Below are 72,089 nucleotides of genomic sequence, written 5' to 3'. Positions count from 1 at the left end.
TCTAACACACAGGCCCTCAGCAGATCCTCCAAGGACTGGATTGTCCTCTCTGACTGACCATCTGTCTGTGGATGATAAGCAGAACTCAGCTTTAGTTTCGTGCCTAGGGCCTGATGTAGACTCTGCCAAAATCGGGAATTGAACCTCGGATCTCGGTCGGAGATAATACTAGAAGGCACCCCGTGCAACCGTACTATCTCCTTTACATACAACTGCGTCAGCTTCTCCAAGGACCACTTGATGTTGATGTAGACCCCTAAAATTGTCCGGGTCGGAAATAAAACTCGAAGACCCTCAAAGATCGAAGGAAAGTCAGCCAGAAGGACTCCTAGAAGACCATAGGATGGCTATCTGTAGATTTAGAGGTCTTAGAGTAGCTTAAAATAAGGAAGTGGAGGGAATGAAGCCCAATACGGCCGTACTAAACTTAATACGGCCGTATTGAAGCTTCAATATGGCCGCAGTGAACTCAATACGGCGTATTGAAGTTTCTGAAACTTCAATACGGCCGTACTGAAATCAATACGGCCGTATTGAAGCTTCAATACAGCCGCAGTGAACTCAATACGGCCATATTGAAATTTCTGAGCTTCAATACGGCCGTATTGAACTCAATACGGCCGTATTGAAGTTCAAAAATTTCAATACGGCCGTATTGATTCTGTAGCCCGTATTGGGCCTGTTCCCTATAAATATGACGTCAATTGGACGTCATTTGACACTTTCACACATAGTTTCAACCCTCTCCTTGAGTATTCTGGGGTTTTTGAGCAGTGTTCTGCCCTAGAAATCACTCGGAGAGTTGATCCGACGAAGTTCTTGAGCCCCGAGCCATTTTGCTTGAGGATCGAACCTAGTCGAAGGGAAATCCTCCGGATTTCCGTAGTCAAAATTTTATAGGAGGGAGCGAGCGGGCTTGTAGAGCGAGGGAACGCCAAAAAGCTTCCCAGTTTTACGAAATATATAGAAAGCACGCTTCAAGAGGTTTCTTCTTAAAGTCCTTCCTTTTACTGCTTTCTGTGTGCATATTTAAACTGTCATCATGTAGATAGTTAATTTATAATTGCTTAGAATAAATAGGGGTAATCTAGTAATTTTACACTGTTATTTTAGAAATAATCTGTCATAGGGAACCCGAAAGGGGCGCTGTGGGGTGCTAACACCTTCCCCACGCGTAACCGACTCCCTTACCCAACTCTGGTTGTAATGGCCAAAGTTGATTTATAAAATCAATTGCCTTATCCCTTTTTCCAATGTTTTGAGTAAAACATTGGTGGCGACTCCACGAACCCTCCTTTTACAAAAACCACTAATCCATGGAGGGTCCCGCTTGGGATTAATATGGATTGGTGAGACATTTAATAAGTAAATTGGATAAGATCGACAAGGTCTCAGTTTGAGAACAAGTCGTTCTAATAATCCAATACATTTTCAAAACTAAAATAAAAGCGAGCTCGACCGTCTTCGCGACCGCCGAGGCCCGTTTGGGCCGGTGGCGACAGATGGCGACTCCGCTGGGGAAGCTTCGAGAGTCAGTCCCATTTAGTGACAGATTATTTTTAACAAATAATAGTTAAAATTACTTCATTACCCCTCACTTGTATGATAACATGTTTATCTATTTGGCTTTAATAAGTGTTGTATTTTTAAATTTACGCAATTGTTTGAAATAAAAACTGCACACAAACCTTTGCACACAACAGTTCCCTCTATACCCGGGGGCATGAGTGATTAACCATAGGGAGTGGATGTTAGTACGGCCGGTTGTCGAATGGGTCTATAGGTGCCCGTAGACCGTTGTCGGAAAACATCACTCAAGGTGATAACCATGAACTTGAGTCCGACGGTGCGTTGGAGCTTTCCATCGACCTACGATGAGAGGAATTGGGTCCCTATAATGGGGGCACCTTGGGGGCCTTGGACTGGTGAGAACAGTTAGAACCTACCTTGAATATGCACTTTTCTGCAGGATACCCCTACCTCGTGATTCGCTCGTGACTGTTCGTGGATGAGTGAATTGTTTGTGCATTCGTTATGTGACATTGTTTGTGCATTAATAAATAACCTCGTGATAAGGTCTAAAGAATAATCCCCATGCATGAAAAAACCATGACATGAGAGGAAAGACCATGTGTGAAAATATAATAAAAGTGAGGAGCTTGTACATCATTACCAATAAAGATATCATGCATCCTCATAAACCATGCATTCTAGGTTCACCAATACCTCTTGACATGAGTAAAAGAGACCCATAATTATCGAGATTCTCCGTTGAGGAGAGATCATAAGTCAAGGAGGGTAGTAACACTCTGTTTTAAAAAGGCAGCGCCTTAAAAATGGAGGGTTATCAAGCTCATGTCAAGAGCGTATTCATGAATAAACTAATTAGGTTAAAAAAATTCATTTTAGAAAGTGGCTGGTCATCTCTCTGTCCTCACACGCGCGCAGAAAATCAAGAAGATGGAAGCGCTGGAGGAACAAAACAAAAAGCTCACAACCGAGCTTTCACAACTTAAAGACCAAATGGCGCAAATGATGGAACTCATGCGTCATCACAACATCCATGAATCTCATCACAGTGATCATGGGTCCCATCATGAGGGAGAGGAGGAAAAGCATGAAAAAGATCCTCCACACGCTGTACACCTTGGGGCTGGAATTATGATTAAAGAGCCCGAAGTATCAAAGGAACAATTCCACGCCCTCGAGGATCGGCTAAGGGCTATGGAGGGGCATGATTTTGACATCAAAGATGCCGCTGACATGTGCTTAGTGAGGGACATTCAATTCCCTCCTAAATTTAAAGTGCCGGATTTCCCAAAGTACGTGGGATCGACTTGCCCCAAAAGTCATCTCACCATGTACTGTCGCAAGATGGCTGCATATGCCACAAATGAAAAGCTCTTGATCCACTGCTTTCAAGAGAGCTTAGCTGAAACTGCACTCAACTGGTATATGCAGCTAGATGGAAATCTAGTACATACATGGAGGCAGTTGGCCGACGCCTTTCTCAAGCGCTATAAATACAACATCGACCTAACACCCGATAGGTCTGATCTTCAAGCCTTGAGTAAAAAGAACGATGAATCCTTCAAGGCGTACGCCCAACGTTGGAGGGAGTTGGCGGCACAGATAGAGCCCCCGCTGTCGGATAAGGAGACGGTGTCCTTATTCATCAACTCGTTGACTGGTCCCTATTACGATAAAATGATAGGGAACACAACGACACTCTTCTCGGACATCATCACCATTGGAGAAAGGGTGGAACAAGGATTAAAAAGTGGGAAGCTAGCAAAGCCCTCCCAATCATTCGAAGCTAAGAAGACCTTTGGGAAGAAGAAGGAGGAAGGAGTCAACGCCATAACCATTTCTTCATCTTCTTCCACTTCGAAGTCAGGAAGATCGCAATTCATCCCTGTGAAGAAGTTTGATAAACTTCCGACCACTTATAGCGATCTCCTACCGAAGCTAGTAGAAGCCAAACTTCTAGCTCATGTTCCACCAAGGAAGATCAACCCACCTTACCCCGATTGGTACAAGCCACAAGACAAATGTTTATACCATTCGGGGGCACCAGGGCATTCAACAGAGAGATGCCTAACTCTCAAATACAAGGTCCAAAACCTTATTGATGCCGGGTGGGTCACCTTCGATTCGACAGCGCCCGACGTGAGCAAAAATCCTCTACCAAAGCAGGAGTAGAGAATGGCAAGCCACAATAGGGCCCCTCCATATTTTTCTTTTATTTTAGGGACTCGTGATCAGTACCCGAGATCATGAGAACCTTTTCATGTAAATAAGGGTCTTTGTACAAAATTCAATACATATCAATAAAGAGGCATATTTCACACATTATTCTCTTATTTTGTTCTTTTCTCTCTCTCTCATTAACATTAATAAATTCTAAACCTAAACAGAACCAATAAAATAATTATGTCTGTAATTGTTCGCTCGGACCGGGATCCAAAATTTGAGGATGAATGGGTTGAGCTGGACAGTGATGACGAGGCCATCTTTCTGGATCTGAAAAGACTGCTAGATTAAGAAGCTCGTCTACTCCAATCATGTTAAGAGAAATTGGAGACTGTGAATTTGGGGGCAGGGCCGAAAGATAAAAGAGGTCAATATTGGTACCCATATCAGTGATGAAATAAGGACACATGTTTCCACTATGATTATAATAAAATCATTCTTTCTCATTGCTTCTTTTCTTGCTTATAATAAAATTCTAAACCACATTTTTTAACCCTGTTTGAATAAACATGAATGAGGTTAAAATCATCTTAATAATAATAAACCCACATCATTTTTATGTGGAAGTGTGTGTGACAACTTGGAGCACCTTCCCTTGGCCTCGACAAGTGCCATCATGGGTAAAAAGAAATCTTTCAAAATAAAAGAAGCTCGGCAGGAAACCCAAAAAGGGGACTGCGCAAAAATAAGAGCAAAAGACCCGCTAGGAATCCCACGAAAGGGTGACCTAGGCAAAAGTTAGGGTTACAAAATAATGAACAAAAACAAAAGTCCGCTAAAATACCACGAAAGGGTGTTTTAGGCAAAAATAAGGACAATCAAAAAACAAAATAAATCCATGATGGTACCACGAACCGAATTCAAGAAAGGTTCAAGGGAAGCTATCCAAGTTGTCGAATCACAACACGACTTTTTAACTTCATAAGTGTTTAAATCAAACAAGCCTAAACACATAAGCCTACCTTGGCCATCCATTCTTACAAAAACCATTTTTGAAAAATAAATCCCCTCTAAAACACAAACTTCAGAATAAAAATATCCTTTCCTTCTTTTCTCTCTTGTCCCAAAAGATTTTGGAATAATCTAGTGGAAGCATGGAGAAATAAATCATCACTGATAATGGATCTAATCTGAACAACCAAATGGTGGAAGAACTGTGCCAAGAATTCAAAGATCCAACATCATAACTCTTCCCTATATCGGCCAAAGATGAATGGGGTAGTCGAGGCAACCAATAAGAACATCAAGAAAATAGTGATGGTTGTCTCATTTAAAGACTGGCACGAGAGGTTACCCTTCGCTCTTCATGGTTATAAGACTTCAGTACGTACATCCACAGGAGCTACTCCATTCTCCCTTGTTTATGGGATGGAGGCAGTTCTACCCATCGAAGTCGAGATACCTTCTCTAAGGGTAATTATGGAAGCAAAACTTTCCGAAGAAGAATGGGTTCAAAGCCGGTATGACCAGTTGAACCTCATTGAAGAAAAATGGCTGAACGCCATATGCCATGGTCAAGCCTATCAGAGGAAGACCAAAAAGGCTTTTGACAAGAATGTCCACCCTCGAGTCTACCATGAGGGAAAGTTGGTAATTAAGAAACTGTTACCAACTCAAAAGGGCAAAATCGGAAAGTGTGCCCCAAATCACGGAAGACCATACGTGGTAAAACGAGCCTTCTCAGGAGGAGCATTGATCCTCACAGACATGGATCGAAAAGAACTTTTATACCCAGTCAACGCTGACGTGGTAAAGAAGTACTACGCTTGAAGACGTTGCTTGCATAGGCCCGCTAGGATGAAAACCCAAAAAGGGCGTCCTAGGCAAAAGTTAGGGCAAAATAAAAAGCCTGCCAGTACAAGGGTACTAGGCAAAACAAAGGCAAATTTACCCCGTTAGGATACGTCCTAAGCAAAAGTTAGGGGCAAAAGAATAAGATATAAAAACAAAGCAAGCAACGATCACTCGAACCGAAAACCGAAAGGCGGTTCAAGTGATAATCTTCTAGAAGCAAGCGTCTTGCAGTATCTACACTCCTGGCTCAGGCATCTCACCCGAAACGATTAGGGGAACGGGAAGAACGACAATTACAGATATAATTGTTTAAGCCAAAAATGTATAGCCTACCTTGGCCAGCCATTCTTCAGAAATTTCCTTCTGTATATCTTTCTGTAAAAACATTTTTGAATATCAAATAAAAATATCCATTTGTTTCTTTTCTTTCTTGACCATGTGATTATGCCTCTGAATTGGTTTTTCATAAAAATTGTACGAAATTCCATTAATAATCGGTCAAATAAAGAAAATTGGAGGGGTTCCTATAAAATCCATAATCTCCTGCATAAAGGCTCACAAAAATACTCCCTCGCGTCAATGACAGAAAGTCCTCCAAGAAGAAGAGGATAGGGAGAGCCACTCACTTTTCTAAATAAATGAACAAAAAAAAAAAAAAAAAATTGTATTGCATTTGTGCATCACACACACATTAGTTGCACATTCAAAGACCTTATCATGAGGCAACCGCATAAAAAAGAAAAATAGAAAATTGCTTGTGTATGACAGCAGCAAACAAAATGCAAAGATTCAGAAAATCAACAGCGTCATACAGAATAACTGAGCCTGGAGAGGCTTGCCGAAAGAATACTCTCAGAATAACTGAGCCTGGAGAGGCTTGCCGAAAGAATACTCTCAGAATAACTGAGCCTGGAGAGGCTCGCCGAAATAATACTCTCTCAAAATAACTGAGCCTGGAGAGGCTCGCCGAAATAATACTCTCTCAGAATAATTGAGCCTGGAGAGGCTCGCCGAAATAATACTCTCTCAGAATAATTGAGACATTTCTATACAGAAAAAGCCAAAACCAACAAAAAAGGCAAAAATACAGAAATCAACAAAAATACAGAAAAAGCCGAACTCAACAAAAAAGGCAAAAACACAGAAAAAGCCAAAATCAACAAAAAAGGCAAAAACACAGAAAAAGCCAAAATCGAAAAAAGGGCAAAATACAGAAAATCCAACAAATCATACAGAATAACTGAGCCTGGAGAGGCTTGCCGAAAAAATACTCGTACAGAATAATTGAGCCTGGAGAGGCTCGCCGAAATAATACTCTCTCAAAATAACTGAGCCCGGAGAGGCTTGCCGAAATAATACTCTCTCAAAATAATTGAGCCTGGAGAGGCTTGCCGAAATAATACTCCCGCAAAATAATTGAGCCTGGAGAGGCTTGCCTAAATAATACTCCCGCAGAATAATTGAGCCTGGAGAGGCTTGCCGAAATAATACTCCTTCAGAATAATTGAGCCTGGAGAGGCTCGCCGAAATAATACTCTTTCATCATAACTAAAGCCTGGAGAGGCTTGCAGAAATAATACTCTCTCAGAATAAATGAGCCTGGAGAGGCTCGCAGAAATAATACTCCCCAGAGAAACCTCAACTCAAGCTCACGGAACGAATCCCCAGCGAGAGCTATCAAAGCAAAATCGACGCAATCCCCAATGGAAGTGCGATCATCCAAACAGTATATACAAGTCAAAGGACTTAACACTTCCTCAGTGGAAGATAGCTCTCCGACTCAAAGCGCTGAGTGAGGCTAAGCCTGCAGAGGCTTCCTAAATAATACTCTGGGATACATAAGATCCCTCATTCCCCAATCGCCTACTCAGAGGCATCCCTGCAAAAGGAGAAAAATCAAAAAAATATCAATAAATATTCCCCAAGCGGAATCCGGCACTCAGCCGAACACTGAACCCCAATTCCTCAGTCGCCTACATAAGAGGCACTCTTTCAAAAGGAAAAATCATAAAAAGATCAATAATCATTCCCCAAGTGGAATCCGGCTCTCAGCCTATCATTGAACATCAAGATGATCTGCCTAACAGAAGAGGCCAATCACAAACCAATGACAAAATCCCCTGGCGGATAACAGCCTACACAGAGGCAACAAAATCCAAAAATTAAAAAGAGTTACCCGAATAAGGATAACCGGGATACTCCACCAACGTCCAAAGGACGTCAGCCAACCATAAGGCACTGCTCATCTCAGAAAGAGCATCTTCGTGTCTACACCCCAAGGAAACAGAAATTCCTCAATGGGCGCCAACTACTCAATGGAAAGTTGGGACACAAGAACCTATGAGTAACTGCACATCCCCTAGACGGATCCCTGCGTTATCCAGCCCTCAGTGGCACAAAAATCAAAAACAATCGTCGAAACAGCATCGTGGACTGTGGAGACAAAATCAACATCCAGAATCCCCAGCGGATAACAGCCTACACAGAGGCAGCAAAAATCAGAAAATCAAAAAGAGATACCCGAATAAGGATGAACCGGGATACTCCACCAACGTCAAAGGACGTCAGCCAAACATAAGGCATCGCTCAACTCAGAGAGAAAGAGCATCTGTGTCTACACCCCAAGGAGTCAGAAATTCCCCATGGGTACCAACAATGCAATGCAAGTTGGGGCACAAGAACCTGTGAATGACTGCACATCCCCTAGACGGATCCCTGCGTTATCCAGCCCTCAGTGGCACAAAATCAGAAAAAACCGTCGAAGCAGCATCGTGGACTGTGGAGACAAAATCATCTCAAAGCCTAAAAGGCAATACTCAGCTACCCAGTTGTCGAGAGCACCGAGGTATGCACAAGTCTGGAGAGACGGTACTCAAACAAGGTCTGGAGAGACGGTACTCAAACAAGGTCTGGAGAGACGGTACTCAAACAAGGTCTGGAGAGACGGTACTCAAACAAGGTCTGGAGAGACGGTACTCAAACAAGGTCTGGAGAGACGGTACTCAAACAAAGTCTGGAGAGACGATACTCAAACAAAGTCTGGAGAGACGATACTCAAACAAAGTCTGGAGAGACGATACTCAAACAAAGTCTGGAGAGACGATACTCAAACAAAGTCTGGAGAGACGATACTCAAACAAAGTCTGGAGAGACGGTACTCAGACAAAGTCTGGAGAGACAATACTCAAACAAAGTCTGGAGAGACAGTACTCAAGGTCTGGAGAGACAATACTCAAGGTCTGGAGAGACAATACTCAGCCATCAGCGTCGTCAGAGGCACGTTGGTGTTAAACTCAGCTACCGAGGATGTCAGAAGCGCCGAGGTATGCACCCACCTGGAGAGGCTACTCAACAATTTTCCACCGGAAGACATTACAAGTCAGAAGGTCGGCACATCACCCGGACAATTGGGTCAACTCCTTTACTTGTCAGCCGGTACACCAAAAGGCCGTCCGACTAAGTAAAGGGGGGGCAGCTGTAGACCCCTAAAATTGTCCGGGTCGGAAATAAAACTCGAAGACCCTCAAAGATCGAAGGAAAGTCAGCCAGAAGGACTCCTAGAAGACCATAGGATGGCTATCTGTAGATTTAGAGGTCTTAGAGTAGCTTAAAATAAGGAAGTGGAGGGAATGAAGCCCAATACGGCCGTACTAAACTTAATACGGCCGTATTGAAGCTTCAATATGGCCGCAGTGAACTCAATACGGCGTATTGAAGTTTCTGAAACTTCAATACGGCCGTACTGAAATCAATACGGCCGTATTGAAGCTTCAATACAGCCGCAGTGAACTCAATACGGCCATATTGAAATTTCTGAGCTTCAATACGGCCGTATTGAACTCAATACGGCCGTATTGAAGTTCAAAAATTTCAATACGGCCGTATTGATTCTGTAGCCCGTATTGGGCCTGTTCCCTATAAATATGACGTCAATTGGACGTCATTTGACACTTTCACACATAGTTTCAACCCTCTCCTTGAGTATTCTGGGGTTTTTGAGCAGTGTTCTGCCCTAGAAATCACTCGGAGAGTTGATCCGACGAAGTTCTTGAGCCCCGAGCCATTTTGCTTGAGGATCGAACCTAGTCGAAGGGAAATCCTCCGGATTTCCGTAGTCAAAATTTTATAGGAGGGAGCGAGCGGGCTTGTAGAGCGAGGGAACGCCAAAAAGCTTCCCAGTTTTACGAAATATATAGAAAGCACGCTTCAAGAGGTTTCTTCTTAAAGTCCTTCCTTTTACTGCTTTCTGTGTGCATATTTAAACTGTCATCATGTAGATAGTTAATTTATAATTGCTTAGAATAAATAGGGGTAATCTAGTAATTTTACACTGTTATTTTAGAAATAATCTGTCATAGGGAACCCGAAAGGGGCGCTGTGGGGTGCTAACACCTTCCCCACGCGTAACCGACTCCCTTACCCAACTCTGGTTGTAATGGCCAAAGTTGATTTATAAAATCAATTGCCTTATCCCTTTTTCCAATGTTTTGAGTAAAACATTGGTGGCGACTCCACGAACCCTCCTTTTACAAAAACCACTAATCCATGGAGGGTCCCGCTTGGGATTAATATGGATTGGTGAGACATTTAATAAGTAAATTGGATAAGATCGACAAGGTCTCAGTTTGAGAACAAGTCGTTCTAATAATCCAATACATTTTCAAAACTAAAATAAAAGCGAGCTCGACCGTCTTCGCGACCGCCGAGGCCCGTTTGGGCCGGTGGCGACTGTTGACAGGCAAGAAATGCGCACACTTGGTCAACCGATCAACAATCACCCAGATAGCATCACTATTCCTAGCTGACCTAGGCAATCCCACAATAAAATCCATAGTAATGCTATCCCATTTCCACTCGGGAATCTCAATCTGTTGCATCAACCCACTCGGCTTCTGATGCTCAACCTTTGCCTTCTGACAGGTCAGACAGGCTACCACATACTCAGCTATCTCCCTCTTCATACCAGACCACCAGAAAGTCTTCTTGAGGTCTTGGTACATCTTAGTCATACCCGGGTGTATGCTAAGTCTACTCTTGTGGCTTTCTTCTAATACAACTCTCCTCAGCTCAGCATCCTGAGGTAAGCAAATCCTGCCTCTGAACCTCAAGATCCCATCTTCTCTCAGCTCAAAACTAGCAGTTTTCTCGGTACCCAGCAGACCAAGAAGTCTCACCAACTCCTCATCCTGTGCAACTACTTGAGTCCAACCTGCCTCAAGAACTCATTAGTTATGGTAACTGCCCCACAACTAATGTGATCCTGAGCTAACTCCACACAGAGATTCAAATCCCTGAACCCCTCAACCAGCTCCAGCTCTCTAATCATCATACTTGACATGTGGATGGATTTCCTACTCAGCACATCTGCCACCACATTGGCTTTGCCCGGATGATACATCAACTGAAAATCATAATCCTTCAGAAACTCCATCCACCGCCTCTGCCTCATGTTCAGTTCCTTCTAATCAAACAAGTACTTCAGACTCTTGTGATCACTGAAGACGCTGAACCGGGCACCATATAAGTAATGCCTCCAGATCTTCAAGGCAAACACCACAGCTGCTAACTCCAAGTCATGGGTAGGATAGTTCCTTTCATGAATCTTCAATTGCCTTAAAGCATATGCCACCACTCTCCTATTTTGCATCAGCACACACCCCAGACCCTGATGAGAAGCATCACAATACACGTCAAAAGGCTCACCCAAATCTGGCAACACCAGCACAGGAGAAGTAGTTAACCTCATCTTCAACTCAACAAAACTCTGCTCACAGGCATCTGTCCAAATGAATGACTGCTCCTTCCTAGTCAGTTGGGTCAGAGGCGCTACTATCTTAGAGAATCCTTCAATGAACCTCCGATAGTAACCCGCTAAGCCCACGAAGCTCCGAATATCCGTGACAGTCCTCGGGCGCTCCCACTGCAACACCGACTCCACCTTAGCCGGATCAACAGCAATCCCCTCAGCTGAAATCACGTGGCCCAAGAACTTCACCTCATCCAACCAGAACTCACATTTTGAAAGCTTACCTTTGCTTTCAAAATCTCCAATACTGTCCTCAAGTGCTCTTCATGCTTCTCAAGGGTCCTTGAATAAATCAATATATCATCAATAAACACCACCACGAATTTATCCAAAAACGGCCGGAAGATCCTGTTCATGTAGTCCATAAACACTGTGGGGGCATTGGTCACGCCGAACGGCATCACAACATATTCATAGTGGCCATACCTAGTCCTGAAAGCAGTCTTCGGTATGTCACTCTCCCTCACCCTAATCTGGTGATATCCTGACCTCAAATCAATCTTAGAAAACACCGACGCACCCCTCAGTTGATCCATTAAGTCATCTATCCGGGGGAGTGGATATTTGTTCTTAATGGTCAATTTGTTCAGCTGCCGGTAATCAACACACAGTTGACTACCCCCATCCTTCTTCTTTACCAACAACACAGGAGCACCCCACGGCGAAACACTCGGCCACACCAACTGCTTTTCCAACAAGTCCTCCAATTGACCCTTTAGCTCAACCAGCTCAGCAGGAGCCATCCTATAGGGAGTTACTGACATTGGTATCGCACCTGGAACCAAGTCAATGCTGAACTCCATCTCCCTAACAGGAGGCAACCTAAGCACCTCATCAGGGAACACCTCGGCATACTCCCTCACTACATCGATATCAGCTAAGACCCTCTCGGTCTCCACACTCATAGCAGCAAGCAGAAGACAGCACTCTGCTCCATCTCTCAATAATGACTCAGCCTGGCCAGCTGAGATCAACAACTCATCCTCCTCCTGAGGAAAGATCAACCGCCTATTGGCACAATCTATTAGAATGCGATTGGCAGACAACCAATCCATTCCCAAGATTATGTCAATATCCACCAAAGGTAAACAAATCAGGTTCACCTTGTACTTCTTCTCATTCACCACAACCGGGCAACCCACACACAATTCAGAAGCAATCACAGAAGCAGAAGCGGGCGTAGACACTAGCAGTCTCAACCCCAAATCACACACAGGTACACCCAACATAGCAGCACATGCATATGATATAAAAGAGTGGGAAGCACCAGAGTCAAAGAGAATCATCACATCCTTACCAGCAGCTTTGCCCTTCCCCTTCACAAGATCAGAAGAAGTCGAAGCCTCAGCACCTGTCAAGGCAAATACTCTACCAGCAGTAGTGGGTCTATCACCCCTCTGAGTATCAGCTCTCTGTGCGCTACTCCTCTGAGTATCAGCTCTCTGCACATCACCCATCGGAGTACTCCTCTCGGGTCTGCCCCTAGCAGGGCAGTTGGCTGACTCGTGGCCCATCTGATGACATCTGAAGTAATGACTCTCCATGTGCGGGCAGTCCCTGACAAAGTGGGGCCCAGCACACCTGAAACATCTTAGAGTGGCACCTCCACTCTGTCTACCTCCACTAGCAGCACTGGAAGATTGCCGAGCAACAAAACCTCCTTGTTGAGACTGGGGCCTGTCATACAGCTTCCTCTAACTCTCACCCTTCTTAGACCTAGATGGCCCCCTAATAGTCCTCACAACACGGCTACCACCTTCCAACCGCTCCACCACCTTCGCCTTCTCCACTAAGGCCGGGAACTCAGTGATGGCCATAGGCACCACCACCCTTCTCAACTCATATCTCAACCCATCAACAAATTTCCTGCATTTCCAGGCCTCAGCTATACCTTGCGAATAAAAACGAGCCAGGTGCTCGAATTTTATCGCATACTCAGAAACTGTCATCCCTCCCTGATGCAGTCGCATAAACTCTGCCTCCTTGGCATGCCTCACGCTTTCCGGAAAGTACTTCTCCATAAACACTGTCCGGAAGCACTCCCAATCAACCGTAACTCCTCTAGCAGCAAGCATCTGATATGTGCCTCTCCACCAATGTTCAGCCTCCCCAATAAGCATGTACACAACATATGCTAACCTCCTCTCTGGAGGACATCCCAGTACAGTAAAGATCTTCTCTAGCTCACGGATCCAGCGATCAACTACTTCTGGATCCGCATCTCCTGCAAACTGTGAAGGATGACACTTCCGGAACTCAGCAAGATCCCGACTCTCCTGTGACCCTGTAGGTCTTGCTGCACCAGCTGCAGCTCTCTCAGCCTCCATCCTAGCAAAATAGGCATTTTGCTGTTGCATAGCCATGGCCATCATCTCTATGGCACGGGCTATCTGCTCGTTGGTCCTAGTCATCGTCTACAAAAGTAACAACATCTTTAGTAAACAATAACTAAACCACACAACAATCAGTAGCACAACAAATCATCACAGCAATTTCAGCACAGCAGACATCACAGCAAAACAACACAGCACAGAGTTAACACAGCAAAAAGCCTAAAGGGACCACCCCCAAAGAGTGTCCACTAGACTCGACCTACTCTGATACCACTAAAGTGTAACGACCTGGCTGGTCACTACACACGGAACAGCACACTAGAAACACCACGCAGAAGAGAACAAATGTATACATATAGAGTCTAGAATATATATATACATGATCCAGTCTGAACAGAGTTAAAGTGTACAAAAGAAATTACAATCAAATGCTACTATCACAAGTAGCTACACAGCAAAATAATCACAAAAGCAATCAGCTCCACGAGTCCACCGGAGACTCACCACCAGACACCCACCTATCCCTGCTCTGCTCCCATACATAGTATGATCATTGCAGTCCAACATCATGGAGACAACAAAAGGGTAAGCTAGTGTAATTAAAATTCAACATAAATATATATCAATATAAATAAACAACAGATACAGTTATCAGCACACTTGTACAGCTTATACCACTCAACAATACTAGCACCGCAATGCGGCAATATCAACACTGCTTAGCAGCAACAACAGCACCACTCGAGTGGCTATAACGGCACCGCAAAGCGGCAACAACAGCACCGCCTTAGCGGTTAGAATCAGTACCACATATGTGGCTAACAACAGCACCGACTTAGCGGCTATAATATCACACAACTCAGCACAGCCCAACACAGCACAGCACAGCACAACACAGCACAACACAACACAACACAACGCAACAATTCAACACAATTATTATTTTCCACAATTCAGCCCAACAGTCTATAATTCCGCTATACTATAAATTTCACTTATTAATCCATTGATTCCAGCTCAACAATACACCTCTAATACAGCTAACATATTTATCTCCTAGTCATCACAACATATTCATCAAATACAACTTGGTTCAGCATATAACATCATTGATTAACAATCTCGGCACAATTCAACAACCAACATCATATAGGTCATCATCTCCTTGCGCGCCCGGCGTACTCGAGGTCGCGCCCAGTGCGGCTTAACCCGAGAGCACCAGGGCCAGCGCGCCCAGCGCAGGAGTACTCGCGCCCGGCGAGACTCAACCCGAGAGCACCAAGGCTCTCCCACGCCTGGCGCAATTCCAAATTGCGCCCAGCGCCTGCCTGGAAGAGACTCAAGGAGTCTCTTGCGCTTAGCGGGGCCTAACCCGCGCCCAGCGTGGGGAAGGCAGAGACCTACCAAGGTCTCGCGCCCGGCGTGCTCTTGGCAGAGACTCCCAAGGAGCCTCCGCGCCCAGCGAGTCCAAACATGTGCCTAGCGCGGTACCAAGTATCCCAAAATATGTTACTCTTGATATCGCGCCCAGCGCAGCTCGATTCACGCCCGACGCGTGCCAACCAGAGACTCTCATTTACAAGCTCGCCCAGCGCACACAGCCTTGCGCCCGGCGGGCTTGCCTAAACAGAGTCTCCTGGTGGTCGTGCGCCCGGCGCGAAGAACAGCGCCCAGCGCGAACTCATCAGTAACTCTCCCCAAGTTCGAAAATTGCTGAAAACTTGCAAATCTTACCAGAAAAACCACATGCAAACGGTTCAAAGTGTCACATTTTCAACAAGGAGTTCGAAAGTATCAGCTTTATGTGCATGCAACAACAAATCGAAGCAAATCCCAAATTTTGACTTAAAACCACAAAACCCCCCAAAACCCCAAATTTTCAGCAAGCTCAGCCACACTTAGTAAAACCCCAACAGCCAAAAGGGTTCATAAACCCGTTTCCCAGCCAAAGCGCAGCAAAATACTAACTTCCCTTACCTCGGTGAAGAAATCCGAGCCTCCGGGAAGAGACGATCGAGGAATGGAGAAGAGAGAAGAGTCGGAGAAGAAGAGGAACCCCAAATGTTCAGCTAGCAACCTTAATCACTCCACACCACCACCTTGAATCCAAGAAACCAAAGTGCAGCCAAAATGAGAATGGAGGGAGAAAAGAGAGTGAAAGGGAGAGTTAGAGTGAGAGTTGGGAGGGGAAGTGTGGTCAGCTAAAGGTAGGGTCTCACAAAATTCACAGAAAAATATATTAATATTTTCTTATATAAATATTTATGAAATTTTAATATTAACATAAAAAACTGTAATCACATAATAAAATATTAATTATTAGTAATTTTAAAATAAATATATATAAAATTTTTAATCTTCTTAAATTAAATTCCAAACTCTAGTAAAAATTAATAAAAGTTGTTCGTCACATGGTGGGTAATAAATCTTATATTACTTTTGTTCATAAAATTTACTATCTAATCCGTGATTGTTAAAAAAAATTCTAACAATTTATTCTATTTAAGCAAGTACACATATATAAAAACAAAAATTAACATTAAGAGGAAAAATAGTTGGTTAAATTAAATTTAAATTTTAATATATAACTGTGTTAAATATTCAAATGAAAAATTATAATGTTTATAAGATCCTTTCCATTTCAAACAAAATTACTACTGTTGATAATGAATGAGCTATATATATATACAAAAGAAGTTTTTTCGTCTCTTATTAAATATTAGATGTCAATCTAGAGTGTAAATTAACATTACATAATTAAATCATTACATAATTAAATTAGTAAAAATTAAGTTCTCAAAAAATTAAAAAAAACCAAATTTATAAGATGAATTTCTATATATTAAATATTAATCTTTATCTTAAATGATAATGTATTTTTTTAATAAGAAAGATTTTAGAAATTTTTTAATTTTTATTTTATTTATCATAATTATTTATAAATTAAATTTTAATTTCTAAAATAAGTTATTAATAAATAAATATTTTAAATATGATTTATATATTCAAATATAATATCCATTTGTATATATAATTTATAATAAATTTCAGTTATATATAATAAATATTTATCCTAATAAGCATGATTAAAAAGACTTAAAATGTGCAATTAAATTTTAAATTCCGTATACATGAAAAAATACATTCGATCCTTTCACCCGTGTGTTGTGTCGGCTAATATACCTTAATTGACCCTTAAGAATTTTTCTTCTTCAAACTTTTCCACTCTCTGTATTATTCCTACACTCATCATGAATACAAATTCAATGTTGATAATTCACGAAAAATGTTACAGAAATTAGCTAGTGTATTATCATAGGAGAAAATAGAAAGAAAATTAGAATTTGGTAGTGCATTGGAGCTGAAATACCATACACAGCCATAGGATAAACTGGGGACAACACTATGCTTTATAACTTGCTAGATATGAGTTGGTATCCAACAACAAAAAAAACAGAAATGAGTTGCCACAAAGTCCAAACCAGGGAACTAAACTGCCGGCAAGGTGCTAATACTAGTGCTACCCAATCCAATCAAAAACCACATAACCATCAAAAACATCTAAATCATAAATCCACCATGTTTCAAGATGAGACCTATTTAATCGAATCATCTGAGAGAGGCTAATCCAAACCTGCCAACACCTTCTGTCTCGTCGTGATTAGTGCCACCTCGTATTGTCTTGCAACATTTCTCTCAGTCTTTTGTGGGAATTCAGTTAGTTCAAGTTAGTCTCTGTTTTTATTTTATTTCCTTTCAATTCAATTCTTTTTATTGCTAACACCTGCCAGCATAGTTCCCATAAAAAATGTCACATTTTTTTTGTTAAGTCTATCTCATTTGCACAATGTTATCTTATTATTATTTTTACAAATATTAAAAAAACAACATTATCTCTCTGAAGCGATTCCATTGATTTCTTGTTTTGATTTTCTGTCACAAAATAATTTATTATTTTTATTTTATTTTTATTTCTCCACGTAATCACGTTACCTACGCAACATCTATGCCGCCTCTCTGACTATTTGGGATCATAACAAAAACAAATTGGTATTGTTATCATCATTTCTGTTCTTGCTTGAATCACAGTGCTTTTGACTGAAACAAAAAGATACTCTTTTCCTCTTTCTTTGAGACTCAAGAAAACAAAATTGGAATTTTGAAACACACCAAAAAAAAAGGTTGGGGTACAAAACAGTTTCCAATCAAAATTATGACAAAACAATATCAAAATCAGGAGAGAGAGAGAGTGTGTGTGTGAGAGGATCAAATCTACCAAATGGCACTTAGAAGAAAAGAAAACTTTTTCTTGTTTCCCTGTGGTCCTGTGATTTTGACCATCTAAATGAATAATTAGGCAAAGCAATTAAAGATTATTTAATTTCTATCATTTTGCGACTCTTAGAATATTTTTTTATTAATTATATTGTTATATATCTTTGACATCATGTCAGGATGATTCCTCCTGTGTACTATAACTCAGTCTCTGTTCATCTGGGTGGACTTTTCTGTGACCCTCTGCACCCATTTGCGTTGGATCTCACTCTGAATAAGTCTCGTTCTTCTGCTTCTCTGTTTTGGAATTGCAAGAGGAGAAGGAAGAGGGAAAACTCTATCATCATGGCTTCAAATTTGAGGACCAACAATTTCCTGCGCCACGTGGAATCAATGAAGCTTCATCCATCAGGTGCTGGCCACATTTCACACTTGAACGCTGTGATACTTGGTGAATCTCTCGCCACTGAAGAGGATGATTTCGTTCTTCCAAGTGAGGACTTTTCTAGCCAAGCCAATGTTCAATCCCCAGAACAGGTTTCAGACTATTTACATTGATCGGTGTTGAAATTTTGATTAAATGATTTTGATTTGTTAACAAATGAAAGGGGGAAAAAATTCTGGGTGTCACTCTTTGTATTAGAATATTTGAAAATTGATTTTTTTTTTTATTTTTTTTATTTTTATGTGTGTGTGTGATTTGTGATCTACCAGTATCTAGAGATGTATAAGAGATCGATTGAGGACCCTGCTGGATTCTGGTCTGAGATTGCCTCAGAGTTCTACTGGAAACAGAAATGGGGAGAAAAAGTGTGTGATGAAAATTTTGATGTTAGGAAAGGGAATATCAAGATTGAGGTAATTGATTGGTTTCCATTGTCCCATTTGTATCTTGTTTTCATTTTTCCTTCTGTTGGTGTTTGTTCAGAGGCTTAGTGTGTTTGTAACTTGTGTGTCTGTGTTCATTTGTTGCATTGCGTCAGTGGTTCAAGGGTGGCATCACCAACATCTGTTATAATTGCTTGGATAGAAATGTTGAAGCTGGACTTGGTGACAAGGTAGCCATTTACTGGGAAGGCAATGAGCCTGGTTTGGATGGTACTTTGACATACAGTCAGCTTCTCCATCAAGTTTGCCAGGTTAGGTTTGAATTTCATCTCTTTGCATACAAAGAAGATGTTCAAGCTGAAGGGTGATAATGTTTTTTTTTTAACATGTGCAAACAAAATGGGAATTGGCAGAATGATTGTTGCTTTTCTTGTTTCAGCTTGCAAACTACTTGAAAGATATTGGTGTGAAGAAGGGAGATGCTGTAATTATTTATTTGCCCATGCTTATGGAGCTTCCCATTGCAATGCTTGCCTGTGCTCGCATTGGTGCAGTTCACTCGGTATCATAGAACAACTTACAAATCTTGTCCACCATTTTTTCTTTAGTCATGTCAAAACTACCAGATTGCTGGACATGTTTCACTTGTTTTTTGAGTTAATACTGTTAGGTTTTTTATTTGTTTAGGTTGTATTTGCCGGTTTTTCCGCAGAAGCTCTTGCCCAGAGAATCACTGATTGTAAACCAAAAGCTGTAATTACTTGCAATGCTGTTAAAAGGGGCCCTAAGCCTATATATCTGAAAGATATTGTTGATGCTGCAATCAACGATTCAGCCCAAAATGGGGTCTCTATAGGTGGGAATGTCATTCATTTGTTTAAAGTTTCAGTGATATAATCTCTCCAATAAATATAGTGATGTTATGGTATGCTGATTAAAATTCAAACACTGAGAAGGAGAGAGATCAATATAGCTAATATAACGCACCACCTACAGAGTTTATGATTGGAGACAAAAGTGGAGCTTACAAGCATGTAGATACTGTACAGGTCAAACACTTAATATAAAATGAGTACTCTATTTTGACTTTTTTAGTTTGTCAGTAAACATCATAGGCTTCTGGGTGCTATTCATATTTCCTGTTTCATCACGTCAGAAAAACTGGCTGTAGCATATAATTCAGTTCATATCTTTGGTACCTTTAGTGTTTGTTTTGTATTTGCTGCATCCAATTTAATCTTTAGTTCATTATGTTCGCTTTATTATTTTCTTTGGTCTTATTCTTTTTTTCTTTTCTAAACAGATGTATGCCTAGTTTATGACAACCCATTGGCAATGAAGAGGGAAGATACAAAATGGAAGGAAGGGCGTGATATATGGTGGCAGGTTGGTATAGAAAAGTATCCCCCCAATTGCATATAAACTCTCACATGGTTAGCTCACTGTAGAATCATGAATTATACTTTTGGTACTCTGCAAAATGTCTACATGCCATGCCATGCCATGCCTAAGAATTAGTTACATAATTGTTTCAGTCTGAATTTCTTCAGTTATTTCAAACAGATTAATTAGTGTTAAATGATAAGATTTGCTATGAATCCTGATTTATGTTTAGCGGTGCTAAATATGTTTTCATAGTTCATGGTTATCCATAATTATGATAAAATTCCACACTTTTTAAACCATTTTTTGGCTACCTTTTCTGGTTTTGCAGGATGTTGTTCCTCAATATCCAACTTCTTGTCCAGTGGAGTGGGTTGATGCAGAGGATCCACTTTTTCTACTCTATACAAGTGGGAGTACAGGAAAACCTAAGGTATTTGTATGCTGTTACTGCTCTACTTCGAGTCATATTTCTTTCTTCTTCCTTTCTTTACTTGAGGCTGTTGCTTTCTAATATATGTTCCTAAAAGGGTGTCCTCCATACAACTGGTGGTTACATGGTGTACACTGCAACAACGTTTAAGTATGCATTTGACTACAAGCCGTCTGACATCTACTGGTATCCTTGAAAGTTTATCTTCTATCCTTTTTTATCTTTGTCATGTTCTTGATAAAAACTGCTTCACTACTCTTATTTAACTACTTTATACCCTGACTACAGGTGTACAGCTGATTGTGGTTGGATTACTGGACACAGCTATGTCACTTATGGACCCATGCTCAATGGTGCGTCTGTTGTTGTGTATGAAGGGGTAATAAATTTAAACCCTAAACAGTTTTGATCATGTACAATGCATTGCATGGAAGTGCTAAAGAAAATGAATCCAAGTGACATGTTATCAGTGGAACCAAAAAGACTAAGTGAACCATATATTCATATTTCTACAATTTAATTAGCGAATTCTAAAAAGTGGTTTGACCATGTGATAAGAAGACCGATTGAAGCTCAGTTGAACAGATGGAGGTCAGGTTATTAGCAATATAGGAAGATCAAGAAAACTTGGGGAAACCAGTATAAAACACTTGGATCAAATTGCTTCTCTGAAGACTTGTTGTTTGATTGGACTCAACAGCATTATTTGATCATGTAGCCAACTCCCCAATTAGTGGGAAAAATTATTTGGACATTGCTTTTTGGTTACAAATTCTAGTAAACAGAAAAAAAAAAACACAGAATGTGTTACATCATTGAATATATATTGTTTTAAGATAGAATTTTTTTTTTCAGCTCACAGAATAGTTGCTGAGCAGAAAAAAACATAATGAACTTTTAAAATGCTTTTTAAGTACTTCACGTACCAATAGTTGTTGGAGAGAAGTTTAAGGCCTCATTAACAAGAGGTCAATGATTAATGCCTGATCAGTTGGTTGTCTAGGCTGTGGTTACATACATTGTTATTTTGATTCCCTCATACAGAGCTTTGGGGATGCACAAATTGTCTTGGCAACATATTTTTAAAAAAATATATTTACAGGATTTATAAATTAAAGTAGAGTGGTTTCCAGCGACATCATAGTATTGGCATGTTGAGTTCATATATAGAAAACTACGAGTCATGGAATTGCTTTAAAATACTTCACTTCAAATCTGATATCAACATGAATGCAGGCTCCTAATTATCCTGATGCTGGGCGATGCTGGGACATTGTTGACAAATTTAAAGTGTCAATATTCTACACTGCCCCCACATTGGTGCGGTCCCTCATGCGTGATGGTGATGCGGTAAAATACCTCTATTATGTGTTGCCAGTGTTGGTATTTCTGTATGAAAAATTATTTAACCATGAATAAATGCTTCTGTATACAACCCAGCACATCTCATCTCTTTTGGCTTTCCTCTGGCCATATCTCAAATTAGTTTCAGTTTGGATGTCGGAGAAACTTAGTATTGTTGCAATTTTCAAAGAAGTGAACTGTTATTGTATTGAGGAAATATCGTTTACATTGTTTCCTGTACAAATCTTTCAAAACAAAAAGAAAAAGACAGGAAATGAAAACAAAAAAATGCTTTCTCAAACAAAATAGGCCATTAATTATTCAGATTAGGTGCATCTTCATGTAAAATTGATATCTTTGTGTTTTATATAGGAATAAAACTTGTAGTTTATATTAACATTTTGCAACTAGAATATCTAACATAGTGATAGAAGAAGGGAACTGTCTGATGCAAGAGTGTAGAGTTCCATTCATTCATAATTTAATTATTGTTCACTCAAACCATTGTAATTCATGCAGTTTGTTACTCGCTACTCAAGGAAATCTTTAAGAGTCCTAGGAAGTGTAGGCGAGCCCATAAATCCAAGTGCATGGAGGTTGTTATCTGCATTTTTCCTAGCTAATTTCTACATAATTTTCTGTTTCAAAGAACACTGATGCATTCTTTGATCTTTTTCTTTTTCAGGTGGTTTTACAATGTCGTTGGAGATTCAAGGTGCCCTATCTCTGACACTTGGTGGCAAACAGAAACTGGTGGCTTCATGGTATTGTAGCTTCCAATGATTATGTGTATTAAATTTGGTTCTTATGGCTTGCACTGAACATGTAATATAGGTTCATTCCATTAGTGACAGTTATTATGTTGCATTCCCCGTGTGCACAGCTCAAGGGGCAATGGAGAGTTGGGTTTTGTATAGTAGTCTTAGGTTCAACTCTTGTCAAGTTGTCATCACACACACATGAGAGAGAGAGGGGGGAGAAGCTTATTATGTTTTTGCAGTTCTAATTTTTGTTGTTGCTTGCAGATAACTCCATTACCAGGAGCTTGGCCACAAAAACCTGGTTCTGCAACTTTCCCCTTCTTTGGAGTTCAGGTCTTTTATGCTGACCTTATATGCTCATTTTATAATTTAATATAAATTTGTTTTACTTCTATGTTACTATTTCACCTTGCCTTCATCACTGACTAACTTCTTTGTAACTTTAGCCTGTCATTGTGGATGAGAAAGGTGTTGAAATAGAAGGTGAGTGCAGTGGATATTTGTGTGTTAAGAAATCATGGCCTGGGGCATTCAGAACACTGTATGGTGATCATGAAAGATATGAAACAACATATTTCAAGCCATTTGCGGGATACTATTTCAGTGGCGATGGTTGCAGCAGGTTAGTGTTTTACTAACATTAGATGCTCATATTTTGCCAGTGATTCTTGTATAGTAATCTTTGAATTTGAGTTTGGCCTTGGTGAGTTAAATTTCCATAGTTTCACCTCAAATGCAGGAAATACCATAACATGGAACAATGTGTGGGGTAATTATGATGTACTCATTTAACTTTGTTTCAGGGATAAAGATGGATACCATTGGCTCACTGGAAGAGTTGATGATGTCATCAATGTCAGGTATTCTTTAAATTTCCAAAGCTCCTTCTGATGATTCCTCAATCTTACAATTTCTTTTTTATAGATGTAAGCATTTAAACATGAACAAACAGGTTCTGTCTCCTATGCAGTTATATTCTGTTTGATGTACCAGTCTGATATAATCATGTTATATATGCAGTGGGCATCGAATTGGCACAGCAGAAGTGGAATCAGCTCTAGTTTCACATCCTCAATGTGCAGAGGCTGCTGTGGTTGGTGTGGAGCATGAGGTATGATTGTATAATATTCTCTCTATGTGTGAGTCATAAAGTATGTTTTTATTGTATGAAAGAAATCAAGTAAAGTTTCTGTATAGCATCATCACTAAACGATTGCTTCCTGTATCTGAATCAATTACCATTACTTTTGTAGGTCAAAGGACAAGGTATCTATGCATTTGTTACAGTTGTGGATGGTGTTCCTTACAGTGAACAACTGCGGAAGGACCTCGTACTCATGGTTCGAAAGCAGGTATCTACTTCAAAGCTGAGAACATGAAACTAGAATCTGTTTAGATATAAATTAAAAGCGCTTTTGAAAATTTCTCTATTGAAATTAAAGAGTATTTATTAGTAGAAAAGTTCTCAAAAGTACTTATAAGCTTGTATTCAAACAAGTTCTTATTGTGCCTTGATAAATTCTCAGGATAATTACTTTGTTGAGTTATTATTCTTTGTTTCCTTTCCACTCTTTTCTGGAAAAAAGATCACATTTGTCTGCGCCACTACCAGTGTAATAATGGCTTTTGTATTGTAGTTACATTGCACCCTAGATTGACCAGGTTTTGGCCCCTTTGAACTCCTAGTGTTATTAGTCGTTTAAGATATTGATGGGAATTTTATCATTTCATTGAGAACAGAACAACTGAAAAGATGTCCTGAAATCTCAATTTTTATTGTTGGTTCCCTTAGTAAATAATATGTGGATCCAGTGGTACCTTAGATAATGTTTTAAGTCTCTTCTTGAGCTAACATGTTCTACATTATAACTTGTCATCACCAATCATCATCATCCTCATCCTGCAGCTTTATATGTATCAATAATATTTTTTCAGTGCTTACATTGATTCCCAGTTTTTTTTTTTTACCTCTCAATAAAGAGCCAAGGTAACAAAGATGTTCTATATTTAATCAGGCTGACTTTCGATGTCCTAATTGGTCGATCATGCATTACCAATGTTTTTTTATCCAGATCAGTCATCAATTAGAAGATACTGATTTAAGATTCAATAGTTTAATTATAATAATTAAATAATGTATAAAATAATATTAAAAACATTAAATATATTAAAAACAACATACATTTTATCTTAAAACTTAAAGTATAAACTAGTGTTCAAATTAAATATATTAAAATAGTTTAATCAAGTTTTAACAATAGACATCAATATTTATGAATAATAACAAGTTTATATTTAGAATAGTAAAGAAAATAATAAATACTTTTGGTTGATTTTATTTTCTAATTATTGACCTGCTGCAAACCGGTTTTTAGTGGTCTTCTCAGTTTTTCGATTCTTTGACTGATTTTTTGTTAGGCCGGTTTTTCGGTTCAATTAAACCGGTGAGGTCACCGGTTTCCGGTCGGACTTACCAGTTCGGTTTTCAAAATACAATGTATTACATTTGATTTTTACTGTTTTGTTTAATATTTCAGATAGGAGCTTTTGCAGCACCTGACAAAATTCATTGGGCACCTGGCCTCCCAAAAACAAGGAGTGGAAAAATAATGCGAAGAATTCTGAGGAAAATTGCTTCCAGGCAGCTGGATGAACTTGGGGATACAAGTACCCTTGCAGATCCAAATGTGGTCAATCAACTTATAGAACTTGCAGATTCTTGAAGCACAAAACTTTGTTATCATAGTAACAAGGAGAATTGCTAGCAATGCACTCTAATGTAATGGGTATATTAGCCAATGAGAAGTGAGGACAAATTTTGGGGATGTTGGTGTATGTGATAAATAATAAACAATTCTATCTTTCATTCTTCTTTTGCCATAAACTGCATATTTGCAGCCTCACTTTTGAACATATTTTGCTTGAGTTGTGCCTAGTCTACTTCCCTATAGGCTATAACAAATTATAGAGAAAGCCAACCACATAACTTTCATTGATATCTTGGAATTTATGCGTTGTGAAATCGATCACTTCTCATATTTTATGAAAGGAACGAAGGTCGAAATAGGTCGACTATAATTAATTGAACAATACTATTATAGATTATGGCATCTTTTGTGCATTTTTCCCTCCTTTCTAAGTATGAAAAATTTATTACTGAGATCACAAGGTGTTCAGTTGCAGCAAAGTCTTGTTTTCCAAACTATGCCAATATTTTATTTCATTTGCATTGTCTATAATGCAGGGAAGTAAAATTGGTCAATCTAACTATATTAAAAAAAATAATGAGTCAATACACCCTATCTTTAGCCAAATAAAATAAAATAAAATAAAAAATGCATTGAGATTAACCTGTTTTTGATTATTTCTTAGGTAAATGATATTTACATTTCCCTGTTATGATAAATACGTTATTTTTTCTCTCAATTTTTCTATATATATATATATATTTATTTTCTTTTTAAAATAAATTTTATTTTTAAAAATTATCTTTTTATTCACTTCTCTTCCTTGAACTATCTTTCTGTAACACTCATTACTCTTTATTGAATTTTCTTTTTCACTTTTTCCTTTTTGATTTCTATATGGTGATTGATATATTTATATCTCTATTACTTTTTAAATCTTATTGTGTATTCTCAATCTTATGATTCTTTAAATATTATTCTTTCACCTCATCTTTATCATTATCTTTTTAATAAATTTGTGAACTTTTTAAGACATTTCATTGACTTTTCAAGATAAAATAATATGTTGATATTTCAAGTACGATCGATCACAATTTTTTTTTTAATATTCATAAACTATTTTTCAAAATCATGTATTGTACTTGTTAAAATATATTTTTATAAAATAATTTCTAAAAATATATTTTAAAACATACTTCCCAAAATGTATTTTTTAAATCATATATATACTATTTCAAAAAGTATTATTTCATGTTAATCAAGAATTCATGTTTAAATTCCGATGATAGCAATAAGACGACTTTGATAATATTATTAAAGTCATCATGTAATTATTCAAATCAACTAACTAATTTAACAAATTATGCATAGTCTCGATCTGACTATTAATTATAAGAGTTAATCACTTATACACTGTCAGTGTAAAGTTTTTTTATACTGGCAACCAATTGTGTCATGTCACTGTTAAAAGTAAATGTAGTGACATGACACAATTAAAAGATATAATTGATTGTCAGTGTAAAAAAAAATTTTCACAAACAGTGTATAAATGATTAATTTTAATTATAAGCTGAAATTGATGTAACAGCAGAGTGCTCTATGGCCTCTGTATCTCACCTCAACAATCAAATAGAATAAGAAGATTGCATAAGAAGATTACAAGTTTAACAAAACTGCTTCCTTACATAAAATAAGCAAAGTTTTTGTGTTCAAGAAGAAACATAGAGATTGTTGTTGGAATTATCACTTGAGTGTCAAAATGTTTGCAAAAAATGATGACCACTACTACCTATGCTAACCTAGTCATTGCTGACTAAGAGTATGCTTATGGTTAACTTTGTTGTTGAAATTAAAATCTAAAAAAAAAAAATTTATTACAAACAATTGTTGCGTTGACATTTTCACTAGTAACAGAGATAATAATGCTAAATACTTAGATTATTTTAGATAGTACTAAAAAAAATCATAAAAAGTGCATGTTTGTTTTATCCTTATATAATGGCGTTTGACAATATTATAGTTAATTGTTTATTAATTTAATTCAAAATCTAACATTTCAAATTTCAATCCTTTTGTTCTCCAATTCCAACCTAAATTGACCAAATAAATATACAAAACATTGGTCAAAGGAAAAATGTCAAATTTTATTTTTCTATTATTATTATTATTATTATTATTATTATTTCTACTTTTATTTCAATCAAAGAAATCTCATGAAATAAAAGGTGGAGTATCAGTATCACACATGTTTTAAAAAAAGTTAAGTTAAACAAAAAGTAACTTTCAAAATATGCTACCAAAGTGACCCACAATATATTTATGCATGGATATATCTGCCAATTTAAAGTGTTCAATCCTTTTTTCGTGGATAAAGTTACACGATATAATGAATCGCCTCAAGAAAAACAAATCTAATTTAATAAGTTTGTCAAAGAAGTTGCTTTGGAATAAATAAAAGACACCAAATGTTCCCTAAAACTTGCTTTAGAGATACATGAGTCTTTCTCTTAACGGAGCTTTGTTTAATTTAGTTTAAAAAAAATTAGCTCCTTCATCATGTCATCGGAATCTTTGAACCTATCTTGGACAACACCCTCGTCTACATAAATGATATTTTGTTATTTTCTAAAGATATGAATTTACATAACCTTTTGGATATTTTTGACATAATAAATCAATACAGCCTTATGTTATACGAGAAAAAAAAGTTCACTTGTCATAATTTGAAATTGATTTTTTTGGAATGCATTTTTCCTAAGGAAATTATCAACCTCATATAGATGAAAAACTTCTCAATTTCCTAGATCAGTCCTTGATAAAGAAGATTCAACAAGTTTTGAAAATTCTCAATTATATTATGGATTTCATTCCTTAAGCAATCAAATATACCAGTCAATTGTCTAAACTTTTGAAAAATAATCCTCCCCCATAGGAACTAGAACAAACTCGAACTATCCAAGAGTTAAAAAAGATTGCTTAAACTCCTTCATCACTAAAAATTCCAAAAGGGAAAAGAATCCTTCAAACTGATGCAAAAGTGATCATTTCTAGTAAGTTGCTTTTATTGAAGAAATCAACAATAAAAAAACTCTAATTTGGACATGCTATTGGGCAATTTAAAGAAGCAAAAAAGCACTATCTCACTACCTTCAAGGTTTGGTTGTTAAAAATGGAATTAAAAAGTTTGATTTCCATTTAAGAGGATTTCGATTTGAGATTCAAATGGATAATTCATCTTTTCCTAAGATTCTCAAATTCAAAAACAAGATGCATCTTGGTCCTCAAATTATCAGACTAAAATATTGGTTTTCTAGGTACGACTTCACTGTCAAACATATTAAAAAAAAAATAGAATTTCATTCCTAATTTTCTCTCAAGACTTGGAAAAATGATTCAATTAATTATTGTGACCCATATTTTTCCTTCATGGTAAAGTCTCTGCTAACCAAAGCCAAATTCGCTAAGGTATTCCCTCAAGGGTTAACACCTACTTCACCTGTTGATATTCTTTAGTATGCTAAATCTCATTATTTTTACTTAATACATGAAGTTATGAAATACAAGTATAATACAACTGTGATATTTGATCTTGAAAATTATTTCGAAAGAACTTTTGTTATTTTGGGAACTAGGATGAGATCTCTATGAAGTCACACTCTGACTTATCTGGTGTAACATTGTTCAATATTCTATTTCAATTACTGTAAAGACCAAAATAACATACCAAATTCTCATAGATCACAACAAAGAAAATTATCTCTTCTAGACTCTATTAGAATGATTTTTTCCATTATCTTGGTGGAGAAAAAAGTTGAAGAAGGTCTTAGATTTTGAAAAAAAAAACAGAGGAATTTCATATGAAAAATTAATAATTCGACTTCAATTATTATAATTCATCATTCTTACTTTCAAAATCCAACCAAGTAATTGTGGTCCAAAAATTAAGCCTATTTTTTTAGAGAAACTTTGAATATTATCCTCTACATTAGAATTATAGGCTCCAACTTGCTAGGCATCTTTGTGAGATTAACAAATATCAGTCTAGGCCACCAGATCCCAATCGGACAAGTTTGTCTCAAAGACCAAATGATTGTTATCTCAACAACAGGATAATCCCTTCCAGCTCTCCATAAGAGATAAGATTTTTTTAAGTTTACATCAGACATCTAAGTTCCAAGTGAGGAAATTCATAAAGTTGAAGACTTGGTAGATGAATACAATATAGAGTTGATAAAAAAAGATAATGTATACAACTAGGCATCCTTATCATCATTTTGTTTATGAGAGCTTGACTCAGTTAGAAGTAAGATAATACACCTCTTCCCTTTTGACCAAATCATACTAAGGGGTTAGCTTTACCAGTCATGTCTATATAGAATGTGGAAAATCTTAATTATTGTGCCTAAAACTGCTATTTTACATAAGGTGTCATTATCATACCATACCTTGTGAAATTATTGTGTATACTATTGTAGATAAAGTTAGATGATGTGTTGTTATCATATCAAATACGATGTGAAATTATTATTTGTACCATTGTAGATAAAGTCAGGTGAAATATCATCCTCAAGACATGTGTTTAAATTTTATTTGTAGTGAGTCTCTTCCTCTATAAGTGGAGGGTTGTATTCAGTATTTGATAGGTTTTGAATGAAATTAAATTTTCCTTCAAAAAGTAAGTTCCTTCTAATCTTCTCATTCTCTCTAAAAACCTCAAATGTATCATTTATATTATTAGTATTCTATAAAGATGCAAATATGCACTACACTTGCCTAAGCAAAATTCTTCAATTACCTTGTAGGAATCAGTATCTTTCATAAGTTTGATATCTAACCATTCTCCAAATAATGAATCTTTTCCACCATTTATTGTGAGGAATATCATCAAGAAACTAAATTAAATGACATAGATCCATGTGGAGTAAGTTGTGCAGTGTGTTGGCTATGTACGTATATGTTGCTACTTGAGAATAAGTGTAAAGAGTTAAATTATTTATGAACCATTGAAGTCTAAACTCATTGAATGTTCGATAAAATAAAATTTACTTGTTTAATTTAACAAACATACTCAAGCTTGAGATTGAACTCAAACATTCAAGTCAAATTCAGGCATTATAATTTTGATATTAGCAACTCATTTACAAAAAAATACACGCACGCGTGCATTCACACATTTCATATAAAAATTAAATTGCTTAGATGGATCAAACATATGTTTAGTTATATAATTAAGAGCAACTTATTTCATCTGTCCCTCTCGCCAGAGATATTTGTTGCGCATAACCTTCTAAAGCATAAGCAATTTATGACACAAAAAAGTGAAAATATATTCTCTGGACTGAACTTTTACTTGTATTCTCTTGCGATAAAAATCCCCACTGCCAAAATCTCACTTTTTTTTATTATTTTAAATTTAAATTCTCTCGTTACTAATTAAGATTTGAAATTTTACTAAACAGAAATATCTCGTGACGAAATCTAAATTTATTATGCTTAACAACAAAATAAACTATTATAGTAATTCAAGCTGATTCATGTAATACAACGAAAATGACTACAGAATATGGATGTCATTAATTTCCTTTCCTTCAAAATCTCTAATTCCATATGTGGATGATCCTTCATGGATATCCTGTACAATTTGAAAAATAGGGGCATCTATCCTAACCTGATTTTTGAGGGCCAAAATTGTGGACATATACTGTACAGAGGACAAAAATACAGAGAAATAGTAACGGAAAATGGTGAGGCATTTTAAACAGTAGGGCACCAGAGTTGACCATACGCATCTATACATATCTCATCAATGTACAACAAGTGATACAGGTACCGCTAGGGAAAGATCAAAGCTGCCTCTTGAATTGAACTCTTTAACCTTCAAGCTGAAAAGCACAAGTTAAAAACTAAACAAAAATGTTCATCCAGTGCTCAAGTTAGATTTGGAATATTTCGGTGAGCATCAGCAAATTCCCGAACCAGCCGCTTTAAAACTCTGCCACCCTTCCCTTGCATATGCCCAAAATCACTCTTTAATCCGTCAGAGTTCTTGCTCTCAAGATAGTCAGTGGCTGCGTCAGCAAGGGCCTTGGACCAAAGTGGCACTATGGCCTCTGCTTCTCCATGGTTTAGGTATTCGGCAGGAAGAGCCTGAACCTGAAAACTTAAATTGTCAATCAAACTGGCCACAATGGGGACAATGGTTGAAAAAAAAAACACAAAGAAAGCCACAAATTCATAGGAGCATAATGGCACATTACACAATGAAATCCATAGTTGAGCTACACATCAACCAACCTACATTGTTCATCAATTTTCAGGACAATTACCATTAAAGATGTAATGGATAACATGAACAAACCATGGAGCAGATTGCTACAGTTCCATATCCATGCACGTCAACATAAGCATTCATAAGAACATACTAGTCTATCTCAATCCTCAGTTCCCTGCCATTGTTTATGTATTTAAAATTATAAAGTCAGTACACCAAATTCAGCCAGAACAAAACTTTTCTCGTGCCATAAATTCTATGAAGAATCCTTTCACTGATCAAATCACTAGTTATTTATAACTTACCGTCTCATCTTAACTAACCAAACTTCAGCTAGGTTGTATTAAGCCCAGAGGAAAGCGAGTCAAGTAAATTCAGATTTTTAATGCACGCTAACCCCTACAAAATACACTACATGGATGTAAAAAAGATAAATATATCTTACTATTTTTTGAGCTGGCTCATATCCTAGGTCAAAGTTGACAATTCCTCAAGGCAGAATACCAAAGGTAGAGTTGGAGGATCTAAGCAATAAGTGGGCCTATGCCATAATAAACCACTTAAAAGCAATAAGTGGGCCTATGCCATAGCCCAACATGTTACTCAGTTGGGCCTGACCATTCTCCCATTTTCAAAAGTCAAGCAGCATCATTGACTTTTAGCCCGTACATTTAAAAAGCTGATTAAGCTAGCTGTTGCTTGGCTCTCAGCTGAATTTGCTCAGACTTATAATTGAAGATTAATAGGCCCTATTCCAGTTTGTTTGGTGGACTATAATTTGGATGAATTGATCTATACATGCCTCACTGTTTGCAGCTTAATCAACTGACTGCAACCATATGCACTTGGCTATCTTGACCATATGACACTAGAGAAATTCACAGCCGATTCAAGTAAGATAAAAAAAGGTCAACTGGAACTTAAGTTGGCAAGGTAAGGAATATGTCTTCCAACCTTTCATAATCAAAATATTAAATGTTATAAATGATGTGGGGAGAAAAAAGAATGATGATCAATCATATTTTAAGTCATAAAAACAGGAAATTTAGAAGAAAATCCAACCCTAACTGCTGGTTTCTTTATATAGGATAACTCAAACAAATTAACAAAACTTGAAAGGTGTCATGATAAATAAATTTGCAAGCAAAAAAGAATAGGAGAAAGAGACCGCTGAATGCAGCCATCGATGAAGAGTTTGCCAGCAAAGTATAGCCTTCCACGTTGTTCTCTCAGATAAAGTGCAAATTGCTGCTAGTTGCTGCAAAATTGTTGCACACTTGTGAACCTATCATGAAAAATCAACTCTTTAAGCTGGGTATCAACTACAAGCCTCAATGCATTAGGCTAAAAAGACAACTAATGTAGAAACAAACAAGTGAAACTAGGGAGAGGGAGAAAAGAATATACTAAAACTTGTCTTCAGTCACTTTTGGGTTATTTATGAACATCCAAAGACACCAATATGGTAAAGAGAAAAGGAAGTAATCATTTCAATTTTTAAGTGAGGGATGAATCTGCGTAATGTGAAACTGACTAAAATCAACTAATAAGGATTTGAAAACCTATTTTTAAAATGTAAACTGTTTTTCTTGGCCTTATTCTCACTTTTGTGAATTGTAGAACTATAAGAAACTTTATTTTTTCCCTTAATAAAAATTAGATGTTAAAGCCTTAGTTCACTAAGGGCACGTTTAAATAAAACTTATAAGCACTTCTAGGAGGAAAAAAAATAGGTAGAAAAAATGAAATGAAATTCTCCATAAATAAAACTAGCTTATGCACATGTTAAATTTAAGTTTTTGGAGAAGTTAATAAGTGTTTCTACAAATAGCTTATGCATAAGCTTATTATAGCTTATAGAAAAGTTTATTTATTTGTCCTTCCTATTTTTTTCTCCTAGATGTGCTTATAAAGAAATTTATTCAAACAAGTCCTAAGTGTCCTACACAGAAAATATTGAATAATCCTGGTGGGCAAATAAGATCATTATTAAAGAAAAGGGAAGGTTCCAGCCAGAGAATGATTTCTTAAGGATAATAAAGTATCTAAGCTTCACCATAGTAGAATCAGTTTCTCCTTAGTTTACTATATTTCCCATTGCTTCTACTTCATCACATGAAGTCATAAAAATACATTTATTTGCTCTTGAGAATATTAAATAAATTCACTTACAAAGAAAGTTAAGAGATTTACCCGTGACATTGCAGACACACCGAGTAAAGCATACACCACATTAGAAACAAGCCCCTCACCACTGTGAGATATGACATGAATGGCTGTGACGTTGAATGAATCCTCAGCAATAGAATTCATACATTCTAACAAAGAGACAAGGCCGACATCTAAGAAACCTGAAGAGTAAGGAAAATAAGAGTCCATGAACTACAAGTAATGAAATAAAAATGAGAGATCATCTAACAGTAACACTAAAAAATATGAACAAATTACTCTATTCAATATCACACCAAAGTTACAAAAACCTATGGTAATTAAAATAAAAAATAAAATTAACTGTGCATATAAATAGAAGGCAACTACAAAGTCAAAAAATATTAACATCACTATTGTATAATTTAGTAGAATGTTGCAATTGGCTACATGATTTTCATAGACGGTTCACAATATTTTACAGTTTCTTACATTTTTATACTTTAACTTTTGCATCATTTCCTCTCCACAGAAGAAAGGGTTTTTACATTTAAAACAAATAAGAAAACAACAAAAGCAAATAAACTTTTCTTACAAGACAAGTATGACATTGCAGCAAGTGCTGCACCACGGTGCATGGCTGTGCAACAAATAGCTGCCTTTTGTATAGAAACTTCAAGAAGAGAACCACAAGCTGACAGGGCATCCTGTGACACATCATCATCTATTGGGTAAAGATATGCAGACATCATTTTTGAAACCGCAAATAAATCTAACCAAAATATTAATAAAAAAATTCAAACTAGTTTCTTCAACCTCACTTAAGACTCTGGATAAGTGGATACCATAAAACAAAGGCAAACAGAATAAAAAAGACCTTGTTACAGGATCGGATAAATGTTGATGCAAAATTGGTGTAGGCCTCCACTAAGTCAGGTTCTTGGTCACATATATAGGAGGAAGTTAGGGCCATTACAGAAGCTGCATGAGTAAATCTTTCAAACAAAGTGACAAATAAAGGTCCGTACTCCTCTAGGTGACCAAATTCTTCAATGACAATGGAAGCTGAAAATATTGTTTGAATCAGGAAATTAGTAAAGCTTCAGTGCAACAAGCACAATAACACTATCAGAATATGGAAACAATCACAAGACTGTTACGGCATCAAATAAGGTTTTCTTGATTCGGCATAAGCCTTTATGTAAATACCAGCTAAAATCACAAGTTTTTATTTTCACTAAGTATTGATGTCCCAGTACTTTGCCAAAGTCATTAAGATTTAACAATCACTTCAACTAGTACAGTTACAACTTACAAGTGTCTCAAACATGAATAACAGGGTATTAAATGAACAAGAGATATCATAAAAAATCCCTACCGGTTCTTATATAGCATTCATGACTTTGAAACAAAACAAAATTTGTCGAGAGCCAGTCCAGCACTTTGGGCAGTAAGGTCACAAAATGCTGACCTGCACATTAAAAAAAATATATATTTTTATCACAAGAGGAAACCTATGAACTGTCAACAAATGTGTCCAAGTGGGTAAACCTGAAGATTGAACAGCTAGTGAAAGAGCTCGGCAAGCTGCTACAGATAAATTGCCATTCTCCATATGCTCAGAGCCAAAAATTTTCTCCAAAATGGGCCAGAAAACCCTTAGCAGTGAAAGTATTGAGTCATCTGCAGCAGGTTCAGTTGCCACGGATATGGAAAGATGACTGAATACAGTTCCCATTCTGAATTTAAAAGATTATAAATAAGAGAAATGAACAACCAAACAAACTTATACCGTCAAATACAGAAAGGCCAAATACCAGTGAAGAGGAACAAGTATAACAAGTTATGAGGAAAGGAACTCAATCCTGCAAGTAATAACCTATTCTGTGTGCAAAATATAGAGCATAAGCAAGACTTATAACAGTGGGAGATTTATAGTGTCTAGATAAAAGGTATCACTAAAATTATTTTTTTCTTCCGCTGCCTCTGCAGGAAACTTGAATTTTGGAAACATAGAGAAACGGAAGTGTTTATATTGATTGTTGATCTTAGAATTTGGCTTAGCCTAAACTGAACTCCAAAAAACTAGTTTGTATGTGGAATTAAACCACCACCCATGAGGTAGCAATAAAGGTAGCCCCCAAAGAAGCTGCAACTAAGGCACACTAGGGTTCCGCAATTACAGAAGCTTTTCAACAGTCGAAAAGCATCATGGCGCAACTAGAGGCTGATGGATGGAGTATTGAGCTAATCATCTACTATAGAGCAAATATTCAAGAAAGACAGAGAAAAGCGGGGGTGGGGGGGTATTATCTGTAAACAACTGAAATGGAGACAAAATTAAAAAGGACAAAGACTGATAGATAACTAGATTTTACAAAACGTGATAAATAAGAAAACCTGACAACCTTTCATCTAGTAAAATGAATTTATTTGGTTGAAGGTTAACACAGCACATCCCAAACAATACTAATTACCAGCATACCTGTGCAACCCTCTAGAAGCAGCATTCAGAACTTGTGTATAAGAAGCTGGACTCTGTTTCAGAGAAAGGCTGATCTCTGGATCAACCTGAAAAAATGCAGGGAGAGATCCACCAATTCAAAAAGCACGTTACACAGAAAATGCTCTCAAATGCATCCAGAAATTTGTAATGGAAAAAGTTGAAGCAGATCATAAACTATTTCTTTTCTCCATAGTGACAGTCATAGATGCAATTTCTTCAATCGTGCAACAAATATTATGAAAAATCTAAATGTTCAACTGCAGAAATCATTCATAATTCTCCTGTTTGGCTGTGATGGGATATCAATTCAAAAACACATTACACAGAAAATTCTCTTCAACAAATGCATCCAGAAATTTATAGAAAAAGCTAAAAACTATTTCTTTTCCCCACATTCCCCACAGTGGCAGGCAATAGATACAATTTCTTCAACTCATGCAACAAATATTATGGACAATCTAAATGTTTAACTGCAGAAAGCATTCATAATTCAACTGTTTGGCTGTGCTGGGATATCAATACAAGCTACTTTTAAGTGTTTTTTTTTTCAAACATCATTTTTGAACTTTATGGCCACAGTAAAATTGAGGTTGTTAAAGAGAAGCAATAAAGTGATGGCTTTCCTAGAAAGCAAAAGAAGTAGCAGAACAAAAAAAAATTACAATATTATTTCTTTATAATAATGTTTTTTTATTAAGTTCTTGTTTTCAACAAATCAGGAATTTCACAGCAAAGACAAATGGGTACTTATTTATATGTTAAGCACCAGATGCTCTTCCCTTAAGAAATAGTATATATACTATAAGTTGAGACAAGAAAAACATTTCAGTTCAGGGAACATGAGCTGAACCCGTAATCGTCATATAACAAGAAACCAAGTCAAGAATCATTGTATATGTGCCTTTAATTTTCCTTTGCCACCTTAGTTATTCTATTTCTACTGAGAAAATAAATAAAATTCAGAACAGGGTGGACAATAACAATTAGCCAAAAATTCATATGCACTATATTATCAGAATCAAAGGCAAACATTTATCTTCTCATCCTCACATACAAAATAATATTCAGAAAATTTTGATTTCATTGAAAAATCTTTAAGAACAACTACAGGTGAATCAGTACAAAATGCTGATAGAATGTTGTTGAAACAACTAGCTTACTAGAGCTGGTCAAAGTAAGCATCACACAGTCAAAATCAGTAAACAAGATGGGACAAAGAAGGCTCACAAGTTTCCCAATAGCTTCATAGCTAGATGAAAGCAATCTAGCCAATAAGTTATTCTTTAATTCTCGATTGGGAACAGAACCAAGGACCAGACTTATTGCATGCATGACTTCTTCCTCATCTTCCAAAGACAAATGCCACTTCTCTAAACCCTACAGCAACAAGAACAAATTAATGGCCAAAGGTGAATCCATAATTCAGTCAGATATCTGAGAAAGACGTCATATATCATGTACCAAAAGGATTTCATATACTGATCTGAAAAGTTAGAGATTTGTATAAAAAACCAAATCCAATAACTTTGATTTACATTAAGACTCTGAGCATCTTTAACCATGTACATATTGCATAGATGGTAACAAAAGTATCAAACATATAGAGAAAAAGCATGACATCAACAGATAATCATGCACACTATGCATCATAGAACCTAATAATCGATATTATCATCCAGATATTTACTCTACTACCAGCACAGAGTAACCCACCTCTCCTATCCACATTAAAATTTCCAAATTTGAAGGTTCATAAATTACTACAGAAGCATCTTCACAGACTTTACGCAAGGCAGATGCACACGCATTTGAAGATAGTGGTTCTGAAATCCCAACAGCAAGAAATAATCTGAAAGTAGAAAGGTTTGTAGCACACATGAATATATGAATACCGAGAATTGTCAATCAGCAATTAGTTAACCAAGTTCAACACAGTTATTTAGGTTTAAGTAAACAAATCTGAAACCCTGATCAAATATATCTATTTACATAAATGAGCTCAAGCCTCAAGGTAATTTAAATAATAAAATGAGACAAAAAAACTAATTAATCCATTAATCATGAATGCCATGGAAAAATGGAGTTTTGTAGTACTTACAGCAAGGCTCTAAAATTTTCCTTAAAAGTAGACACCCACTTGGAATAAGAACCAACAGCATCTGCTAGAGATCTGTATACCTAAAATAAAAGTACACTTTTGAATGGACAATAAAATAGAGCTAATACTGCTTAGAACTAAATGCTTCCAACAGAGGAAATTGGGTTCAAATATAACTCACAATGCAAATGAAACCGTTCACGCCATCAGAAGGTTTAGTGGACAACATGGTCACCAACTGCATAACTACAGAGAAATCATAACTTTGGCCATCCTGTATGATGACATCAGCAACCTGGAGAAAGTGTTTTCATTAATAGAAAAAGAGAAATAAAGGAGAGAGATTTCTAGACTGAGTATTCTCTTATGAAAAATATTCATTCAACACTAATCTGGAGGCAAAGAGAGACAGCTATATATAGCTGGCTGGATGACTCAGTATAGAGACATCAGAAAACAGATTTGTAACAAACTAATTATTACAAAAGCAACTAACTCCTAACAGAACAAATGAAATGCAAATTTCACTGAAATGAAACTTAGATATATCTCTAATATTCCCCCCTCAAACATAGGGTGGTTGAGTCAGAGAGGTTAAGTCACAGAAAATTCATCAACTACTCTAAGATTGTCTCTTAATGTTAGAAATCTTTGAGAAGCAAGAGGCTTGGTAAGAATGTCTGCTGTTTGATCTGTTGCTGGAATGTGCTGGACAATGAGACTCTTGTTTAAATCTCCCCCTCAGAAAGAATATGTCAAGCTCCATGTGCTTTGTTTTAGCATGCAGAATAGGATGGCGCGACAGTGAATCAGTGCTTAAGTTGTCACATAATAGGACAGGAGTGGTGTGAGGAATTTTAAGTTCTTTTAAGAGGTATTTCCAAGGCTTTTATACTCTGCTTTAGTGCTAGATCTTGCAACAAGTGTTTGCTTCTTTGATCACCAAGATACAATATTAGGATTTAGGACCAAGAGAGATACATGAGCCAGAGGTTGATTTTCTGTCATCAGGATCTAAACCCCAGTCAGCATCTGAGAATGCTGTTAGAGTGAATGGTTGATATCCAGGTTTAAGAAGTAGACCATGAAGTAGCACAGAATTCTTTTTACTGTACTGCAGTCCAATGAGTTTCAAGAGGCTGAGAGAGAAACTGACAGGCTTTGTTGACAGCAAAAATAATTTATGGTTTGGTTATAGTAGCATATTGAAGTGCACCAACAATAGGGTGATAAAAAGAAGGATCAGCAAAATAATAGCACCATTTTTACTGATTTTAGTGTTACCTACCATAGGTGTTGAAATCCCTTTAGCATTAGGCATTTTGGCTTTGAACAGTAGATTTGTTTGAGAAAAAAATAGAGAACCATTTTGTGGATGATTAATTTCTATTCCCTGAAAATAGTCTAGATCTCCAAGTTGTTTGACAATGAACTGATTATTGAGGCAGATGATCTCATGTGATTATTATGACATCAACATATACAAGTACAATAACTTGATGAGAACCAATGATACGGGTGAAAAACGAGGGATCACATTAAAACCAATATTACATAAAATTATTGTTTGTGGAGCCTGTTTGAGACTATATATTGCTTTGTGTAGTCTGGACACCAAAGACTTACTATCAGCTGCCTCAAAGCCCAAAGGTTGTTAAACTTCCTCTAAGTTGTTAGAAAAGCATGATCCGAAAGATGAAAAGGAAGGCTGGATTGGGTGAGAAGAGTGACTCCAGTTTCAACTACATGTCTTTGTTTTCTCTCAACAAAGTCATTTTGAACATGTGTATGGGCATGTAAGGCGATGAACAATTCCACATTTTGCAAAGGCTCTGATTCCATAATAGAAAAAGAGAAATAAAGGAGAGATTTCTAGACAGTACTCTCTTATGAAAAATATTCATTCAACACTAATATGGATACAAAGAGAGACAGCTATATATTGCTGGATGACTCGGTAAAGAGACATCAGAAAAGAGATTTGTATCAAACGAATTATTATAAAAGCAACTAACTTCTAATCAGAACAACTAACTCCAAACAGAACAAATTAAATGCAAATTACATTGAAATGAAACTTCGCTATATCTTGGTCAAAAATAACATGGGTATAACATGACTGAGCTATGATCTAAATTTAAAAGGTATAATAGTGCATTAGTTTTCGGTAAACAAAAGTGTCAACAATAAGACCTGGATGTCACCAGTCTGAAGGCTATAATTAACAGGCCAATAAAAAATCCCAAGCGAAAGCAGAAAATGATACTTACAGCATTAAGAGCAAATAGCTTGCTTTCCACTTCCTTCCATGGGATTGATAGATTCTGAGATGCCCACCCACCAATAAAGAGCTGTAAATAGAATGAAGTTCAAATTGAGAAATTGGGAGTTTGCTGACTAAATAATTGACATGATGCACTAATGATAATGATCAATAGTTGTTTGACATTCATTAACTAGAATATAGCCTGAAACTGAATAACAAACTATCTTCCATTCAAAAACTGGAATAAACTTTCCAGTAAAATAATTTGCAATTTTTTTTTCCAAATTACAGGCAATGATAACAATTTAATACAACTAACTGTGCAGCATAAATATTCAAAAATGGATGAGTCAGGAGATAGGTGCCTGGTTTTGCTTTATTATTGGGTGGTGAATCAAATGGAAGGGGGAACATAGAAGCAAAGAAAGGAATATCCATGAATAGCCAATTCAGGAATGATTAACATTATTGAACAGCTTGAGGGGGAGTCTTGTATCGTGTGTGAAATATGAAGCATGTGCATTACTTCTTTTGTTATATATTTAATTATTAGGATTGATTGGTAAGGTTTCCTTATTTGTAGTAATCAGATCTAATTTGATGTCTGTAATTCTGGCATAGTCTTTATGATCAATGCTGTATATGTATAATAGTGATCCTCGTTGTACTTTTTGAATTATCAAAATATAATATTCACTTTTCCTCTTATTCCAAGTCTATTGTTAATTTATTGGTTCTTCCAGCCTTGCTTTATTTCTCTTTTTTGTTCAATATGAGAAAACCTTCCCATTTTGCCTTTTGTCTCCTTCCTGCTAGTGTTCTTTTATTCAGAAAAATATGCACCGATATTATTTTTCTTCTGGGAGATATCAGGATATAGATCAACAACTTATTGGATCAGCTTCCCATTGTAAGCAAGCTTATAAGATTTCAAATTCAACTGCACCAAAAGTTTGGATGAAATTTTCATTTTATCTATCACTATCATTAGTATCCATTCATAATAACCCAACATGATCAAACAGATTCACAATTAGTGATTATCATAGTTATCAGATAACTGATACCAAATAAAAGGTATAAGACATAAAACCAGGCCCGGGAAACTAAGTCAAAAATGAAAGAAAATAAATCAAAATTTCCAAAAGCACCTTTTGCATAAATGTAGCAGAGCCTAACAGGTGACATATATCCACCAAAAGCTCTACTAGGTTCATCCTGAAATGAATAAGGCCATCAGGCAAATCAACTACTCTTCCCTCATCATTGTATGTAGAATCATCCACCTGTTAAGCACCCAAAGGGAAAGAAAAGCAATTTACTTATAAGATTCAATTTTTTAATACAAGGAAGCTCACAAAAGATTATCAACAAAACAACACCAATCAGTGAAGCTACATGCGTGATAAAGGTTATGCTCACAAACAAAAATGAATACCATAGTAAAGTTTTGTTTCATAAGTGCTAGGTTGATATTTTCAATGGGACAAATAATAGATCCGATATTCATCAAATATGAACTATCGATTAGAACAAACAACCAATTGTAATCTATGAAATTTTCCTTCACTCTCTTTTAATTAAAAGTGACCAGTTTAAAGATTATGTTTAAAGTAGAAAATGTCCATGCTAGAAAAATGCAAATAGAATCCTCCCCCCACCCCAAAAAAGACACAAAAAAAGAGAGAGAGCAACATTGAATTAATCCACACCCATACTGGAAAAATGCAAATAGACAAGAATAAACCTGAGAACGCAACAACAGCGAATCAAGTAATGTTGAGAACACGGGAGAAAAAATATCTTGCACGTGTTTTCTACTTTTTGCACCATCTTCATCAATACCAAGTATATAGCTTGCAAGAGTGGACCTGTTGACAAGATATTTTGTGTTTATGATCAGTGTTATCAAGACATCATCAAAGAGAGAGGATAAAAAAATAATTAAAAAGTTGAGAAGCTAAAGGGCACATAATCGCTTCCTAGTCTCTGCATATCAGCACAAAACACCACAATGTTTTTAGCAGAAAAAATCAGTAAGAACATCCTCAGATAAATTCTAAACACTACAAAAATATCATTATGCTTAATTAAAGTATAACACCAAAAGGTTAAGAGAAACACTTGGAGTACTTCAAAAAAGGACTAGGAAAATCTGATCATGCGACATGCAGTAATAGTAGAGTCCAGAGAACAAATCTTTGATGCTCATAGAACACTAGAATCATGAGACCCACATTTCCAACCCCTGAAATGGCCAAGATAGGAGCCAAAGGTACTTGGGAAGTCTCATACAGGTAATTTTACATGAGCCTATGGAAGAGTGACATCATAAAAGTGGCTCAGACTCCCTCGTACACCAGCGAAAATGTTCAAGGTGTAGTGGACTTAAGTTAGAGTGCATGAGAGGCTAACGGAAGTAAAACTTCAAGGTTTGGACAATCAAGACCTGGCATTTCTAATCTCAAGGGTTTCATAATCGAACATGAAATTTTGATTTCACCAGAAAGTTGATTGGTGGAAGATTGGAAAATGTCGTTGAAGAATAGGCATGTCAGTATTAGGGTGCAGCTGATTTAGGATTTTGACGGGAGAGACAAGATGAAACCTACTATGATACAAACTTAAGAATTCTAGAACAATCTGATTAAGGATAAGCCGTGTCTTTGGACAATACACACACTGTCTTTACACATATTACAATAATATTACTTACAATGATTCAATCCTAATACAAAGCTACAATCTTATATTAGTTAATAAGATTGCTCCTAATTCATTCTACTATATATATACGATATGCTATCTTGAATATATAAGATATTCTAACATGAACATTCCCATAGAAGAGAAAATGCGGTATCATATCTCAGTAATCAGTTAGAAACATGAAAAACAACCAAATAGTTGAGATGATTAGGAGAATAAATGGCTACAACAAACTATACCATAAAGAGGTTCAAAAAGGAGATAGGGCACACAGATAGAGCAACATAGAGATAAAACACATACATCATATCTACAACAATTGACATGATTAGAGATTGTTAAACTAAATAAACAAGGGGAAAGTGCACATGGTACCCAAGGTTTTCTTATATAACCCATACTAGTTTACAACAGACACAAGCCTCCTACCCCATAGAATACAGCATTCAGCATCTGTTACAATAGAAAAAACCAAATCTGAAACAATTTCTCAAATTACAAAAACATAAATCCCAACTTCCTCATGTCTCAACCTAGCAAATGTAAGCCAACCCCGTTCTCTCTTTTTCACCTTCCTCGATCTCTTATTCTCCTTGAGTGTGAGGGTGAGTGTTGGAAAGCTGACTAAAAAGGTTGAGAGACAAATCGTGTAGAGCAATTGCCAGTTGTTGGTTCCAATGTTATTAAAATCGAGATTTTATCTAGGATCGGGAGGGTGGGGGCTTGAGAGATCATAACAAGGATCATGAGATCCTCATCCCTATCTAAAGTACTTATATATAATACATATAGCTCAAGGGCACCAAGCACAATTTCCCCAATAAACAAGTTATGTAAAGCCTTAATAAAATTGCATTACCAAAACTGCAGAGTTGAGTCTGCAATCTCCCAATCTTCACTTGGAAATGCCACGCAGCTGTTAACATATTCAACAGTTTAATCTCACACCAACCAAATCTATAATAATATGCTATATGAAAGCAAGCTGATTAGAAATATGCAAAACAATGAAAGTGACAGACTGAGAAGTTATGCAATATCAGTAGGATTTAATTTGATATTTTCACTAACAAATACATCAATATGTATATTTTACGTGACAGTATTGACATATTCCTTAACAAAATTTAAGTATAAGGACTAAAATAAATTTTTTTGAAATTATAGAGACTAAAAAGACCAATTTTAAATTTGAGATTAAAAACAAATTTATCTTAAATATGAGGAATTATTAACATATTTAATATATAAAAAGTTGAGATTACCTCAATAGGGAATCTGTTAGGGCTAGGGCCTCTGCACTTGCTTCTACAATTAGAGACGGAGCCTAGCATACATATAACAAGTTGACAGGTTAAATGAGGCATGCATTGTTTGGTTTGCACAAAGCAACAGAAAAACTAAATGAATGATAGTAAGTTAGTAACCACAAGTAACTAAGTTATTCTTGAATATCTAACAACTAAGATTTAAATAAACAATAGTCACCATTACTATGAATTTTTACATTAACAAAGCCATCAAAAAAGACCAGTAGACAGCAAATAAAAAGGTATCCACAACAAGGATTTTGGAAATCCCAGAGAACTCAAATATTCTTAAAATACTTACAGCCTGCCCAATTTCTGATAACAAGCAAGCAAGGCCACCAATTACTTTCATGTCTCCCCTAGTAAGAGCTGGAAAAAGAAGTACTTCCTTCAGATAATGTACTCTGCACAACAAAATTTGGGGCACTCCCTAAAGAAAACCCAAATTAAAATCAATATATCATTCATTTTCAGAGCCATTATACATATAAATACAATAAGTGAGGAAAAAATTAGTAGTTTAACTTGGTAAACTTTTAAAATTCAACCCGGAATTATTTAGAAAAAATGAAACACAAAAAATCCAGAAAAGTTCTAGCCTCATACAATAGTAATAATGAAAAGAAGAAAAAAAATGTTTCTGTCTGTCTTTATCACAAATAGCAAAAAGAAAGTATAGTGGGACTGGGAAAACAATTTTGAAATATACATACTAGCAAAACTGAAAGGTGGGGAGAGGAGACAGATATAGTGATTCAGAAACACATGGAAAAAAATAAAATCAATTGTCACAACCGGAGTATAATCTTTGTAAAGGTAAATCCAACTGACTATTCAAAGTACATAGATTTTCTGCTCCTACTGTGTTTTCAGTTGTATGAGCTAAAATAACAGTTATATAGACCAATAAAACAAGGTCAATTGTCCAACTTCCTGCCTTATACTTGTTATTTGCTTTAATTTAAGATGAACTTCAAAAAGAAAGAAAAAAAAAAAAAGAGAAAGAAGCAGGACTCTACTAGGGAACCAGCATATTTATGAGAGGCACAGCAAAAGGGAATAGTATTGCTATAGCATTGCATCGATCTTGCTATGCAACTAATTACTAAGGATGATGCATAAGGTATGCATTAGTTGTAGGCAGGTTTGTATCACTGCTCTTTTCTTCAATTTCTAATATGTTTTCCTCAATTTAAAGCCTCTCCCTAGACTTGTTCTCCAGGCTCTTCATCATTTACTGATTCATCTTTCAGGAATTTGCTGTAAGAACCTTCGTACCCCAACTTATAGCTTGCTAAACAACCCCTAGCATAAGATGCCACTAAATAACCATCAATTCAGCTGTTATGTATTAGTCATTGACAAAGTCGATGAATACTTTGTACCAATAATATGATTATGAAAACAATTTTCAACTGTTATGTTGGACCTAGACTATCCTAAACCCTTAACAATAAAAAATCCAGTTGCTTGACTTTTCTATTTGAACATTATAGGCCAACCACACATCCATTGAAGGAATATAGATAGTATGAGAGCACAGCATCAAACTTTAAATATACTGGTATCACTATATTTACATATGATAATTTTTAAGGACCTAACAACTCCAAAATCTAGTAGATAACTCAAAGTCTAGAACACATCATAAAATTTAAAGAAGGAGAAAGTACATCAAGAACATGGTAGTAGTCTAGCAGTACAATGACATCTTTCAAATAATTACAGACATGCACTAAAGCCAAACAGATCAATACTGATCTGATGAGTATGAAAGGTGTTCATCAAATTGGCAACCATACCTCCTGTTTAGTCACAAGTTCAACGAGAACTTCAATGGCTAGATCAAATGATAAAGGAACCTACACAGAGAATGTGATATAAATTAATCTTGGGTGGTCACAAATACTCATCTTAAGAATCAAGTGCATGAGAACTGGAATACCTGCAATGAGTTGAACAAAAAATTTAGAAGTGGGTGAGCTGGCAATGTTCCTGGAGAAATCTCAGAGAAGCAACCTGCTTTAACCTGAACACAAGGAGACCATGCAGGAATAAACTCAAGAGACAGCAGAACGCTTTTGATGAAGCTTGGGATAGATGAATATTCATGTTAAAATAAAACAGAAGAGAACCAAAGCATAAAATATATTGTCCTGAAAACAAACCACGGGCATCCATGACTAAAAATAGTGCAACATAAAAGTATGCACCATAGCAAAATTGCAAAAACCAAATGAGTCATCAGTATAATGGCGCACCCAACTCAATAAGCAACGTAAAATTTTCCTGTTCCTTTCATGTTGTTGCACAGAACCATCAAAATTTATTTCAGACTGCTGCAGCAAGAATTCAAGAACCATAGGTGTATGGGAGAGAAGCTGTAAAACAGACATAAAAAGAGTGTGGGAAGTCAACGTGAGAGAGAGAGAGAGGATGCACAGAAAAACATGGCATGGATTAATGTATCAAAGAAAAAGTTCCCAAACCTCTTGGGTATAATGGCTTTTGTGTAATGAACTAATCTTAGAATCAATACGTTGGTTGTCAACGACTTCCTCTGGAAGGACAGTGAGCATCTCCAGGACAGCAATATTGCCATCATCTTGGCTCTGCAGATTCCGTAGACTGTAAAAAAGCTGCTCAATAGGGTTTCCATGTGCAGCAACTTGAAGTACAAGAGCCGAGAGTGCAAGACAGATCTGTGTCAAAAGCTGTCAAGACAATAACAAAGAGCAAGTTTAAATCAAAGTATTTTCAACATGAATCCATCTATAAGACAACTAATGTCTACATAGCATCTCCCTTGAAAAGAGCATCAGCAGAATCGTAAAAGAAAATGCACCTGAGGTGGACCAGTACTGAATCTTTTGACTGCAATAAGAAGGGCATTTAACAAAGCATCCTTAGCTCCTAACTGCAGTAGATAACCTTCATTTTGTATCTGTAATTTCAAACATGTAACAATAATCACCAACATATCATGAAGCTTACGTTGATTTCTATTTTTTCTCAGGGAAAATCAAGCTTCACACCTTCAGACATTAGTTACTGGCAGCACTGACTAAATTATATTATTAATTAATAAAATCGAGTCCGAAGCGCAATTTAACAGTGCCAGTGCACACACGCAAACGCTGAGCACATTTTTCAATTGAGAAGAAGAAAAATCTTCTCGTCACTTCGATTACCTAACTAAATCACTTCACTTAACACACACCACGACGATGAGTAAAAGTAGAAACCTCAGTTACGAAATCCAAAGTGTCATACATAACAATCCATAAGCATCCAACAAACAAGGCTCTATAATGCTAGAGAGAGGACCTTGCGCTTGAGAATCTGCGCGGCGAAGAACTCGACCTCGAAATTGGAGGCGAGGGGGAGGCGGCGATCGGCGGCGAGGATGGCGGTGGCGACGTCCCAGGCGGCGTGGGTCTGTTGGAACTGAACGAGCCACTGATTGGCTGCGACGCGGTTGCAGGATTGGGTATCGTGGTTGAGCACATGGACGGCCTCGGCCACCTTCATTGCCAATTCCATGTCTTAAAAAAGAAAAAGAAAAAAAGGAATATAATGTTTTTAGAAAAAGGAAATTGGGAAGAAAAAAAAAAGAAGGAAGGGAATGACGACGGTGGTGATGGAATTGGAAGGGGGAGCGACGCCTGCAACGGATTCAGTTAACCGTTGTTTCCATTTCATCGGACGGCTACGGGCTATGAGCGAGTGACAGAGCAGTGAGGGACGGGTGAGGGTTTGGCTCTGCTCCTCTGCATCCCACCATACGCCAACTCCTCTTTTTTATAGATTCTTTCCGCTCATTGGCCACTCACATCCCAGTTCCTCTACCCAACTCATGCTTATTAGTTAATCCTACGGTTCTCTACGCTACTGTATCTTCCATTTCAATCTGCATATTTATATAATTAATTAAAGTTTATAATAAGTAAATATATTTCATGTAACTAAATTATATTATCAATAAATATTTTTAATTTATGATATTTTAATAATATTTTAGAAGTGTATTTCATATATTATTTTCGCAGCTAGTTAAAGAAAACTTTCGACTATCCCAAATTACTATTTCTCATATTTATTTGTCCTGAGAACATGTTGTGAAGGGGCATTTAGGGTGTGAGAGTTGATTTGCTACCTCTTTTAGTTATATTTTATAGCCTTTACAGTCGTTAAATAAAATGTATGCATTGACAGAAGATAAAAGTAATATGAAAATGTTCATATCTTTAATAAAATAAATTGATATTTTATAACAAAGATAAGTAGTAGAATCTTTGTTAAGCTCATTAAACAAATTTAAATATAGTACTTAGAAGAGATGGCATAATTCATTATTCATGGCATATCCTTATGGAAAAAGTCATTGGATTAACTTGATGAGTATTCTAATATTCAAGGCCAAAGAACATAGAGTGTCGTTTGTAAACATTGAAACAAAGACAAAATAAATTATAAGATTCAATCTATCTATTCATCTCCACATTCATTCTCCCTCTCTTACATATATATATATATATATATATGGATAATTAAGAGTAAACAAAAAATAAATCATATTTAATTTATTTTTAGCTTAATTAAGCAAAATATTCACTACTAGAAATAATGTATTCTAAGTCGGTTATTTTGGCATGTCTACATCGGTTCTAAAATCAACTTATATGAGGACGATATAGATGAATACACATATCTACGTTGACTACGTAAAAATCGACTTAGATGTATGTGTTCATCTCAGTCAATTTTTAGTAAAAAACCATCTTAAATGTACACATACATCTAAGTCAGTTTTCATAAAATCATCTTAGATGTACATATATATAAACACTTTTTACGTAGAACCATTGTAGATTGTATTTTTTTTAACAAATATAATTTTTAAAATAAAATTGATTCAATTATAAATAACTTGTAAAAATTGATTCAATAAAACTTATTCAATTATCCAATGTTAGAGAAGCCATATCAAAATCTAGCATGAACCAAGAGGCGAATCTATGATCCTTATCATTATAGGAATGGCTCAGTTACATCATTATCATTATATAATATATAATACTAAAGAAGCCATATACTCAGAAACCAAGAGAGGCCAATCTAAGATTAATAAAGAAGAGTTTTTTCTTATAAGGAGAAAAGAAGCTAAAAAAAATTAGGTCACACTACATTAGACATGCACTTGGTAGCCTAATGCTGAAGCCACATTCACCTATTTCTAAATTTTATATGTAATACTAGACATTTCAATATGATTTATTTCTAAATTTTTCTAAAATGAAATTTCCCCAATAAATTTGAATGTCTTCCAATTTGGTTTCCTCCAATGGTGTAGCATCTTCAAGAAGTTGCAACATATATACATCATATATTAATTACATCATAATAAGCATTAAAAGAAATTAACAATATTTTTAATGTACCTCACTCTAATCATTTGTTACTCTCCCTTCAATTATTTCTGACATCCAATTCATGACATAGTATCCACATTCATAATGTCCTTGTGGTTTATAACTCTAAAATGAATATCAAATTGAGTAGTATAAGTAATTTTTTTAATTAAGATAATAAAAGACATTTGTTAGGCACATTGACTTTAATTACAAATCACTTACTTACCATGGGGTAAATCTATTCTAAGTTCTTTGATAGTGCAATAGATCTATCACTATGACATTATACACAGCCACAACAGTAAAGAAAATAAAATGAACGTAAGTTACATAATTAAAATTTTATAATAAATAGCATAAAATTAAAACATGTGTTACAAATTAAAGTTTACCTTTTGACTAAATTTTTGACATGTAGTGGGCTTATAATGCAAAGAACAAAACTATTCAGCAATATTACTCATAGGACAAAGAACAAACAATTGCCAATAATTTCTACATTGAGCCATAATTAGTTAAACAATACATATATAAATTACATATATTAAATGCAATAAAAAATATGTACTTACCGGTCAATATAAGGAGCCAAATAAATTTGCTTATGAGAGTTCTTTATCATATCATTGATATAATTTATAGCCTCCTCTTTCTTATTTCCCAATTTTTGTGTGGACTGGAGCTCCAAAAAATACAAGTCACCTTATTTTAGTTATATTTAATTTGTTCATAATTTATTATTCATGGCATATCCTTATGGAAGAAGTCATGTGATTAACTTGATGAGTATGCTAATATTAAAGGCCAAGAACATAGAGTGTCGGTTGTAAAAATTGAAACAAAGACAAAATAAATTATAAGATTCAATCTATCTATTTATTCATCTCCACACTGACACTCTCTCTCTCATATATATATATATATATATATATATATATATTGAGATTATGGAAATCTTACAAAATCAGGATTATTGAGATCTTGTTGAATCTTCTATTTTGTAATTATTGATTTAGTATCTTCCATATTTACTATAATTATCTTGTCATATCTGTTAATATAGGATAACAATCTGTACAGATTATATTTAGGAATAGTTACCTCCTAATTAGCTAGAATTGAGGCAACAATTCCTGAACACTATGTATACATATATATGTCTGGACAGCAATAAAGAACGCAAGAATTGCGTCACGAATTCTTCTTTATATGGTACCAAAGCTTTATCTTGGCTATCACTGCCATCATGGCTGAGGAAGACAACAAGAACGGAGACAACAGAGAAGAAGTAGTAGCAAGGAAGACAATCTCACCCTATGACATCACTGTAAGTGACAATCCAGGAAGCCTTTTGACATTGGTTCAATTGAAAGGAGAGAATTATGATGAGTGGGCTCGCTCCATGAGAACCGCATTGAGAGCAAGAAAGAAGTTCGGGTTCATAGATGGAACAATCAAACGACCAGCAGAAAAATCATCAGATCTTGAAGATTGGTGGACCAATAACTCGTTATTGGTGTCATGGATAATGAACACTATTGAACCGACTCTCCGTTCAACTATATCACATATGGAGGTGGCTCAAGACCTATGGACAGATATCAAGGAACGTTTCTCAATAGCGAATGGGCCACGCATTCAGCAGCTTAAAGCAGAGCTAGCTGAATGTAAACAGAAAGGAATGACTGTTGCTGCTTATTATGGCAAGTTGAAGAAGCTATGGGAGGAGTTAGCAAACCATGAGCAGATACCTACGTGTACGTGCGCTGCGTGTACTTGCAATCTAGCATTCAAGCTGGAAAAGAAACGTGAAGAAGAGAAAATCCATCAATTTCTCATGGGACTTGATGAAACCACTTATGGGACAGTGAGATCGAATTTACTTGCACAGGATCCATTGCCAAGTTTGAATAAAATCTATTCAACCTTGGTGCAGGAAGAACGTATGAGAAGTATCACCCGAGGAAAGGAGGAACGTAATGAGATAATGAGCTTTGCTGTACAGACTGGAGGAAAATCTCGTGGCAAAATTGAAGTGAAGGACAAAAATGTAATATGTGGTAACTGTAATCGTTCAGGGCATGACTTGGAGAGTTGTTTCCAATTAATTGGTTACCCAGAGTGGTGGGGAGAACGACCTCGAGAAATTGGACGAGGAAGTGGTCGTGGCAAAGTTGGACAACAAGGAAAGACCTTTGGCGGTAGAGGACGTGGTGCACTAACTAAGGCTAATGTAGCACAAGCTTCAACAGGAGGACCAGAATTTAATGCCATGATAACAGATGCTGATAAGTCTACTGTTAGTGGACTTAATGGTGAGCAGTGGCAAACATTGGTGAATCTCTTGAATAATGTCAAATTAGGAGCTGCTGAAAAATTGACTGGTAAGCGAAATTTTGTACAATGGATTATAGATACAGGTGCTTCTCGTCATATGACAGGAACAATAGAATACTTGACTGATGTGAGAAATGTCTTGCAATGCCCAATAGGGCTTCCTGATGGAAAGCAAATTTCTGCTACCAAGGAAGGAACGGTGGTGCTTAGTGATACTCTAAAACTGAACCATGTTCTTTATGTGCCTAGCTTAAAATGCAATTTGATTTCAGTGTCACAACTTATAAATGAATTAAATTGTGAGGTTCAGTTCACTAATAAATTCTGTGTAATACAGGACCGTATCTTGAGGACGGTGATTGGAGTGGGTGAACAAAGAGAGGGGCTCTACTACCTTCAAGGAATGACTGCTATTGCTGCTGCTGTAAAATCTGATGGAAATGTTTTTGACTTATGGCATAAGCGATTGGGACACCCATCTCCTAAGGTTGTGGAGTTAATTCCAAATATTGGTTCTAGTAGAAGTGATGCATTATGTAATAAGGCTTGTGATGTTTGCCTTAGAGCTAAACAATGTAGAGAAAGTTTTCCCATTAGCATAAATAAAACCATGGTTATTTTTCAGTTAATTCATTGTGATCTTTGGGGACCCTATCGAACTATATCTCATTGTGGTGCTCGATATTTTTTTACCATTGTGGATGATTATTCTCGAGCTGTATGGATTTATTTGTTGGAAGAAAAGAAAGAAGTTTTCACACGTATGTGCCAGTTTTTTGCTATGGTGGAACGCCAATTTGGAAAACAAGTGAAGGTTGTACGTAGCGATAATGGTACAGAATTTGTATGTATGGATAGCTACTTTCAAAAACATGGAATTGTGCATGAAACATCTTGTACAGGAACTCCTCAGCAAAATGGACGAGTAGAGCGGAAGCATAGGCATATTCTTAATGTTGCTCGTGCACTACGCTTTCAAGCGCATCTTCCTATTAAGTTTTTGGGAGAATGTGTTCTAACCGCTGGATACCTAATTAATCGTACACCCTCAATTGTTTTGCATAGGAAAACTCCCTATGAGATGCTCTACAACAAACCACCGTCACTCAATCATCTGCGCGTGTTTGGGAGCTTGTGCTATGTCCATAACAGAGATTCTAAGAGGGATAAATTTGCAAGTCGCAGTCGACGATGTGTTTTCTTGGGATATCCCTATGGTAAGAAAGGTTGGAGAGTTTATGATTTGGAATTGGGTGTGTTTCTAACATCCAGAGACGTGGTGTTTTCTGAAAATGAATTTCCTTGTGCTGAATCACAAAACTCAGCACCTAAACACATTGACATAGAAAAGGACAATCTTGCACCTTGGAATAGTGTTGATGATGATGATGAAATGGAGATTGCACAGGCTGATTCTGAAAATAGAAAAGGTGCAAACAATGGGAGTGTAGTTTCTTTGCAAGAGCCAACAGGTCCACGTACTGACTCCAATGATATTGAGACTAGTGTAATAGAAAGGGGGGACTTAAGTGCTGACGTGAGTACACAGCCTTTGGGTCGTGGACATCGTGCTAAGATGCCTTCCACTCGGTTAAGAGATTTTGTGACAAACACCATCTGCAGATTAGACCCCTCTCCAAGTTCACTTGCTACTTCTCGCCCCTCAGGTACACTTTATCCTATAACACATTATGTTAATTATAATAACTTCTCTGCACACTATCGACATTTTTTGGCAGCTATTAGTACAGGAACCGAACCTCAATCTTTTGCTCAAGCTATGAAAGATAAACAATGGCAACAAGCCATGCAGGCTGAAATTCAAGCATTAGAGAATAATGGGACCTGGACTTTGGAACCACTTCCACCTGGGAAGAAAGCTATTGGGTGCAAATGGGTTTATCGAATCAAGTATAACTCTGACGGTTCTATTGAACGATTTAAAGCACGACTCGTGATATTGGGAAATAACCAAGTTGAAGGACTTGATTACAATGAAACCTTTGCCCCGGTCGCGAAGATGGTGACTGTGCGCATGCTTCTCGCTGTTGCAGCTGCTAGAAAATGGGAGCTTCATCAAATGGATGTTCATAATGCGTTCTTACACGGGGATCTTGAAGAGGAGGTGTATATGAAACTTCCTCCAGGATTTCGATCTCAAGCTTCAGGTAAGGTTTGTAGACTTCGCAAGTCATTGTATGGATTAAAACAGGCTCCCCGATGTTGGTTTGCCAAATTGGCTGGTGCTTTGAAACGCTATGGATTTGCACAATCCTCCTCTGATCATTCACTCTTTACTCTCCAACGTGAACGTGTGCAACTTCATGTGTTGGTTTACGTGGATGACTTGGTGATTTCAGGAAATGATAATGCTGCCATTAAAGCCTTCAAACTATACTTGAATGCATGCTTTCACATGAAAGATCTTGGAATGCTGAAATATTTTTTAGGCATTGAGGTGGCTCGTAACTCTACTGGCATTTTCTTGTGTCAACGCAAATATGCGTTGGATATCATATCTGAAGTAGGATTGCTGGGAGCCAAGCCTGCTGGTTTTCCTATGGATCAACATCATCAATTACCTTTGGCTAAAGGTACTCTTCTTCCAGATCCAGAACGTTATCGCAGGTTGGTGGGTAGGTTGATTTACTTGTCTGTTACAAGGCCTGAACTTTCTTATTGTGTCCATACACTTGCTCAATTCATGCAACATCTGCGACAAGAACATTGGGACGCTGCCTTACGTGTTGTACGCTATTTGAAAGGTAATCCTGGACAAGGAATTTTGTTACGTGCTAACTGTGATTTGCAGTTGTATGCTTGGTGTGATTCCGATTGGGCCAGTTGTCCTTTGACTAGGAGATCTCTTACTGGCTGGTTTATTCTTCTTGGTGATTCTCCTATATCTTGGAAAACTAAGAAACAACACACGGTCTCTCGCTCTTCCTCTGAAGCAGAATATCGATCTATGGCTACTACCACTTGTGAATTAAAATGGCTGAAGGAACTCTTATCATGTCTTGGGTGTACTCATTCTGGACCTATGAAGCTTTATTGTGATAATCAGGCTGCTCTACACATCGCTGCTAATCCTGTTTTTCATGAACGCACCAAACACATCGAGGTGGACTGTCACTTTGTACGTGATGAACTTTTGCAAGGAACTATTAGTACACATTATGTGCCATCTCATGCTCAATTGGCAGATATCTTCACCAAAGCTTTAGGAAAGACTCAATTTGATTGCATATTGTCCAAGTTGGGCATCTGTAATCCATCTGCACCAGCTTGAGGGGGGGTATTGAGATTATGGAAATCTTACAAAATCAGGATTATTGAGATCTTGCTGAATCTTCTATTTTGTAATTATTGATTTAGTATCTTCCATATTTACTATAATTATCTTGTCATATCTGTTAATATAGGATAGCAATCTGTACAGATTATATTTAGGAATAGTTACCTCCTAATTAGCTAGAATTGAGGCAACAATTCCTGAACACTATGTATACATATATATGTCTGGACAGCAATAAAGAACGCAAGAATTGCATCACGAATTCTTCTTTATAATATATATATATATATATATATATATATATATATATATATATATATTTTGACAATTAAGAGTAAAAAAAATAGATCAGATTCATTTTATTTTTAACTTAATTAAGCAAAATATTTTTTCTAAATTATTTATTTGAATCGGAACCGAACAGATCAAGATTAAAAGATATATAGAACTGACACTAGGTGAATATGACATTTTCCCATAATATATCAATATCAACATTTTATATTGTGTATGGAAAAACTATGAAAAGTATATTATTCCAATAATAGATTGTGTTATAATTGAAATCGAAATACATTTTTGTTTAAGTTTTCTTAAAAAAATTGTGATATTTAATTTCATCTAGATACAACAAAATAGTCAATTTTTATGTAATAAATTAGTTTTAGGAGAAAAAAATTACCGAAAACTAATTATAAGCTTTAATTTTTTTTTTATTTAAAATAGTTTATAGATTTAAACTGATATCTCAAACAACAAGCTTATTTTACAAAAAAATTTTCAACTAAAACAGTTTAATATAGAGAAGAAAAATATTTCTCAAACACACACTTACATTAAGAGATATAAATTAAATTAAGAAAAGTAAAAAAAGGTATAAAAAATAGATTAAAGTATATTTTATAATATACATTATAAAATAAATAATATCATTATAAATAAATTTTATCTCATACAAAATACTATCTATTAAATAAAAAATATATTTTTAAAAAATATATATTTTTAAATAAATATAAGACATTAAATCGAGTTGGAACAGCTTACATAATAACTCAAACTCACTTAAAAAAATGCATTGAATTTAATTTTAAAAATCATACGTGTTCAATCCTAATTAGATTGAAACAAATCTATGGGACAGGCTAGGTCTTCCTCGGGGCTATTGACAATTTTATTATTTTATAATGTTGAAAAATATTTCATATCAATTGATTTTTTTTAATAAGACAACTAATTTATTATATTATTATAAAAGGACAATATATCAATTGAATGTGAATTTATTCGTTATTAAAAAAAATAGATAAAATTGAAGTACTTATTTTTTTTATACAACTATATAAATTTAAATTTACAATGTTGTACGAAGAAACATCCATGGATGAATTAAATTACATAATAAATATCCAAATAAGAAAAATATTTTTAAAAGAACTTAAAAGTAAATCTAAGTTCTAAAAGATAATAAAAAAATGGAAATACAAGTTTCGTCCCAAGAATAAGAAATTCAAAATGAAATTCTTCAAAGAAGTAAAGAAAGATATTCTTTGTTTCAATTAAGTGCAAGAAGTTGGGACATGTGAAAGATGATTGTCCTTAGGCAAAAGAAAATGATTTAAAAAAAAATAAAATAATATGATAGTTACGTAGAAGGGGATGTTGATAGCAGTAACTAAAAAAGGATGAATTAGTTGAAGAAACTAACATTTGTTTTATGGTTAACACAAACTAATAAATTTTATTTGGTAAGTTCTAACTTCGATTCTAATTCATACAACTCTAAGTCATCCAATAAAAAAAAACATCTTATATGATACTTTTCTTAGAAACTTGGATTATCTCTATCAAGTTGTTAAAACTTGATAGAAAAATATATAAAAGTTACTCTTCAAAACAAAATATCGAAGAGAATACCAAACTTAAGACTAAACCTAAGATTCTTAATATCAATTTAAGTAAAGGTATGAATTTAACAAAGATTCATTCACAGGCAAGAAGAATGATAATTTTATTATTATTATTATTATTGCCAAGAGACCTAAAATCTACATGAGATTACTCTTGAAGAGTCAAATAATTAAAATGTAACAAGTTTATTTTCCAAAAGAATGAAAAATGAATTTGTCATAAAAATTTTAAACATATCAATTTGAAACATATGGCAAACTTTTCATAAAACATCTAGTAAAAGAGTTGATTGAGATTTCTGGAAAATATCATATTTTTTTAAAGCTAATGACACTTAGGAGGTATTACCTTCAGCCTTGTATTTTTAATCATTAGATTATTTTTGTAAAGTGTTGTGTGGTAATTAAGGTGTGGTAATAGGTAAAATAAAATTCAAATTATCTAGACAAAAGAAAATGTCAGATAAATTATTATTCAATTTAGTCCCTCTATTTTTGAAATGCTCAATTTAGTCTTAATGTTTTTAAATGGTTCAATTTGATTTTCTAATTTTCAAACAAGTGTTCAGTGTAACTCTTTCATTTGATTTCATTAATGTCATTGGTGTCAAATTGGATGAAAAGAAAATATTGAACTTTTTTTTTTTTAAATTTAGAGGACCAAATTAAACTATTTAAAAATAATGAGCTCAAATTGAATATTAAAAATAGAGAAATGGACCAAAAATATAATTTAACTTGTTATATTTGGGGTTACTAATGAATCTCTTTATAAGGACTTCTCTTAGTTGGAGTTTCATATGAGCATGAAGGGAGAATTAAATTTCTTCATAAGACTACAAATCAAATAAATAAATTAAGGGATCTACATTTATCAATAAAAGTATGCAAAAGAACTCTTGAGCAAGTTTAAAAAGAATGATTGTGAACTTATGTCAATACCTAGGCACCCATTTGTGTCTCTATCAAATGACAAATTAGGTAAATGAATATTCCTTGTATGCCCTCTCTGAGTAGAGGGTTTGGGAGCCCTCTGTATGGCCAGCCAATGAGGTATTGCCCTGTGGAAACTTACTCCTTATCATCCAAGATGTTGAAGATTTGGCCAGAAATTGGATCAAATTCGGCCGTTCCCCATGATCCAACAAACCAACCCAAACTTAGGTCCCCCTCTTTTGTCTGTTTTGTAAAAGCATGCCACCTCATCTTCTTTCCATTCACACGTGGCTCCATCTTCTTCTCTTCAGAGAAGGTTGTCTCCTTTCCCGTGACCATGTTTCCCTCGATCCGTTCTTGTGTTTCTGTTTCCATCTTTTTGCCATGGATGTTCTTCTCTTCATCAAATGTTGTCTCCCTTACCCTGTCTTTGTTTTCATTTGAAAACCTTGCATCTTCTTCTCTTCATGAAAGCTTGTCTCCATTTCCATTTGAAATCCATTTGAGGTCAGAAAAATCTCTGCTGATTTTCCAGTTTGTGTCTCATTCCCATGGATAGGCACCCCGATTTTGAAGTGAACAATTAGTGGTAAGTTTAATTTTGTTCGATTAAGTTGTAATAACTTTTCAGTTGTGCTCAGATTCTTTTTAATTCGTTGGTCATCTAGTGTTGCTTTGACGGATAACGTATGTGTGAATATTGTTTGATTTATTTGGTTAGTTGTTAGGATTCATATTGTTATGTGATTTTGTTAGGATTTTGTTTTTGGTAGATTTAGTAAGTATCGATAACTCATGTAGTTGTTGTTTGTTGTGAAGGCATTATTATGGATTGTGGATTGAGGTGATAAAAAAATAGATTGTAATTTATTTTCACAACTTGATAGTGTTATGATTGTGGCGTTGTAATTATTATTTTATTAATGTGGTTTGGTAATATTTGTTGTAAGCATTATTGCTTATGATTATGATTGTTGATGTTTATATTAAGCACATATTTATAATTGTCAGAAATTACAAATGGAGAATTCTGTATCTTCACATACAAGCAGGATTATGTTATCCACGTTACCAAGGGAAATGCCGATATGTTATTGTGGTATTTGAAGTAAGATACAATACTCAAAAACTCGTAAGAATCCAGGGAGAAAATTTTTTGGTTGTGGAAGATATAACGAGACAAATAGCCATTGTCGATTTTTTGAATGGTACAACAAAATGGATCAAGTGGAAGAATTAGTAACAATAGTCTCTGGGCATATTTGTGATATATCTGAGTTGTAGGTTAAAATTGACAAGTTGAGAGAGGAGTTAAGTCTTACAAATAAAAAGGTAAAAGTTGTGGAAGAAATGGTGATGAATGTTTTGAAGATGGTGAAAACAAATGAGGAACAAATTTATTGTGGTTTGGATCATAGTATTTGTCTTGGCTGGAATTATAATGATATGAAGAACAATTATGAAATATTGTGATTAATTTGATTTAGTATTAAAAAAAATGTATGTTTATGTTATTTTGAAGTTTGATTTAGTATTAAATGAAATTTACATTTATGTTATTTTGAATCCCAAGTGTATGGTAAATTAGTTTGAAAATACGCAGGAAAAAAATGATAGTTTGTTGGAAGGTTATTAGGTTCATATTAGAATGTGAATAATATAAGAGTGAAATTTAGAATATAATATAATTTGTATTATGAATATTTAGTTTGTGATTATTAGTTAGACATTTTGTTAAAACTCAATTGGATAATTTGAATTAATTTAATTTAGTAATATGAATGCAAATTTTGAATTAAAGAAGCTTACGATAATACATAATTCATCTTGTAAACATGAATGACTAGTAAAATTGGTTTAAAGGAAAGTTATTGCTACCGTGGACAACTTTATCATGTTTTCCATTGGTGAGCAAGTGTACGGATCTATTTTTTTTATTTAAGTTATTTAAAATTACTCTTTAGGCCTTTTAAAAATGTTTAATTTAAAAGACATTTTTCTAACTTATTCACTTTCATCTATTTTCCCGTACTAATGTACTATATTCCCTGAACCCACGTATAATTATGGTACCAATTATTATGTTACTAAAAAAAACAAATTAATTGTGTAAATTATAAATTTAATAAAATATAACTTATAAATTTACTTATAATTTTTAATCATGATACAGTAAAATAATAACATACTATAGTAACTAAAAAATTAAATTAAAATTTTATTTAATAAATATAAAGTAACAAATAAATTCTAAAAATATTAAACACCCGTAAAATAATTTTCATTTTTACTAACAAAATATGCACAACTTCTTCAAGAAAAAAAAAATCTTATATTTCAATGAATCAGGAACTTCATAATAAACATTTTATTATAAATAGAAGTGTAAATGAGTCGAATTTTTTGTAAACTATTATTGCTTGACCTGTCAATTTAGTGTAAAAAAGTTTTCTCTCTCACCTTTTTAATACTTCAATTATTATTTATCAATTTTATTGGTATTATATATTGTTCTTACCGGAAATCTGCTGTAGAGCTGATCCGCCAGGTAAGATCGGTGAGCCTCCTTCACGGGTACGCTGGTGCTCCAAGATGGGGGTGATACCTACAAAAGAGACTCCGATGCTAAAGTTAGTGTTTGTGGGAGTATGAATCTCGTATAAATAATGCACGTACCTTAGTGTGAATTAGGGTTTCTTTGGGCCTTGGGCCTGAGATAAGATATGATAAGATTAGATAGTGGATCTCGTCTGAAGCGAGATCCCTCGAGATCGGTTATGATCTGCTTAAATACCGAGCTGACGCCGCATAGCGCGTGCCCGACCTCATCTTGTGTTGTGATGCCGAGCTCGGAGCTCGGCTTCGTGGTACGGGCAGTACATTAGCCCCCCGAGCTCCGAAGACCATAGGTCGAGGAGTTAAGACCGAGCTCGCTGGGGGGAAGTGACCTTTCGCGCACTTCTGCCTGTTGAGATGCCATGTGTCGTAACTGTTCGTTTTCCGAAAACGTGCAAGTGGCGCGTTAAGGGGAATGACGGTTGTGCAATGATGGTCTTGCAATTAATGTGTTGTCAGCGTGCCCTTAGGTTGACGCGTGGCACGACCGTTTTGAATTTTGGGAGAAAACTTTCTTTTCTCTCACTCGCGCCTCTTCACCTCTCACTTTACTCACTTTTCGCTCTTTCAGCTTCTTGCGCACGCTGTTTCTCTCGCTTTTCTGCTCATCTTCCGTCTCCACTTTCTTTGGCGCCCACCGTGGGGCCGATCAAGACAGCTCTTATCGGCCACGCTTATGGTTTGCACCAGAAGCCATAGCAGACGTGCAACAGACGACGTAAACCACTCAACTACCATGGATAACGAAGCAGCGTTGAGGAGACTGATCGATCAGGTCGAACAGATGCAGCAGCAACACACCGCCGACCTACAAAACATGCGTGCCAAGCACGACACTAACCTAGCGGCAATGCGTGCCGCTAACGAAGCCGACGTAGCGCCGAGAACGAGCGAATCCGCGCTCAACTCCCTCGACACCACTCCGATCATCCTCCTCATACGGGCAACCACAATGAGGAAGAGGAGCACTCAGTCTCTCAACCTCGGACGACAACCAAGACACCAACTCAGCGACCTGCAACGCATCGGTTTCATGCACCGACGCACAAGTCAGCCCATGAAATCAGCAAGGCCCCCACTCATGCCGCGAGGGATCAGGCAACCTTCCGCCGCCACCCCTTTGTGGATGGCATTATGGAGACACCACTCCCTCACGGGTGGAAGCCTCTCCACCTCGACCGCTACGATGGCACGACGGACCTAGATGAGCACATCGACCTGTACACAACACAGGTAAATCTCTACACCAACAATGATGCTATTTTGTGTAGGGTGTTTCCGACCTCACTCAAGGGGGCCGCGCTCAACTGGTACACCCAACTGCCCCCCGAGTCCATCGACAGTTTCAGCACCCTAGTCAGGAGGTTCACCGCGCAATATGCGACGAGCCGACCTCATCATGTCACTTTAGCCGCCTTGGCCAGTCTCAGGCAAAATGACGACGAACCACTCCGGGCATTCATGGAACGGTTCGCTGCCACCTCGATCAAAATCAGAAACCTGAATCCCGAGGTCGCCCTACATGCCATGCTCATGGCACTCAAACCGGGGCCGTTTGTCAACAGCCTGTGTCGTGAGTCCCCCCGCAACATAGACGAGCTCCGCGCCCGCGCTGCAGGTTACATCCAGATGGAGGAACACTCCGCCTTCAGTGACCAGGTCCGCGGAAAAGGACCAGCAAAGCTAGAGCAGGGGCACAACGACAAGGTCAAAGTCAACAATGACAGTCAGTTCAAGAGGTCGGCTAAGGCAAACAGAGGGGGAGATACGATTTCTACACTCCCCTGAACGCTCCCAGAGTCCACATCCTGGAGGAAGCCAGCAACAACAACTTACTCGCCCTTCCACCACCAGGTCACACTCCCAACAGCGCCGACAAGTCCAAACACTGTCGGTACCACAGGAACCACGGTCACACCACGGAGGAGTGTCGCACGCTCCGGGATCGCATCGAAGAGCTCATCCAGGCAGGCCACCTCGGCCAATACGTCCAACGACAGCAGGGTCACCGAGGAGGCTATGGTGGTCGGGGGCGTGGCAGAGGGCGAGGCTCGGGAACTCGCACGGATCAACCCTCCGGCTCCCAACAAAATGCCGGCGGCGCAGTGCAGGCCGAGGTAAGCCAGGAGACAGGGTCAGCCCCCTTACGGGGAGTGATTAAAACAATTGCAGGTGGTTTTGTGGGGGGAGGCGCCAGCAGCTCGACCCGAAAAAGGCACCTGCGGAATGTCAACTGCATCCACTCTACCACCTCGGCCTCGTACCAAAGCTCACCGCCGATCTCCTTCTCTAACGAGGACTACGCGGGTGTCAGCCCTAACCAAGATGATCCCATGGTTATCATGGTGGAGGTCGCCAACTAGGAGGTACAGAAGACACTCATTGACCAAGGAAGTTCGGCCGACGTCCTGTACTGGCCAAAGTTCCTTAGGCTAGACGTCCCCCATTCTCTCATCCAGCCGCACACGGAGCCCTTAGTCGGCTTCGCAGGAGAGCGAGTTCACACTCGCGGGTACATAGACCTACTGACAACCTTCGGGGTACCCCCTGATACAAGGAGAATCATGGTTCGATACCTTCTCGTGGAGGCCAACACCTCCTATAACATCATCATCGGGAGACCAACCTTGAATCAGCTCGGAACGGTGGTGTCCACCCCACACCTCACCATGAAGTTCCCAGGGAATGACGGCAAGATCATCTCCGTCAAGGCAAATCAGAAGACAGCTCGGCAGTGTTACGCCGAGAGTTTGAAGATCTCCTCATCCGGAGCAAAGGGGGTCCCCCCACCATAGCTCATTAGGTTCTATTTCTCCTTTCTGTATGAACAAAATTGTGCACTCTTTTCCCGCCTCAGTCCTTGATTGAGAGGGTTTTTAACGAGGCACACAAAAACGATCAATAAAATTACTCATTTTGCTGAATCCATTTTCTTATTTATTATTTTTATAAAAAACAAAATCGAACCAATCTCTTTCACCCTAACTAAGGTCGAGTACGAACCTTAATACTCCAAAACAAGGTCGAGTACGAACCTCGACAAAATTCGTTTTACGCCAAAACGAGGTCGAGTACGAACCTTAAAACTCCTATCCGAGGTCGAGTCCGAACCTCGGTAAAATTATAAGGTTGAGTACGAACCTTAACACTCTTATCAGTACGAACCTTAACACTCTTATCCGAGGTCGAGTCCGAACCTCGACAAAATTCGTTTTACTCCAAAACGAGGTCGAGTACGAACCTCGGCAAAATTCGTTTTACTCCAAAACGAGGTCGAGTACGAACCTCGACAAAATTCATTTTACGCCAAAACGAGGTCGAGTACGAACCTTAAAACTCTTATCCGAGGTCGAGTCCGAACCTCGGTAAAATTATAAGGTCGAGTACGAACCTTAACACTCTTATCAGTACGAAACTTAACACTCTTATCCGAGGTCGAGTTCGAACCTCGGCAAAATTCATTTTACTCCAAAACGAGGTCGAGTATGAACCTCGACAAAATTCATTTTACGCCAAAACGAGGTCAAGTACGAACCTTAAAACTCTTATCCGAGGTCGAGCTCGGACCTTGGTGAAATGCACAAATTCGTTTTACTCCAGATTAAGGACGAATACGAACCCTGGCGCGCTCGTTCGAAGTCGAATCCAAACCTCGATGAAATTCATTTTACACAAAAACTGAGGTCGAGTACGAACCCCAATACAATTCATTTTACGCAAACCCGAGGTCAAGTCCGAACCTTAGGACCACCGTTTGAGGTCGAATTCGAACCCTTAATACAATCTACCCTACTCTAAAAACAAGATTGAGCCCGATAAGGCAGAAGAACAATCAAATCTCGAAGAGCAATATACATACAAAATAGAGTCCACTCTGAAGTCGGATTGCCAAAGCCACATCAAAAAATGCAAAGAAAGCCAGCAGTTCAGCAACGCACACCGACAACCACCCGAAACTCTCCACCACATGATGTCGGCGTGGCCTTTCTCCCAATAGGGAATGGACATCCTCGGACCATTCCCTCGGCGAAGGGCCAACGAAAGTTCCTCCTGGTAGCGATCGAATACTTCACCAAGTGGATCGAAGCATGTCCACTCGCCAAAATCACCACTGAGAACGTGCGGAAGTTCACCTGGAAGAATATCATCTGCAGGTTCGGAATCCCTCACGCCCTCGTTACCGACAACGGTCGACAGTTCATCGCACAGGAATTCGAGGACTTCCTCCGCGATCTCGGAATTAAACACCTTTCGACCTCGACGGAACACCCCCAGACCAATGGCCAGGTCGAAGCCGCCAACACGGTCATCCTCCGAGAACTCAAAAAGCGACTAGGAAACGCCAAAGGGTAGTGGCCCGATGAACTTCCCAGCATCCTCTTGGCGTATCATTGCACCCCCCAGCCAAGCACACAAGAGATGCCTTACAGGCTGACCTACGGAGCTGACGCAGTGATCCCAATAGAAGTAGGCGAAAAATCCCACAGATGCCAAGTCTTCAACGGCGAGCAGAATGCCCAAGAACTGGCGGCTGACCTCGACCTAGTGGACGAGCTCAGAAACGAAGCTCAAATCCACGAAGAAGCCTGCAAGCTCCGAGCTTCCCGAAGATACAACATCCGAGTGAAACCTCGCTCATTCCGAGCCGGTGACTTGGTATGGCGATTACTAGGCGAAGCAAGAAAGGACACGTCAGATAGGAAACTCGCGCCCACTTGGGGCAGTGCACTCTTTTCCCACCTCAGTCTTTTGTCCCAAAAAAATAGAAAGATGGGTTTTGACTGAGAGGGTTTTTAACGAGGCACATTTGCATAATCAACAAAATGACTTATTCCACTCAACTTACATCTTTTTCGCATCATTTTACGTCTGACCTCAAATGAAGGTCGAGGCCGAACCTCGGTTCATTAAGGTCAAGTTTGAACCTTCACGAGAATCTAAGGTCGAGGCCGAACCTCGGTTCATTAAGGTCAAGTTTGAACCTTCACGAGAATCTAAGGTCGAGTCTGAACCTTGGTTTATTAAGGTCAAGCCTGAACCTTCACGAAAATACGAGGTCAAATCCGAACCGTCGTATAGCTCACCTCACTTCAATTCGAGACCGAATCCGAACCTCAGGCCAAATTCGAACCTCTCAAAAGATTCCTTTACGAAAAACCGAGGTCGAGGTTTAACCCCAGCATGACCAGCTCGAATCTATAAAAACACAAAACGGACACCGAACGTATACCTCAAAACGCGCACAAAGCAAAAACCAAGCGCAAACACATAAAAGCAAAAAAAAAAAAAAAATAAAATAAAAAAAAATATATATATATATATATATATATATATATATATATATATATATATATATATATATATATATATATATGCATATACTAGCAAAGTTCCCAGAGTTCAACACTTGAATCCAAAATAGAAAATTAAACTAGGCTATTACAAAATTGGCCTACACAAAGGCATTTTCGCTAGAGCTATCCTCGATGTCGTCCTCCTTGACCAGCTTCCCAAAGCGGACAACCTTCTCCATAGGCATGGAGGAAAAGTCGAACCCGGGAGCAAGGAGTCGTGCCTGACGAGCCGCCTTGTGGAAGCCCCTCTTGTGCTCCATCACAACGGAGCGTTCGACCTCTGCAAGCCTCCCTTCCACGACCGCCTTCCCTACCGCCAGCTCCGCTCTCAAGGTGGCAATCTCATCCTCCCGGCCACCGAGAATGACCTCGCTACGAAGGCGCTCCTCAGCCGCCGCCGCCAACTCTCCTTTCAGAGAGGTGACAACATCCTCCAGAGCCCGCACTTGGCCACGAGAAGACGTCACCTCATCTTCTAAAGAGTCGGCGCGACCCCGAGAGAAGGCGACGAGCTCTTGCAGCTCCCCCACCTGGGAAGCATAAGCCTCATTGGATCGCAAGGCGATCTGAAGAGACTTCTGCACCCTTGCAAGGTCGCCCCGCGCAGATCGAAGCTCGGCCTCCCGCCGCTTCGCCTCGCCAAGGGCAGCACTAAGAGCTTTGTTCTCCTCCCTCAGGATCTTATTCGCATCCTTCCAGGGTTGAATTCGGCCCCTCAACTTGGCCAGGTCCTCTTGCTGCTTGGCCAGGTCCTCCTGCTGCTTAGCCCACCTAGGCTTCCAGTGGCCCAGGATGCCCATAGCCCTCTGTAGAAGGACCTGGGCAGCATCGAAACTACCCTCAGGGCCGGCCTCGTCTATCAACCCCTAGTCCTCGGAGCTCAACGAGCCCTGAGGGAAGAACTTCTCGGCAGTTACCCCCGCGCTCCACAGCGAGTCCATGTCGGCCGAGGCGCTCACGTGGTCTAGCCGCACCTTTGAAAGGCCCTTCCCGAAGCGATGGGCTAGGTATCGGCTCCGGGAAGCCCCCTATGACGAGCCAGACGGCGGCGCCGAAGCTGCAGCGGTGGACGGGTGAACCTCACGACTCGGACCCCCTTCACGAGCCTCAACAGAGGCGGAAGTCGGCGTCCCCTACTCGACATCTGGAAGGTCCGCAATAGGAACCTCCGACCTCGCCTGCGAAAACCAGCCCCATGTCAAAAAATAATTAAGGTGGCATACAGGAAACCATGAAAGTCAGGGAACACTACTTACCTCAGCAGCAGGAACAACCTGCTCGGTGGCCGGAATCGCCACCTCGGCAGCCTGGGCGACCCGCCTAGCAGCCTGTGTCGCCGCCTTGGCGGCATCTCCCACCTGCGGAAGACGGTCCTAGGTCAGAACACATAAAAACATAATAGACGACATTAAAAAAGCAAAAGCAACAAGGTACTCACCACCTCGGCAGAATGAGCAACCTGCTCGGTGGCCGAATTCGCCACCTCGAAAGCCTGAACCACCTCTTCAAAAGCCACCTGAGGGGCCCCCCTGGGCGGTGGACTCTCGGTAAGGTCCACCGCACCAGCATCAGTAGCCTTGGAGGTCACCTCCTCGGCGTCCGGAGGGGCAGAGGTCCCCCTGACCTCCTTCGCTCCCCTCTTCCTTTTCCGGCTGACCTTTAGAGAGGGAACATCCTCCTCTTGAGGCTCGGGGACCTCGAGCTCGGTGACGTTGTAGCGATGCTTCAGCTCACGCCACAGGTTTTTTCCCCATAATGCCTGCATTCACGAGATAAAACACATCAGCAAGTGGAATTTACACAAACCCCAAACCACCAAAAAACCAAATACTCACTCTCCAAACCCCTCTCACTGAACGCCGAGTTCGCAAGCGACAGAACGAGCTTGCAATCCAGCGGACGAGGAAGCGCGGCGAGATTCTCGATGGCAGCCACTTCCGAAGCAGTCAGCTTCAATTGGCCCACCCCGTGAAACCTAGAAGGTCGGGGGCACCAATAGAAGGAAAATCTTGGCAGCCCCTTGAAATAAAACGCCCCATCTTCCAAGGGGTCAACGTTCACAAGAGCGACTCGGAAAAACTCTTGCTTAAAATTCTTGTATGACTGGGAGTAGAGAGTAAACAAACCCCCATCCCTACTCCCACTTAGAGACAATATGCCATATGGCGGAACGCCTACCTTCAACTGATAAAAATGAAGGAAGACGGGAAGAGACACCTCTATCCCCAAAACTGTACACAGGACCTGAAAAGCCATCAAAAAACCCCAACTATTGGGGTGCAACTGGCAAGGAGCCGAGTTGACAAAGTTCAAAAAATCACACTCAAACCGAGTGAAGGGAAGACAAACACCTAAATCTCTAAAAAAACAATGATACATATAGAAATGGGGAGGGTCGGTAGACTTCCCCATATACACACCCTCACCAGCCTGACAAGGTTCAAGCCGGATCATCCGGGAAATAGAAGGGTCGCAAACCCTGCACGACCGCGGGATCCTGTTAACCTCAAAAAAGGACCAGAAAACGCTCTGGACCCCCGCCATCTTACGCTTGACCCAGTCGTAGCCAGGGATGCCTGGCTCCGGGCCCCGGGGCAGAGGCAGATCCCTCTTCTCGGTAGCGGCTCTCCCGATAGCCACCGCCTTACCACACGCCTTGCCCCGAGAAGGCGCAGAAGAACCGACACTAATCCCCCCAGCCATGAAAAAAGCAAGAAAGACTTGAAGAAGATTGGGGAAGAAGGAAAAAGAAGACTGTAGAAAGGAAGTACCTGGTACTCTCCCTCAAAAAACAACCCTTACAACGACTGGGTTACCGGAAACGACGACGGAAACGGAGAAAGTGGAGACGGAAAATGATCAGAAAAGCGAGAGAAACAGCGTGCGCAAGAAGCTGAAAGAGCGAAAAGTGAGTAAAGTGAGAGGTGAAGAGGCGCGAGTGAGAGAAAAGAAAGTTTTCTCCCAAAATTCAAAACGGTCGTGCCACGCATCAACCTAAGGGCACGCTAACAACACATTAATTGCAAGACCATCATTGCACAACCGTCATTCCCCTTAACGCGCCACTTGCACGTTTTCGAAAAATGAACAGTTACGGCACATGGCATCTCAACAGGCAGAAGTGCGCGAAAGGTCACTTCCCCCCAGCGAGCTCGGTCTTAACTCCTCGACCTACGGTCTTCGGAGCTCGGGGGCTAATGTACTGCCCGTACCGCGAAGCCGAGCTCCGAGCTCGGCATCACAACACAAGATGAGGTCGGGCACGTGCTATGCGACGTCAGCTCGGCATTTATGCAGATCATAACCGATCTCGAGGGATCTCGCTTCAGACGAGATCCACTATCTAATCTTATCATATCTTATCTCAGGCCCAAGGCCCAAAGCAACCCTAATTCACACTAAGGTACGTGCATTATTTATACGAGATTCATACTCCCACAAACACTAACTTTAGCATCAGAGTCTCTTTTGCAGGTGCCACCCCCATCTTGGAGCACCAGCGTACCCGTGAAGGAGGCTCATCGATCTTACCTGGCGGATCAACTCTACAGTAGATTTCCGGTAAGAACATATATAATATTTTTATATGGAGTAATATCTTTAGTTTTAGTAATAAATAAAAAAAAGTAAGATTAGTAGATTATTATGAATATAATTTTATATTAATTATATGTATAAAAATAGCTTGACATTTGTTTATTGATTGTATCTAATAGTTTTGTAGTTCACAGTTTAAAAAAACTAAAAAAACTTGGATTTAAATCCTAATTGAAGCTAATTTCAATTAATTTAGTGTGGAGCAGCTGTCTAGGATAGTGCGCTCCTGTGATCTCGTGTAATGGAACAAATGATAGACTAGGACAGTATAATATAACATTTAGGGTTAAAGTATACATTTCATAATGCAGTATACATTTTTATTAAAATATTAGTAAATTAATCAAGACCGTTCATTTTTTTTAATATATCTAATGGTATTAAATCATGCTTCACTCATGAACCACTTTACAATCACATTTTAATATGTTGCTTCACTGATGAACCATATAATACATATGTCCACCATAGAACGTACCTTAAAGGAAATTAGTAACAACTTACATGGCTACAATAATACACAATTGATTTGGTAAATATAAATGACTAGTTCAAATTGATTTAAAAGAAATTAGTAACAAGTTACATGGTTGTAGGTTCATAAGGTTGTCCATAAGTTACACACATAAAGTCCCCGAACAAGTGCAACAAAAAAATGGTTTTACAAAAGGAAAACAAAATACCAACAACATTGTGTAGGTATGGTGCAATGGTTGTCCCAAATGAACAACATTACAAAACCAAAACAAAAATAAAAAAGGGGACAACATAAAAAGTTGATACAAAAGTTAGGAAATGACAAGTCTATTTTTCTTTTCCTGCAGATTTTTCCAATTTGTGGCAACTACTTTGATAACCTCATCTTTCTTAGTGTTTTAATAGTGGAGAACCAAATCCACTGCTAATTGCATTCTTGTTTCGTTATCCACCTAATATACAAATGTAAAGCAATTAATATGTACATAGGGTTGAATTATAAAAATAATAGTAAATAAAAAGATAATTACTTTGATTTTGTAATCATCAGACCAACCACAATCAAACATCCATTTGGCAATCCAAACGCCACAATCATTTCTACAAATTAAACAAAATTGAATGTTTAGATTTTGTTGTATAGTGGTAAAAAATAGGAATTGATGTAATAAAAATTAAAGTATTGAATATGGGTTACAAATCAACATCTTGTTGGCCAATGTTATGTGGCACAACCACAGGAAAATAAAAAATTTGTGGTTTTTTTTGTAAATATGTATTGGTAAAAAGAATCATGCAAGAAGATTTCTTCAAGAAATAATGCCTGCAAGGTTAAAATTAAAAAAATAAAGTATTAGTTATTTGGAGATAACAATTTCATTTAAAAAATGATATTGTTTAGGTTTGATTACAACATAAATTACCACTTTTTTTACTAGTCTTTTTCTAGCACCAAATCTTTGTGGGTCTGGTTTGTAATCCAACATAAATAGTTTTGCCTTCTTACATCAATGACCAATAGAAACCAGTGCGAGTTCATATCATTTAGTGGAATAAATATCTAAATTTAAAATAAGATATGGATGAATGCATTATTACCAAGTGAAAATTATCGTTAATTTGAATAATACATTATTAGACACACAAGTTGACCTTCAAAATGTAGTCAGTCTTCCCCATGAAGTCGTTTTGATAATAATGCATTAGAGTGTCTGGTGATGTAGCGAAAGCCATCACATACTGATATAAAAAAAAAGGTTTAAAGTTATTCACTGGTAGTAATGTTTATTGTGATATGGAGAAAATAATAGTAGTTTAAAAAGTTATTTACCGCAAAGGTTGTTGTGAAGTACCAAAAAGTAGCATCTGGAGAAATTGCTCGTTGGTTATGTGTGAGCATGCATACTAGCAAGTTAAGGACCTACATGATACCATTAATAATAAAT

At 37.6% G+C, this 72,089-nt stretch overlaps 3 protein-coding genes across 5 annotated transcripts; 2 read left to right on the top strand and 1 right to left on the bottom strand.

The window, feature by feature from the left end:
* Nucleotides 1–17,168: 17,168 nt before the first annotated feature.
* Nucleotides 17,169–25,594, top strand: ACS (acetyl-CoA synthetase). Of its 2 annotated transcripts, none has more exons than XM_020350808.3 (19): nt 17,169–17,413; nt 18,141–18,498; nt 18,676–18,819; nt 18,945–19,100; nt 19,229–19,351; nt 19,477–19,645; nt 20,093–20,175; nt 20,504–20,605; nt 20,703–20,791; nt 20,894–20,984; nt 21,842–21,955; nt 22,469–22,545; nt 22,635–22,713; nt 22,975–23,043; nt 23,157–23,332; nt 23,514–23,570; nt 23,731–23,821; nt 23,964–24,062; nt 25,248–25,594. In XM_020350808.3, exons 2-19 carry the CDS (start codon nt 18,142–18,144, stop codon nt 25,431–25,433), a joined length of 2,262 nt encoding a protein of 753 aa, XP_020206397.1. In that variant the 5' UTR covers nt 17,169–17,413; nt 18,141; the 3' UTR covers nt 25,434–25,594. The 2 variants fall into 2 exon arrangements, with proteins under 2 accessions (XP_020206397.1, XP_020206400.1); XM_020350811.3 differs by lacking the exon at nt 17,169–17,413 and adding an exon at nt 17,728–17,867.
* A 5,354-nt stretch (nt 25,595–30,948) lies between these two features.
* On the bottom strand, nt 30,949–48,549 carry LOC109791506 (ARM repeat superfamily protein). 2 transcript variants are annotated; one of them, XM_020350806.3, is made up of 24 exons: nt 48,033–48,549; nt 47,551–47,649; nt 47,195–47,419; nt 46,967–47,086; nt 46,651–46,734; nt 46,508–46,567; nt 45,007–45,135; nt 44,661–44,722; nt 44,255–44,311; nt 42,434–42,557; nt 41,838–41,972; nt 40,691–40,771; nt 38,602–38,715; nt 38,421–38,500; nt 38,036–38,171; nt 37,550–37,699; nt 36,302–36,387; nt 35,368–35,555; nt 35,195–35,287; nt 34,694–34,881; nt 34,412–34,523; nt 33,862–34,019; nt 32,837–32,953; nt 30,949–31,550 (listed from the first exon to the last, which is right to left on the bottom strand). In XM_020350806.3, the coding sequence occupies exons 1-24, from the start codon at nt 48,246–48,248 to the stop codon at nt 31,326–31,328; spliced, it is 3,039 nt and encodes a 1,012-aa protein (XP_020206395.1). In that variant the 5' UTR covers nt 48,249–48,549; the 3' UTR covers nt 30,949–31,325. The 2 variants fall into 2 exon arrangements, with proteins under 2 accessions (XP_020206395.1, XP_029125727.1); XM_029269894.2 differs by lacking the exon at nt 48,033–48,549 and adding an exon at nt 47,951–47,995.
* Nucleotides 48,550–51,365: 2,816 nt separating this feature from the next.
* Nucleotides 51,366–52,828, top strand: LOC145957166 (uncharacterized). Its single transcript, XM_083073383.1, has 2 exons — nt 51,366–52,665; nt 52,794–52,828. Exons 1-2 carry the CDS (start codon nt 51,366–51,368, stop codon nt 52,826–52,828), a joined length of 1,335 nt encoding a protein of 444 aa, XP_082929509.1.
* Nucleotides 52,829–72,089: the final 19,261 nt, after the last annotated feature.

This window comes from Cajanus cajan, chromosome 4, assembly GCF_000230855.2.
Source record: "Cajanus cajan strain Asha chromosome 4, NIPB_CcT2T_4, whole genome shotgun sequence".
Lineage (NCBI taxonomy): Eukaryota > Viridiplantae > Streptophyta > Magnoliopsida > Fabales > Fabaceae > Cajanus > Cajanus cajan.
This window is presented reverse-complemented; position numbering and strand designations above follow the sequence as displayed.

Coding starts and splice junctions, on each gene's coding strand:
- LOC109791506 (XM_020350806.3), bottom strand. CDS start 48,248: ATGGAATTGGCAATGAAGGTGGCCGAGGCCGTCCATGTGCTCAACCAC. Junction 46,568..46,650: donor TTTTGTTCAACTCATTGCAG/GTATTCCAGTTC, acceptor TTCTCTGTGTAG/GTTCCTTTATCATTTGATCT. Junction 38,716..40,690: donor AGCTATTTGCTCTTAATGCT/GTAAGTATCATT, acceptor CACTTTCTCCAG/GTTGCTGATGTCATCATACA.
- LOC145957166 (XM_083073383.1), top strand. CDS start 51,366: ATGGCTGAGGAAGACAACAAGAACGGAGACAACAGAGAAGAAGTAGTA. Junction 52,666..52,793: donor GGAAGGAACGGTGGTGCTTA/GTGATACTCTAA, acceptor TGTGTAATACAG/GACCGTATCTTGAGGACGGT.
- ACS (XM_020350808.3), top strand. CDS start 18,142: ATGATTCCTCCTGTGTACTATAACTCAGTCTCTGTTCATCTGGGTGGA. Junction 20,792..20,893: donor AAGCCGTCTGACATCTACTG/GTATCCTTGAAA, acceptor CCCTGACTACAG/GTGTACAGCTGATTGTGGTT. Junction 23,571..23,730: donor GATGATGTCATCAATGTCAG/GTATTCTTTAAA, acceptor TTATATATGCAG/TGGGCATCGAATTGGCACAG.